Source organism: Taudactylus pleione, unplaced genomic scaffold (genome assembly GCF_031769625.1).
Source record: "Taudactylus pleione unplaced genomic scaffold, aTauple2 ptg000127l, whole genome shotgun sequence".
Classification (NCBI taxonomy): domain Eukaryota; kingdom Metazoa; phylum Chordata; class Amphibia; order Anura; family Myobatrachidae; genus Taudactylus; species Taudactylus pleione.
Genome location: NW_028284529.1, coordinates 4,151,120 through 4,223,208, shown reverse-complemented (window position 1 = coordinate 4,223,208; position 72,089 = coordinate 4,151,120).

Here is a 72,089-nt window from a genome sequence, read left to right as displayed (position 1 = left end):
TGTTTTGGATCATGAGCAGTTCCTTTCCTTCTCTTCTCTTCCCATCACTCTGGTACAAGTTGATCTTTGTCTCATCTGTCAATAGGATGTTGTTCCAGAACTGTGATGGCTTTTTTAAATGTTGTTTGGCAAACTCTAATCTGGTCTTCCTGTTTTTGTGGCTCACCAATGGTTTACATCTTGTGGTGAACCCTCTATATTCACTCTTGTGAAGTCTTCTCTTGATTGTTGACTTTGATACATATACATCTACCTCCTGGAGAGTGTTCTTGATTTGGCCAACTGTTGTGAAGGGGTTTTTCTTCACCAGGGAAATTATTCTTTTGTCATCCACCACAGTTGTTTTCCGTGGTCTTCCGGGTCTTTTGGTGTTGCTGAGCTCTCCGATGCATTCTTTCTTTTTAAGAATGTTCCAAACAGTTGATTTGGCCACACCTAATGTTTTGCTATCTCTCTGATGGGTTTGTTTAGATTTTTCAGTCTAATGATGGCTTGCTTCACTGATAGTGACAGCTCTTTGGATCTCATATTGAGAGTTGACAGCAACTGATTCCAAATGCAAATGTCACACCTAGAATCAACTCCAGAACTTTTACCTGCTTAATTGATAATGAAATAACGAGGGAATAGCCCACACCTGTCCATGAAATAGCTTTTGAGTTGATAGTCCCATTACTTTTTGCCCCTTAAAAAGTGGGAGGCACATATTGAAACCGTTGTAATTCCTACACCGTTCACCCGATTTGGATGTAATTACCCTCAAATTAAATCTGAAAGTCTGCAGTTAAAGCACATCTTGTTTGTATCATTTCAAAACCATTGTGGTGGTGAATAGAGGCCAAAATCTGAAAATTCTGTCAATGTCCCAATATTTATGGACCTGACTGTATATCTGCATTGAAGTGTATTTTGTCACTTGTGTATGAGGGCAGAGACAGTGTGATTTCAAGCATAGCTGTCTAAAAAATACCACAAAGAAGACGTCTTTGCCTGTTTTAAAAAAAATCTCAAGTCATGTACTGTATAATTCAGTTTAAATCATATTTCAAGAGTGTGTGTTTTAGAGAGGGAGCATATATATTACTATACTTACTGAGTGTGGCCGTGTACCCGTCAGCTGCACACCATAAATAATAAGTGCAAAAAATTTTTTTTTTCTTGTGTCAAAAAACATCTGAAATATTTCATAATTCCATTTAAATTATATTTGAGGAGTATGTATTTTTGTACTCACTGGGTGTTGTGGCCCTGTCAGATGCACCCCAAAATAACTGACACTATCCCCCTTGCTGGTATAGCCTTGTGCTGGTTATTGGAAAATAAGGTTAACTCCACACAGTTTTTCCCGCTATTTTCCAGTACCAGCCCAGGCTGAGAAATCCAGGGCTGGTTATGGAATGGGGGAGGGGGCACACATTTTTTAAAAATGTAACCTTTTCTTTTGTTACATTTTACCATTTTAACAAAGCCCACATTATGGGTAATACAGAAGTCAGCAGATTATCTCAGACAAACTAAAATTATGGAAGTACTAATAGGCGCCCCCTTGTAATGAGGAATTCTATAGGGTCGTATACTTTATTAAACTGCCTTCCTGATTGCCACTGCAGTGCCGCTATGTGTTATAGATGTGCTATATTATTTTAAACTGCCATGTATTCATGCCATTGCTCTGTCTCTTAGTTTAGCCAGGTTGCTGCAGCGTTTGGCCAATATTGCTGAAAACAAAATTGTGACCTGTGATCTGGTAAACATTGACCAAAAATAGGAGGTGCTACCATGCTGAGACTTGTAGCTCTACAGCAGATAGAAGGGGAGATGCAGGTGCACACTATGAGCACTAAGAAATCTAATGATCTAAATATTTAAAATAAACTCCAAAAATTAACATGTTTTTTTAGATAAGGTTCTTAGGGCCTGATTCAGCAACGATCGCAGTTGCTTATACGCACACAATCGGCCGATTGTTGCGTACTGCGTATGTGTATGCAACGCAGTACACATGTGCGAACTAGCTATTGTGATCGAGACTGTGATCGCAGAGGCTATGCAGACCCATGGCAGAGTGATTGGCAGGAAGTGCTGTTTGTGGGTGGTAACGGGTGAATGCAGGCGTGCCAGTGCGTTGGGACGGCAGTGCAGGGGCGTGCTTAATTTAGCTACTGCGATACCATATGCAGCCTGAGGCCTCATAGCGTGCGCTGAAGTCAGCAATTCCTGAGTGAGGTCTGACCTGCCTTAACTGTGCATATAGGTCCGATGTTACTCGATGTTACCAATTGTTTCGCTATGTTGCCCAAGTGTACGGATGTGAGTAAGGGAAAGTGGGAGTCCTTATGTCAGGCTGTGATCCAATGCAACTGCAAACATTTGCACATCATTGCTGATAATAGCAACTGTGTTGAGTGCGTATATGCAAAATAGCGATCCTTGCTGAATTAGGCCCTTAGTACATATTTGGCCAAATATGTTTGCCCACCTACCATGTCACGGTGAACCTCATAAGGTGGGTCCCTAACATCCCTAATACTGACATATTAAATAAATTTATCTAGGACTTACCTTTAATACCCCTTTCGGACATACAGCAAAACACGGGTTTTTGGCCATGAATGTGCGTCAACCCGGGTTTTTGCTATGTGTGAACAGAAACGACCCGGGTCAAAGTCCTGGGTCCATAACCCTGCTCTGTACCAGGGTTTTTCCTGGGTGCAACCCGGGTAGCCTCTAGTGTGAATGCATCCAACACAGGTTTTTAGACCCGGGTTTTAAGAAAACTTTCACACTGGCTGTTCTGTGCACCTGCAGATAACATCAACTGCAGGCGCCGGGACAATATGACTGGGGAGCAAACAAATTTAAGTCTGTATTATTTTATGTTTAACTTTTTTATGTGAAAATTTTGTCTTTATATAGACTAAAACTTTCTAGAGGCTATATTTATAATTTTCTTATATTGTAAATAATATAAAAATGGATTTTGAATAAAAAAACATTGGAAACAAACTTTGTGTTCTTTACAGTAAAAATGCTCATTTCTATATTATGTCATTACTGTGAGCAAAAAAAAAATATCCCCTTTAAATCCTCATCAAATTCCAGAGCAGACCCGGGTTTAGTGTAAATGTATCCGACCCTGGAATTTCCTTGGTTTTGGTGTAGTGTGAATGGGGATCTCAGACTAAGACCTCGGAATTTCCAGGGGTGACAGGCCTGGGAAGTACCCATATATTTCCCTGGTCTTATGTCTAAAAGGGGTATAATAGGGCCCATTTAAATGTGTGTACTGCAATATAAAGGACCCATACCAATTAAAATCACTTGGGGCAGGTGATAAGAGTGCTAGCCCAAGATAAGGGGTCTCGCCTTAAAATGTACCTAAGTACACACATACACAGAGGAAAAAAGGGGGCTGGACTGCACATCCTAATCTTAAACATAATAAGAGGTGCTAACATGCTGAGACCTGTAGTTCTACAGCAGAAAAAAAGCATTTTTATTTCTATATGTTTACCAGTATTTCCTTCCTTAAAGCTGGGAACAGACCCTGTAGAACCGATAAATGCTGTGATCCTCGGAGCACTCATCAGAGTAGAGTGCACGTAGTATATACTATATGATGGAGTTATTTTATAACTCATAGTTATATAAGTTATTATTAGCTCAGTGTGCTTTCATCTCATTGGGAGGTCAGGCATCACAACTTTTAAGTAAGACTAAAAATACAGGCTAGAAATTCAGACCTCCCAATCCGAGTGTTGCAGAAGCATCATCAATGGCAGAGCTGATTTGGAGCTGAATGCAATTCCAGGCTGCAGTAACTAAAATGGAGTAAATAATGAAGCAGGAAAATAATAAATACTATGTATGAACAACTGGGAAATACACAGTAATCATTATTTCCTGGCATGAATGATGTTCAGTATGTTCTCACCTGGACACCACGTTCATTTATCTGCTTACATAGATCATCTACCATGCGTACGATTTTGCATCACTCGTAGTTGCGTTCCTTTGGTTCCTGGAGCATGTGTACTGTGAAAACATTGAATATACTCTCTGTACATGTCCCTTCATTTAGCTTTGCATCAGCTCCATAGTGGCATACTTAATAACACATTTTTAACGCTACCAGTATTATAAAATATTTTAAATGTAATACTGTACATTGCTGAATATTCAGATTTTATAAATGTCTCATTTTATTGAGTATACATATGTAAAACAAATCATTAATCTAGAGCACAGTTTTATGTCCCTATTGCTGTATCTTGCTGAATTTGACCTCTAGAGGGCTTTAGAGCTCCAAATTTTGGGAAGCTATAAAAGCACAGTCATTTTATGAAAGGTCACAACAATGAATCATGCATGGAAAGAAATGAATGTACACTATAAGTTAATTATCTATTACATCAAAACAGCAAATGTTATACATTTACATACTGTATATATATATAAAGCCACTTGCCACCCTTCCAGTTTCCTAAACTGGCATTTGTGCTGTATCTAAAGCTAACATTGTTATATTGAGACCAGACTGCAAGTACTAATATACTGATAACATAACATAGTATCTGAAGGGCTTAAAGGAGAACAAAATAACAAAATAACATTTGCAAAGTGTACTATATTTTTATTGAAAACTAATTAGGATGTAACATATGTGGTAGTACACCTTAAGCTTTGGCATGTGTTTTCTGAATATTACTATTAGTAATTTTTATGAATTTTATTATTAGTATTAGTGACTTAGGGATCTATTTAACAAACAATGGTGATAGTACAGATTTTCTATTACTGCTTATTGCAGCAAAAGAAAATGTTCTATTGTCTCCATGTACCAATTAAACTTTCCCACAATGCTGTCTTGAAAGCAGCAAAGTTGAATTTACCACTTTACCAATCCAGAAATGTCAGCACCAGCGGCTATCGTGCTCAGACGGAGCAACAATTGAATTGCTCTGTCAGGCGACCTTAAAAAAATTGCTGTGGGCAAAACAATTCTATCACCCCCTGTGAGCGTGTCACCATAGTGTATACCTGTTTAAAGCTGATGAGCATCTCTGCACCTCTACTCGTTAGCAGCATACACAGCATACATTTATCGGCTGGTTGTATAGGACCCCATTCTGCTGAAGCTTCGTTCTATTACCAGAGTATATGTAACAGTGAGTACTGCTGTACCTGCTATACTGGTTGAGTAACTGGAATGTCCATAGTTTGAATCATTCACTGGTGTGTGCCTATATAACTCTACAGTATCAACAACTGCACACACATCATTTCCAACAACTACATCCTTTCAGTTACATTATTTACAATATAAGGTAACAATATGATTGTGATGAACATGAGGGCAAGACAAAACATCAATACATCAGCGATGAATACCACATGCAGACACAATGTTGTAGAAAGGAAATTTGCAGTTAATGGTTGAGAAGTTGGGAGCATCCAAATAAGCTTAAGGGATTTCAAAAAGTGAGCTGATCTTATCCTGGAGCAATGTTTCAGCATCCACTTTCAGATGATGGGCTGTGTTACACGCAGTTGTCCCAAAGCTGGAGGCTATAGGCCGAATGGGTAACTAGGTTGAAAGGAGGAGGTCTATGATAGGGGCAAGACTGGAGCAGAACATTCAGTTGAGTGGGATGCAGAATACAGTCAGTCCAGTGATGGGAGGCAGAGTCCAAAGGTGGACAGCAGTGTCCTGGAACTAGGAAAGCCAATGGGCATAACAGAGATGTAAGTAGATGTAGGTAGATGTAAAATAGCCATGTTAGTCTGCAGCCTAAAACGGTGGTGGCAGGCTAACAGGCCTAGGTGGGCAGGATCTACTGAAGCAGGCGCCAGAATCACCAAGACTGAGAAGGGTGCAGGAGGAAGGCTAGGATGTAGATGAAGAGTAGTGGGGAGTAGGCCAAAACCAGGACCTAGGTTAGTAACAGCAGACTGATTTAGGGCCCACTAGGTGCAAGTGTTGTGTCCCTGTTTTGATGGTCCTGTGCTTGTAGCAGTAGAGCAGTGGGTGATAAGGAAGGGCTTGGACATCTCCAGCTGAATTGAGGGGACTCATTCCACATTACAGCAATGTCCCTCAATGATACAATAATATGTCTCAGCCTCTCAAAGCTAAAGCAATACCCCCCCCTAGCCAAGGTTATTATTATACATACTTGTAAACCTTTTGATCAGTATTTCAGGGAGATTCTGAAAGCAGCACTCTATTCAGAAATTCAGGGAGATCACCACTATTTATGTGAGCCTCACTGACTCTCAGGGAGAGTAGGAGAGATAAGATTCAGACCCACCACATTACAGAAATGCAATTCACCTACTCCACATAACAGTAGTACTGTATATTTAAGCCCCTCTACATTACACTAATACAGATCAGCTGTCCACATTACAGTAATACTGATCATCCCTCCACATTACAGTATCACCCTTCAGTCCCATTGTTTCGTTCGCTCGCTCAGACATAGAGGCGTCAACAGACTGCAAAGAGCGAGCGCTCAATTTAAATAGCCAGCACCTTTTTCTGAATGAGCGAGCGCAAATAGTTTCCGGCTCTGAATCAGGCCCTTTGTACGTTGGCTAGCATAGAAATACAGTCTCCCTTCACCAAAAAGTGTTTCTTTCAGCTGATAATTTTTCCTAAGATTTTTCAGTCTCACTAGTCAGTCACAGCAATGGATAATACTGCAACTTTGACAGCATATCTTGCAGGAGTATAACACTGTGTGTAATTAGCAGACAGTGATCCTGATTCACTACGGATCACTATTGCGATTACGATTATGCACGCAGGTCTGCTGCAAGACTATACTAAAGAATGCAATCACAAAGCCGTCGCACAGCCAGCATAGACACTCACTACTGCCATCTCACATCCGTAATACCTTGCAGTCCTGCGTATACATCGGGAAAATCGAGTAACATCGGCCCCTCACACATAATTACAACAGGTCTGAACTTACTCAGAAATTGCTAACCTCATCGCGCACAGTGAGTACTCAAGCTGCGCCATGCCGTCACAGTGGCTAATTTATGCATGCTTATGCAATGGCGTTCAAACGGACAGGCACGCCTGCTTTTCTCCAACCACTCCCCCATCACCACCCCAAAACACTGACGTTCCATCCCTTGGTCTGCGATGGCTTTGTATCTGCGTAGGTGATCACACTACAATCCCAATGGTAACTCAACCACGCGCACTCTGGTACATACGCATGCGCAGAACGCACCATCGGCCGATCTGCATACGCTGTTGCAGTTGCGATCCATGATGAATCAGGCCCTGTGTGTATAACAGCTGATATGTTCTCACCCAAAATCTGCTCCTCAGGGTCAGACTCTTCCTCCACATGCAGGCAAAGCAGTGAATAAGAGTGAAAGTCCTGATCTCTGAACATTGTTTATTTCTGTTTTCTCAGCTCTGCCTCCTACTGACATCCTAGTGGTTTTGTTGAAAGTCTCTATCATTCTGTGAAGGTTTTCTGGACAAAGAGCCTGATTCAGACCCGCTCGCGTGCGCTATGCGCTCGCAAGCAGGTCAATGGTGGCCCAGTGCGCATGCACACGACGGAGCCGGCTCTGTCATGCGCATTTGCGAGACCCGGATAGAGACGGGCAAACCGTTGCTCCGGGTCTCGTACCAAAGGGGGCGAGCTGTCGATGTTGAGTGACAGCACGCCACCTTGGTGGGTGGGCCGGGGGAGTGGATACCCAAACAGAGGCGTTCCCATGTGAACGCCTCCATTTGGGGGCGGCCCCACTGACATCACGAGTGATGTCAGTGGGAGAGATTTCTGCTCTGTGAGAGCCGAAATCTCTCTGGGGCTTGCGAAAACGAGACCCTACCACAAGGGTCTCGTCGCAAGCCCGATGGTCGCGATGGTCTTGATCATCGCGACCATCTTCCTGGCCACTTGCTATAGCTGTGGGTGGTCACCCACAGCTATGCGAGCGGCCAGGAGGCCACTCTAAAAAACAAGAAGGCCGGCCCTTATTCAGAGCGAGTGCTCTGTCAGAGCGTCCGGCTCTGAATCAGGGCCTGACTCCTTTATTATTCTTGAAGTGACTTCACTGAGCCCTGATGTGTCCACTTCTCAAGATGGCCGTCAGAGCATTAATTTTCTCACACTTTCCTCAGACCAACTGCCGCTCCTCTTCTACCAACTTTCCCCAGCCTCCCTTACTGACTTCTCATGGGACCTCTCTCAGCTTGCGCATGAGCAGAAAAGCACAATGCGGTGCTGCAGCTGTAACACCTCAAATATCAGGGGTATAACAAAAGTACTTATAAACTAGATGTGAATCAGTGGATATAGAGAGGATCCAGTCTTTGCAAGCTTATATTCTATACGGGAGGACAATGGTGACACACAAGGATTTTGTGGGAGTGGAGGTGAGATTATAGGTGAGATCTGGTCAGTGCCAAAGATGTAATGTGGCAATGGGAGAGGCCAAAATTGAGGTTAGTCTTGTTTGTTTGGAGTGGGATAAAGATAGATAGACAGATAGATAGATAGATAGATAGATAGATAGATAGATAGATAGATAGATAGATAGATAGATAGATAGATTGATACTGTAGATTTACACATTAGTTAGCAGGTCAGTTTTTATAACATTTTGCAGACATGCTGACATAACCAGTAGGAATAGTTCTTTTATGTAGAAAAATGTTCTTTACATTAAGGGCCTGATTCCGAGATTTAGGCAAATTTCGCAGATGGAGCGATTGTTTGCTAATGTGCATTTACGAAACCCTGTACTGTGCACGTGAATGATTCATTGCGATAACTCTCGTATATAGGTAGGCATAACCAGTGGTAGGCATAACCAGTGGGGGGCGCAATCAGCTTGATCGCTCCCCACACAGGCATAGGAGACTGCTGTGGCTGCTTCTTAGCAGCCGCGAACAGTCTCCAGGGCAGCCCAGCACACAGCAGGGGGGGGGAGCGGTGCCGGACCCGGGCCGCCGCCGGGCCCCTCCAGCAAGCCCGGGTAATTTGTACCTGCTCCTCCCCCTTTCAGTGCCCCTGCATATACTGTAGGAACCACTCGCAAAGTGAATGACTGGAAGTCAGCTTTTGGGGGTGGTAACGAGGGGTGGTTAGAAAGACACAGGCATGTCTGACCGTTTAAACGCTGTTTCCTGGGCATCCAAAAATTAGCCATTGCGATCACCTTCTCATCATGAGAGCTCTCTGCATGTCAGGAGACCTGCAGTGTTTGCGGCTGGTCAGACTTGACTTACAATCTGCATGATTGCCCGATATGCATCGATGTTACTGATGTTTATGCTGTTGCACATCGTTGGACGAATATGAGAAGGAAGCAGTGGGCGTCCCTATGCTCGGCTATGATTTGGAAGGAATTAGCATATTTTAGCAACTGTGATCTGTGAAAGAATGCAGTTGCAATTGCAATAGTGTATATCTCTGAATCTGGCCCAGATCACTAACTGGACTCAGATTACAGCATAAGTGGGTAAAACATGAGCAGAAATAGGTATATTGTAGGGAGACAACACTAAATCCTCAGAACCAACAGAAACCAGACACTTTAAGTAGCTAGAATTGTTAACACAAATACTCTTCTGCCATGTAACTAAGAAAAGTTGTGTCATAGGGCCTGATTCAGAGCCGCTCGTAAGCGGCCGCTCGTTCGTTCCGAGCGATGTTAGCCCAACTGCGCATGCGTACGGATCGTTATACGCATGCGCTAACCAGTCAGTGCGGCCGAAATTCATGTGCTCGCAAAATAGCGAATGCCTGCTATTTTGAGTGACAGAAAGAGCCGTATATGGGTGGTAACAGGGGAAGGTGCTTGAAAATGGGGAGTGGAAATCAGAACGCAGGCGTGCTTAAAGGTCAAAACGGGCGTTTTATGGGTGTGCATATTTAAAACAGCAGCGTCATTGACCACGTCACTGGGTTATTTTATAGTCAGAACTGCTCGCAAAATTGTAGTAGCAAACACCAACCCCAAGAATAGCGAGCAGTTCATACCCTTGTCGATGTACTCGATTAATCTAATAAATAGCGGACATGACATAGGATGCGAGCGGCCAGGGGGCGTATTTTTCCAAAAAACTAACGCAAGTTTTGTTCGCTCATTCAGACATAGAGGCGTGAACAGACCGCAAACAGCGAACAGTTCATTTGAATAGCCACCCCTTGTTTTAGAACGAACGACCGCAAATAGCGAGTGGCTCTGAATGAGGGCCATAGTGCCAGTCAGGGCCAGCACAATACATTCAGTAGGATCTGCAATGCAAGGAGGTGCCGAGCTGGAGAGGCGCCGCCACTGCCTTCTCCATTAGCTGGATGCCCACTGAGATTTTGTTTCCAGTGGGTACCCAGCGGCTCCTTCCCTGCAGCCAGAAGCTGGAGCTCACTCCTGAGCTCCACCTTCTGGCTCTAGCAGTGTGTGTAAGGCTCTCTCATAGTGCCTCGTGCAAGAAGCTGTCAAGCAACGGTGGGCACAGGAGCAGGGTTTAAGGTAACTATAGTGTTGTGTGTCTGTCTGCCATTATGTGTAAGAGGCACTACTGCTGTGGGCATTGTGTAAGTGGCACTACTACCGTGGGCATTGCATAAGGGGCACTACTACTGTGGAAATTCCGTAAGAGACATTACTACTGTGGGTATTGCGTAAGGGGCACTACTACTGTGGGCATTGCGTAAGGGGTACTACTACTGATGTAATTATGTGTAAGGGGCACTACTACTGTGGGCATTATGTTTAAAAGGCACTACTACTGTTGGCATTATATTTATTTTATTTATTTATTACGAGTTATTTATATATCGCACACATATTCCGCAGCGCTTTACAGAGAAGATCTGGACATTCATCTCAGTCCCTGCCCCAGTGGAGTTTACAATCTATATTCCCTACCACATGCACACACACATGCACACACTAGGGTTAATTTTTGGTGGGAGCCAATTAACCTACCAGTATATTTTTGGAGTGTGGGAGGAAACCAGAGTACCCGGAGGAAACCCACACAAGCACAGGGAGAATATACAAACTCTGCACAGGTAGGGCCATAGTGGGAATTGAACCCATGACCTCAGTGCTGTGAGGCAGTAACGCTAACCATTACACCATCTGTGCTGCCCATTATATAAAGGGGCACTATTACTGTGGGCATTATGTGTATAAGGGGAAGTACTGTCGGCATAGTGTATAAGGACCACTGCTGTGGGCATTGTGTATAAGGGGCACTACTGTGTGTCATGACATGAATAAGGGACACTACTATGTGGTGTAATGTGAATCAGGGACACTATGTGCGGTGTAATGTGACTAAGATTGTGCTACTGTGTGGCGTAATTTGAATTGGGGGTACTATTGTGTTACCACACTCCTTTCTTGTGAGACCACACCCCTTATTTGGGTTTTCGGAGCGCACTGTCCCTTTATAGAATATGGGAGGGCGCAAATTTACAGTTTTCAGGGGGGCGCCAAACACCCTAGAACTGCCCCTGGTGCCAGTGTTTGTTGCCCAGCTCCTTTCCTCTACACCCTCTTCATCTGTGATCTGCACACCAGGTCTAGGACAGTGTCAACAAGCTATTATGGGAATACTTCTGATAAAAATTATTTCACATTGAAATGCATCAAGGAATATTCAGTTTTTTACCCTTAGCTATATCACAGGCACAATCAATACACATATGAGGAGGTTCGCGAGCAGCTGATTCTAATCATGACACTGAAATACTGCTGAAAAAATTACGATGAAGCTGATGTTACAATCCCCAAGCCAGCAGGGTCCCATAAGAGTGCCTCATCCCTTTATACTTTGTTATTTGGAGAGAATAGTTTGTGCATTGAATCACAATAAAAGGCCCCTATAAGTGGATACTATTTGGAGCAGTAACTTTTGCTCATGTTTTGGCTGTTAGAATACTAAATATAGTATTCCATAATTTACTCTTTTTTTCTGGATAATTTTATAACCAATTTATTGTGAATATTATGTGTATAAATAAATGTTACATATTTATATTTTATCTTTGTGATAATTGATAATTACATTTATTGACAGATCTTGAAAGATGGAGAAGTGCAGTCTTTATTGCATATTGTTCTTATGGGAAGCAGCTGAATTTATCCTCTGCACTGAACTTTTCATGGCTTGTACTGTAATGGAGCTACTTGGATGGCTGAACAGCCAGATTGGCTGCTGACAAGATGCAGTTGTGAGGGGTGGGTGAGAAATGAGAAGTGGGGAGGGGGATCAATGTATCAGGACAGGGCTGATCTCAGTGGCAAATGTAATAATGCAGCTGGTCCCATACCACTAACAACTAATAGGCTAGGGCTATCCCCAATTAGCTGGAAAGAGATAAAGGTTTAAATTAAACCACATTAAACTGCTCCATGATGGGGGTCGTTGGACCACTGGAAAAATCCCTGGTGGAACGTGTGGCCTTTTTTGTTTTGAAATTGTACATTGTGCAGTGCATGGGAAAAAAAGAGGTTGTGAATTTACAACCAGTTGGTGAATAAGCTGCTGCCTAAGCACAGAGATTTATCTTTCTTGTATGGCAATAGTGTACAGTCATGCTTTCTGGCCATAGTACAGTAGGTCACTGCTTGAGAGAAAGACTGTTGGCCTAAGTAACAAAGGGGAGTGTCAGAGAATGAGCCAAGAATAAAGAGTAGGGATTGGGGAAAACTGGAGGAGCTAATACTGTAAAACAAATATAGGGTAGAGAGACTGGAAAATCCAAGACTTGAGCAGGTATTGGGTACTGCATAATGGGACTGGTGGATATATGGCATTCAGTTCATACTTAACTACTTTTAAATTGCTCTCTCCGAGAGATCTGGTTTTACATGTACAGTATGTATGTGGGGTGTGGCAAAGAAAATTGTGTCATCAATGCTCCACCTATCATTGTTGGATGCCGCAATTTGCTGTAGCGGGGGATTGGGCCAAAATGAAGCTATTCATTGAATGACATAGTCAAACCTCTGGACCTCCCATATCACTTAGCTTATGGGTGACATCCATGAGGCAGGACTACATTCCCTGCAGTCTGGTAAGGGAAAATGCATATTGAAAACAAATTCTAACTACAGATTATACTTTCCTATTCAGCATTGTAGCCACTCCTTCACAGCCTGTTGGTGGCTTTCTGTCTTTGTAGTCAGTGCAGGTCACTCTTTTTGTAGATTTATTGATGATAAGTATCCACACTGAAACTATACCTTGAGAATATATATGCAAGACAAATATCCAAATTGCAGGGCCGTAACTAGCTATGGGCAACCAGTGCCATTGCACAGAGCGCTGATGCTCAGTGGGTGGCACCGTCGCCTCACAGGTTCTTACTCCTGGCTAGCAGGGTGCCTGGAGTAGCACCACGCAGCCAGGATTGCTGCTGCAGTACCCTCTGAGCTTCCTGTGGCCTGTCCAGATGGGCACCCTGCAAAACATATGCAGCCAATTGGGCGTCCTGAGGAAGTCAGGTCAGCGCTGCACTTGCCGGAGCAGATGGTCACGCCCCTTCTGCCTGTTGTAATGACGTCATGCACAAGACATCATGACATCATGCACTTAGTGGGCAGGGCTGGCACAGGCTGCAACTGTGCCCTTTTACGGCTCTGCCAAATGCTTTTAGCTTTTCACAGTGTTAGCAATATCTAAATAATAATATGTTAAATAATGTACTTACTGCAAAAGGAAAAAAAACAAGTCAAGCAAGAATTCAGCGACTGAGTAGAATAAAAAAACAACACTTACTCAAGTGAAACATAATATGACTTGTTCATGTGGTTTTGAAAGAAAATATAATGTAATGTAGAGCAGTACACAAGGAGAATTCATGTTTGTTTAAACGTCTTGAGTGATTCAAGACCACAAATTGAAATTTTAAGTGATGCTTCACCATGGATATCTTGATAAAGCTTATAAAAATCCAGATAAGGAGAAGAAATATTTTTCCATGTAATCCATTCTTCTAAGAAGAGAGAAACATATTTAAAAGTACACGTGGATATGCCACTGTGTTATGGGATTCTTCTTTATTATCTCCTCTTAAGTAGCATTGTGCAGTGCTGTTATGTCAGCAGTTTTGAAAACATATAAATCTATCCTCCAAAAGCAGGAATTCCAATTTAGTTGCTCAAGATCACAAGACAAATACCATAACATGTGACTTATTTTAATCATATTTACTACAATTTAAGTAATATATGTTTGTGCCTCTAGTTATCCCAAACCAAGCCATTTTCTCTAAATTACTCTGCAGCTAAAGCATGGATTCATATTCTAGGAAATCTGATGTGACCTTTGTCAGATGACAGAATTTATTTTATCAGGCACCTGTGGTTCTAAAAGTAACTAAACAAATCATCTATTTTCCCCTTAAATGACTGATGTCCTGTTTACATAGGCATTCAACCTGTCATTGCAGACATTAAAAACAATTATAATAAACAAAAAATTCTCATTTACATTCATTTTGGCTTGGCATTTTTCTGTTTATACTGCACTACCTCCTCCTGCCACCCTGATTCTTAACTTTCCAAGAGCTAAAATTAAATACTGCACTTCCAGTGGAAAATCTTGCCTCCAATTAAGCTGTGGCAGAGACTGAGGAAAAAGCATACTTTTCAACTTTTCATTATTGAAGCAGGCGGTCACTGTGGGCCTCTATGGAAAAACTGTATCCCATCATTAGTCCAAACATGACCCTTACATGGCATCAGACCATGCCAAATTAGCTTTGGAGCCTTGCAATCAGTTGCATCATCCCATATGTTTTTTGTTCATTTTGCCATGTACCAGAATGCCTACATGGAATGAATGATGAAGACCCTTTCCCGAAGGATTGGCGAGTTTGCAGGAGATTGAAAAAACATGCTTAGTATATCTGGTGTGTTTATACACCATGGGGGAAAACCAGGATGGTAAATTCTGTTTTAAAGTATGGATTATCTGCCATTTGTAACAGTTTTAAGATTAGTAAATCAACAGGATGTAATCCCACTGGGAAAATACTGCAATCATGCCAATATTGCCAACCCACCTCTTAGTAAATTTTGCCCCCTTGTCTCACAGCATGGTTTATCCAAGTGCATATTTGAACCCTTTAGTTGGATTTGGTTATAACTTTAAATGAGGCCCATTATGTATTGTGTGATTGAAACTACAAGATCAAAAAAATAGATCCAGTTTTTGTAGTTAAATGTTTATTCTGGGTCTATGTCATATGTGGTTATACAATCAGTATCTTTGTCCATACTCATGTAGAAACACTTTAAATCATCATGTGTAGCTCTGTGAACAACATCTAAACTATTTTGTTGCATTTAAGCCCATTTTGTTGTTGCAATTGTTGGAAAGCTTTAAGTTACTGTGTGCTTTTTGATTAGCTGCTTCCCTTTAATTTAACCTATAGCAAATGGGGTGGACTAGAATGAGTTAAGCCCACCACCACTGCTTTGGTTGTGTGATCCTTTTTTGCATCAGGCACACAAATGTAGGATGTCCAAAAGTGAGAATAAAAATAATTTTACACAATGAGACATACTGTACATATTTTTTTTTGTTTACATGTGGTACAAATTCAAAGTGTATCATACTACTGTAAATACAATGTGATACAGTAATGAAACATTCCCACTTATGTTTCACTTGATCAAGGTAACAGCTTCCTTTATTGTCATTGTGCCACTGAGCCTCCAGAGCGCCCACTCCAGGATTGAAAAGCTGCTATCCAGGAGGCTGGCACAACCCACGAAAATTCAGGAGCCGAGACATTCCATGAGAGAAGATATATGTGGTTATAGCCCCTGTAAACGTTATGTCAATATTTATAGATCATACTGTAGAAAAAGAAGCATACCACTTCATTTGAACTGGTAATGCACCTTTTATTATGCCATGGGCCGGTCTTACAAAGATCTAGTGCTACAAATTTTTCTTATGATCTGACTCTGGTCTATTCAAAAATAATTATCTATAAAACCTCAGTGTAAATGGTCTATTAGGCAGTTTTCTAAACTGGTAGCAAGTTATATACTTTGCATGATGCATTTTAAAATAAACTCATCTTTGTTGCACAATGTATTATAACATACTAAACAAAGTGCTTATTTACTTTCTATTTAGTAAGTGCATTGTATTAATACCTTAGTGATATGAAACAGGAAACTAATTTTTTTCCCAGACTTTTTGCTTGTGTTTCTGGCATGCGTAACTATGTATAAGTCTACGTTGAATGTTTTATCGGGAAATCTGTTATAGGCATTGCTTAAAGATCAAACAGGGAAGGGATAATCCTGCACTGTTTGTGAACGGTGTATATTAACAAAGGCTTATATGACAGAAAGTATACAAACAGTTATTCACCTTACATGAGTTTTACCAGCTGTGTTTGAGCAACCTAGTAAGATTCTCTAACTAACTTTCTTTAGTTTTACAGCCCAAAGTCATGGCTCAGTAACTAAAAATACTGTAGACATGTTTGGTGGAAGACACGAGAGTCCCAAAATTAGACAAAAAAGGAAGATCAGCAACATTTCACATGAAAGGATTGTAAATATATTAAGATGTTCAGTAGTTTGTTCGTAAGGTGGATTTTTAGGAGAAAGTCACTCCTAGCTATATCAAAAGTAGGTTCATGGGATAATTTTATGGAAAGATTATTAAAATTTGATGAAGTGGGTTTAAAGGAGGTTGTAGGAATGTTCACTGCTTTGTGGGAGGGTGTACAGCAATCTTCACTCCATGAAAACACTTGACTTTTGCACCAGATGCAAACTGGTGAAGATCGGCGCTTTTGCATTTTCCAATTTAGCAGTGGAACACCCAAGGACTTATTCTGATGTGGATGGTATTGCACAGCTGCAGATAAGCAACTGTGCAATACTGTACAACTACAATGCAAATGCAGCAGGGTGCTCCTACATACATCTATGATCAGTGTGCTGCATCCAAAGATGCAGCATCAGATCATCATCATGACTGGCTGCGATGGTTGCAGCCCTCGGCCAGTCTGCGTTAAATAGACCCCAATATCTCCAATGGCCAGATATTAAACCTGAATGATGTAGTCCACAAAACAACCAACACCAGTGGTAATAAGTCTGCAGCAGTTGGGCTAAACAAGGCTTACAAGTGTTGCTGTTACAGGCACAGGTGCCGCTTGTTGCAGGCAACATCCAATAACTATCAGCCCACTAAGGAGCTTTCACTGTCCCACATTTCTTACCACCTCTCGTTGCCTCTTGATGGTAGAGCTCCATTTTCATCCAGAGCTTGTATGTGCTTACCTGCAGGAATATTGTGCTGCAACGAGCAAAGGGTTCACTCTCTCTGTGCTTGCTGCCTCTGGTCCATCCACATGTGGGTCACATGCATCTCACTGGGAAATGGAGAAAGACAGAGATTCACTTTTAACAAACTACATTAAGAAAGACACATCTGAGTTTCAAAACAATGTATGCTTCATCCTCAGCTGCACAGATCAAAAGAATCCTAAAGAAACATTGGTGCATATCAACCAAAGATGAAACCTTAGCTGAACTTCTACCATCAGCCCCAAAGGTGGTTTTAAAAAACACAGTGGATCTAAAAAATAAATTTTTCAAAAACCACCTATCTCCATCTAAACTCATCCAAGTTTCACTCTCAATGAATAAAGTTAGAGGCTTCTTCCACTGACGGAAATGCCTCAACTGCAGAACGTGTGGAAACAACAGCACGGAACCATGGTGGCTCTTCTCATCCACTTCCACAGGGAAGGATTTTAAGATCAAAGACATGATAGCATGTGACACAAAGGACTAATCTACTTGTTGGAATGCCCTTGTGACAAACAATATATAGGGAAGACAATTAGACCTCTAAAACAAAGAATTAACAAACATTGTAGAAGTATCATCAATGGGATTGAAGAACACAAAGTCCCCAAACATTTTAAAAATCACAACGGTAAAGATGTGAGCCAACTATCCTTCAAGGGTATCAAAATTGTCGAACAGAATTGGAGAGGGGACACTATGATAAAATATTGAGTAATGAAGAAATAAAGTGGATCCACACCATCAAAACTTTACATCCTAAGGGCCTCAACATGGACATAGAAATCTAGACTATACTCTGAGCACCACTGTATTACATCATGTACCAACAAAATTATTGCTAGGCCAAAATCATGTACAGACATTCCCCTGCAGGACGTGCCATTTTTAGAATGTGTGACAATCACTCACTGTGGACCTGATTCAGCAAGGAACACAGTTGCTAATATGCATGCAATCGGCCAATTGTTGAGTACTGTGCATGCATATGTATCACAGTACGCACACGCTAACCGGCCACTGCGTTCGAGACTGCAATCGCAGTGACTACGCAGACACAATGGAGAGTGATTGACTGGAAGTGCCATTTGTGGGTGGTGATGGGGGGTGGTCGGAAAAACGCGATGCCCTATGCAGCCTAATGCCTGATAGCGTGCGATGAAGTTAGCAATTTCTGAGTAAGGTCAGGGCTTGTGCAAGTGTGAGGGAGGCTGCGATGGTACTCGATTGTACCAATGTTTCCACAGTCTTGCTAAACATTACGGATGTGTGTAAGGTGAAGTGGGTGTCCTTATATAGTGCTGTGGCGGCATAGCGATTGCAATGAATTAGCATACTATCGCAGTTGAATTGCGTGCGTAATCGCTATTGCATTCACAGTTGTGTTCCATATCCCAGCATTGACTACCTACATCTTTTCCTCAATTACCCTCACACCAGCCACCCCCAACTCATCACATTGTATGTGTATGTTTGTCAGTGGATGTTGTTTCATGTTTCTCTCATATTGTAACATCAAGTTTCATTACAAGCAGTAAATTGTATCATCACCATATATTAAAAAAAAAAAATGACACAATATTGGTACATTGTGTTTACTAAGACACATTACTCTGTATCAATTGGACACATATGTGAGTGCTAAGTACAACCCAGATTAGCAGGGGCTTACAGTAAGTTCATACAGTACCATGAGCCCAGAGGCGAGTTAGCCCCAATACCTCCTCGCTCACATTTACTACCAACACGCCAGTCCCAGCAGCACGCATCACGCGCTCCTTATACCAAATTCACTACCAACACCCAGTCACACACTCTCCTTTCTCTGCATTCAATTCCAACCCCCAAGCAGCAAGTGTTGTAACAGGTCTCTATGCTGCCCCCAGCCCCCTAAACCCATGACATAATTACATCATGCCTAGGGGGCGGGACTGCCAACTCCAGTAAGTAGAGCACTGTGCAGAGCATCCTAAGGATGCTCCTGACAGCTCCACAGGCTGCCTGTCCAGAGAATCCCTTGGACACTCCAGGCAGCTCTGCGATAATGCTAGTGACTGTAAGATGCCATTCCAGGAACCCTTCAAGCCACATACAGGCACCATGGGGCAAAGAAGATGCATCACAAAGAGCCCTGCAATTTTTTGTGTGGCTGCACCACAAGCACACCTCTAATTATGGCTCTGCCACACAACTTCCCACCTGATTTCACTGCCAATACCCCAGCAGCACCCAAACACACACCCAGCATTCACTACTAACACTACAGCAGCACTCAGACAGCAGCACTCAGACATACTCTCTTCACCCCCTGAATTCACTGCTAACACCCTAGCAGCACCCAGACACACACTCTCCCCCCTGCATTCCCTATCAACACCCCAGCAGCACCCAGACACACGCTCTCCCCTGCATTGACTGACAACACCCCAGCAGCAACCAGACAGACATCATCCCTCCCTGAATTAAGTACTAACACCATAGAAGCACCCAGACACACACTGTTGCCCCTGCATTCACTAGTAGAACCCTAGAAGCACCAGCACACACTCTCCTTCCCCTGAATTCACTGCTAATACCCCAGCAGCAGCACCCATATACAGTACACACACTCCTCCCCCAATTAACTACCAACACCCCAGCACACAAACACTACAGTACCTGCTGCTGATCAGATTCTTCTGTTCTTGCTATTTGCTGCTCCTACAGCAACAGCAGAGGAAGCAGGTCCCGCATATGTGAGGGGGAAGAACCAACAAAGAAGGGAAGGACCTCTTCCCTTCCCCTTTTATGACTATGTACATTGGTGTGGTTTCCATTCTTAGAAAATAGACTGCAGGGTGGGTTGCCTGGGGGAGGCAGGATAGTGAAACATGCCCCCTGCTTATTCTTGCTCTGGGATTCAAAAAGCAGTACTGGGAGCAATGGAGGAGGTTAGTGTGCACCCTTCAGGGCTGGCGCACAGAGGCGACTGCCTTCTATTTTCTCCTGTATTTCCACCCTTGCCCATTAACCTAATATTATATCTGAGGAGCACCTCCTGACTGTACAGCAATCTCAGCACTTCTGCTAGCAGCATCAATCATGCCTGAGGAGGAACATCTGATAGCTGTCCATAAGTATTACAGCCAGGCTTTGCATGAGTAACATGTATCACATGTTTACCATGTTTACAAATTAGCACTGTATTGTACCTCTGTTTTTACTCAGATATTCAACACTCTCCAATGCTACGCCCATGGGTTACATCCCCCACTACACTACTTTTGCCAACCCTTTAACTGAAATCATGACTACTCCTCCCAATCCTTTATCTAGAGAAGTGTGTTTCTGCCTGCTGCTCCTGCCAAGAGGCTTCCTACTGGGAGCAGCAAATCTGCTCTCCAGAAGTGTCCAGCTGGACAATAAGCAAGACAGGTTCATTACATTTACAAGGTCAATAATTACTAGAGACGCTGTAGTGGTAAGCAATCCAAGGTCAATACAGATAGACAAGCAGAGCTTTCCTATACATATAAGATGTAAATAACAGTAAAATGTAAGTCTTATTGCTATGTTCTCCCTTGTAAACAAGGAATGCTCCCCTTCACCTTCTCCAAACCTTACACATATGAAATATGATCCCACAAACCAAATTCTGTTTTCATGCACCTAGACTGTATCCAGCTAATCACACGCCGCTATGTCCAACTACTTTTATAAAAAAATGCAAATTTTGCACCACTGCAAACACTACTTCATTTGCCCACAAATCTATGTGTATTCTTATGAATATTCTGTAGGTGCTAAAACATATGTGCTGTGGCAGTTGCTATATGAGGAGTGCTCAGCGCTACATCTGAGAACCAGCAGGCACTAGGACCAGCCGTGGATCTTTCCTGGAGGTGTGATCTCCGGCATGTGCAACTGCGCATGCAAGCCTTTACCGCGCATTTCTCTTTATTGGTATCCTTGTTGTATGGATGCGCCCCATGAGACTTTCCACTCCACAGAACCATAGAAGACTCTACAGTGTGCCCCAATACCCTGTGCTACAACCGCTTACCATCGGGTACATACTACTACACATCATCAGGGCATACATGCTAATATGCCCTGCATACCCCATACTCTCCATGCTGTATCAGGCACCATATCTGCAACATGCACTGTGATAAACCCTGTGACTAACGCCACCTGTTTTTACTTTGTTAATAAACCTTCCACCAGTTAAAGGTACATTGTGGACTAACCGCCACTCACACATCCACTGTGTATCCAGCACAGAACCCCAGTACCTTGCAAATAGGTTCTGCGCCCCAGCTCACTGGTGCTATCATTCTGCTAATAGGTTATGGGCCCAGCACCTTGCAACCGTAGGACATAACTCCGGATGCCAACGTGTCCAGACCCCCAGAAGTAGTCGATACCAAGAATGCAGACTGCAGTGATGCAGAATAAGAAGATCTCAGTGAGTATTGAAAATCCCTTATTCACCTGTATAAAAATGTACAATGCATGGATCAGCATGAGCTTTATGAAACTGACAGTTTCAGAGAATTTTGCCACTTGGAAGAAGTTTGTCATGAAGATGCAGTTAAAGTGGGAAAAGCTATGGAAGGTTACCAGCAATCCTCATGATAATCCAAGCTACAGTAAGATGAAATAGACAGTCCTACTTCAGGTCAATAGGTCTAGCTGTGGAACAACATAAATATTCCATAATCCACGGGTATACAACATTACATGAAATGTGGGTGGCTTTACAAATGTATTATGAAAATAAAGATCTAATGAGACAGAATCACTTGAGGCATACTTTATATGCTGTCAAGCTTAGTGCATCAAAAACATGAATGAATATATAGGTAAATTGTTATACTTCTCTCATCAATTGATTTCAGTGGGCATCCTAACAGAGGATGAGGAGGTTGCTATGGCAATGCTCCATACTCTTACGCCAGAGTACAACTTCTTAGTAGTAGTTTGGGGAGTTTATTTACCAAGTGCCAGTTTATAAAACCGGATACTTCTGTTCGTGTTTATGCCCAATATTTTGACGGGCAGTGCTTTTACTAGACGTGGTTAGTAAAAGCATTGCCCCTTTTAAATATTGGGCATAAACTTTAACAGAAGTGTAGGGTTTTTCTACCCAACACTTTGTAAATAAACCCCATAGAGACGGTACGAGCTAAGTTACTGCAGTTTCAAGGGCACATACATATAGAAACTAATGCTGAGAATTTTGTTCTACTGACAAAGTGCATAAAGTACAAAAAGCCAAAATACAGATGTTTCAAATGTGACAAGTTTGGACATAAGGCCTTAAAGTGCACAGTAAGTGAATCAAGTGGCACCTCATCACCTAAACATATAGTGGGAATGAGTCAGCATTAAATATAGCAGACAGCCTCTGCAAGGACTGCTGATACATGGACTCAAGAGCTACAAGACACTTTAGCTGCAATAAAAGTTAAGAGCCTGCGATGGCTCCCTTCCCAGAGGTCTTTCTCTATTGGTAACCATGCTGTATGGATGCATCCCTGAGACTCTCCACTCCTCAGAGCCATAGAAGGCCAGTGTGCCTCAATACCCTGTGCCACCATCGCTTACCATAAGGAGCATACCACTACACACCACCCACACCAGCAGGGCATTTGCGCTAATACTAGCCAGCACATTGCAATGCACAACATTTCCTATACACTCCAGGCTGTAGCTGGCACCATATCTGCAACCTGTACCTGTGAATAACGCTGTTTCTAACATCACCTGTTCTACCTGGTTAATAAACCTTCCACCTGGTTAAGTTACTTGTTGTGTGGCTTAACTGTCACTTGCACAACCACTGCGCATCCAGCCCAGAACCCCTGCACCCTGCAAATAGGTTCTGAGCCCTAGGTTACTGGTGCTATCACTCTGCTAGTAACAAGGACATGTTTTGCACATTTTCAAATTATCGGCATTGTCTAACTTGCATTAGACATATAGCAGCTAATTAATGATTAGTTGCCATGCTACAGTGCAAATTGGCACCTACAGTAATTGCAACATTAGTAAATACCCTAAGTATATCATGAATATTTAAACATTTTTTGCTAAATCCTAAAGCAAACCAACACCAATATATTGTTCAATTCAATGAATTTAAATAGATCAAAAATAGACATTAATATGATTTAAATAAAAAAAAAACAACATCTTTGTTTTATTAAAAGTGTTTCCTGGCAAGAAAAGCTGGTACAGCTATCATTATGGAGAATAATTTTAAAACAGTTTGGAGGCTATTCACACAACAGTGCCATATACTGTATACTGTAGTTGCGTCTTATTATCTTATCTTAATCACGCCTTTTTTTCCTCATGTAAACATATATGTGATATAATTGATGATAAAGTGCTGTATTTTTCTTACTTTCTTTTATAGTTTCCTATAATGCTATGATGAGATTAAAATTCTTCCTAGAACCAGATTATATGGTGTTTTTAAGTTTAAGCATAAAAACACATTTAAAAAGTGTTTTTCTGAAAAAAGAATGTAGCTATTCCCTTGATCACTAATTAGCAGTATTTTCCATCCTAAATTCTGTTAGCGCTTTGCGTGTGCAAATATTTTAGTGTAGATAAAGCAACAATATGTTCCGAGCTCTCCATTATGCACTAGTTTTACTCAATGCTCATTGACCTCATTCAGGGAACATTTCTGCAATGAATCATGTACTGAAACATATCTGTATGAAAAAGTACTTGATGGAACTTAAATGTTGCTCTGCCATGCCTTCTAGTGCAAGATATACAATATATTACTTATTAACCATTATACTATTCAGCAAACAACTCACACAAGCAATTTGCCAGTTATAAATTGTTATTAAACCACTAGCTAAGTAACTGTTATCTGTCCATTTCCCCTTAATTGTAAATAGATTTCTTTTAAATATCAAAATGATGAATGGATTTAATTCTTATAAATCACTGTGATTGACTGTAAATCAACTGTTTTCAAGGACAATATTGGATAGAACAAAAAGCAGTGATAGAGACACTATGGGGCTGATGGTTGATTTGAGTGTATGCAAGTTTGCTTAGCCTAATATTAAAATTTGTATTGTACATGAGCACAGAAAATGTGGACACCTACATTTAAATAGAGACATGGATATATATATATTACACTTGTGACTCCTTCCGCTTGGATATGCGGGAGCAAAGGGGCGCATATGAGCAGGCATGTTCAGCTAAATGCAGCTGTCAGAGCTGGGTACAGCTGAATATATAGTACAGCTGGCAGGAGTGTATCTAACCTGGCTGTTGAAGGGCTGGTGCAGTAATCTGTGCTGATGATGATCATTATTACCATGGACCTTGCTTGTGTAAAAAAGACAAAAAATACAAGTAAATAAATAATTAGTGGTGTGTGCTACACAAGACTGGTAGCAGCAATTTTGGTTAGATGAACAGTGTCTCCCAGGCTAGACAGTAAGTGCTGGTGCTGGGAAGATGTTTTGGGGGTAGTTTGCCTTTTTATTACTATTATTTAGATATATTTTTAAAACTACTTTAAAACGCCAGTTTTAGGTTACTTTTGCAGAATAAATAGCTTTCTGTATTAGGGACTTGGGGCTCTATTCATGAAGAAGTGAAACACCCTGTTTACTGATAACAGAGCTGTTCACTTCATTGTCCTCTTCAAGGAAGGGGTTTATGTATATTTCTCCAGTGGTTCCCCTGATTAGAGTTAGAATAGCTTCCCATTCCCCCTACATTAGTATGGGGAGATAGATACAGAGAAGAATGTAAATGTCATATTTCACTTCTCCATTTCATTTCACCATCTAGAGATGTCAAACTGAGCTGAACCATACTTGGTAGTGTGGGAGCAGTGACATTCGCTGTTCCTTCTAAAGTATGTAATTTGGCTCCTTTTATCCAGCATCTGCCCTGTGATGTGGTGAGATGCTGGAGGGCAAAGCACTGCCGGTGTATGCACAATGTCAAGTACTATAGAGGTACCGGACTCGCAATACTAGCTGCTTGCCGGTATCATTGAGGGGCTGCTTATCAGAGGACGTCGCAATAAGGTCATTTTCCTGACTAGCTACAAAACATTACAATATATTGCATCAATATGCAGGGCCGTATCTAGGGCGGTGCAACATGTGCCACAGCACAGGGCAACGCAGGGCAGGGGGCACTGTTCAGGCCTGTCAAATTTCTGTTTATAATCACTCTCACTTGTAGCTTCCTCTTCTTTTATCCCCAGCATCTACTGGATGCCCCTATCTCCTCCATGTCCGACTCCCCCTCCATCTAGCCACATCCCCAAGCACCTTCAGTCACATCCTCTTTTATTTAACACATACTGTATATTTAAAAATACTGTAAAACCCGTGACTCGAACCTATCACCTTTTACAAGGCAGTCAGTCACCTTACACATGGAGCTATCAAAAGAGTTACTAGTACACCTCGCTTACCTTTTCCGGTGAGTTCAGGTGCCAGATCTCCCAGCCGCTGATATTTGCTGAATATACACTATAAGCAGCACTCTTATTATACCATCAGTCAGTGATCTACACTGTTGACTCCAGGCTTGTGCACAGCTATTCTGATGGACAAATCCTGCAGCAGGTGCAGCTTCACCGCGCTTTCCAACATCTAGAGGTGGTGAGTTATACTGCATAATTATTGTGTATCATCACTGCAGCCATTGGATTCACACTGTATTTGGCAGTGACACCTAGATAACAGTGGTACAAATGAATCGATACTCCTTCATCATCAGAGGTGACAAATCAGATTTGTCATGGCCCTTTGCCCATTAGGCTTTTTTTTTAGTGTTTTTTATGCCCTATTTGAAAAAGGGGGGGTGCCAAAAAGTCTAGTTACGGCTCTGTCAATATGATACAATATATGGTGATATTTTCCAGTAGCCATTTTCTTTTGTACATGTGTAGAGCCCTTGGAACCTAGAAATGTTAGGGTGAACAATGTGGCATTGGGAACATTTCAATGCAGTGTGAAATGGTTGACATTTCCCTTGACAGTGAGAATAAATATCTGAGCAGCCACCCATTGTATATGCTGGGATAGGGCATCTTTATTTTTATTACCAGTAGAAGCCTGTTACAGTATTTTAATAGCAGACATAACTTTAAGAGCTTGTTGACTATGGGGATTTCTCTCATTGCATCCAAACTTCTAATGCAAAGGATGCTGCCAGGGACCTCAATAAGAATCCCTGACAGGTTGGGTATGGGATTCCAGTGCTCAGGATCCTGGTGGTCAGAATTCCAACAGGGTTAGGATACTTGTCAGTCATTATTCTAACCCTCCCCCTCTCCCTACCCTTAACACTCCCTTCCCAGTGCCCAGTGGCATAACTAGGGCAGGTTGGCTGGGGCTTGTGCCCTGGGCACCGTGGGATTGGCGGCATAGGGGGGCACCGCCAGCCACAGTTCAGGTCTGCCAGTAAAGTCAGTGCAGTGAGGACCACAGTGAGTGCGGTCCGCACTACACAGTAGCACACACACATCACCCGCCGGCGCTGGGTAGTATACTCGTACTACCCAACACCGGTGTGTGTTTCAACCAAGGAAGTCAGACAGACTATCATTGGCTGTTGTTCCCACTGATGGAGCTGGGCTGGAGCTCACTCATGAGCTCCGCCTTCCGGCTCCTGCAGTGGGTGATGGGAGAGACGTCATGACATCTCTCTCATAGTACCAAGCAGAAGGGCGGAGGAGTGGACTGTAGCGGGCGCAGTAGAAGCGGGGATTCAGGTAAGTGTTTTGTGTATATATGTATGTATGTCTGTGTGTGTGTTATGTAAGGGGCACTACTGGGGCACTGTAAAAGGGGCTCCGTATCACTACTAGGGGCACTGAATAGGGGACCATTAATGGGGGCACTGTATAAGGGGTGCTGCATAGTGGGGATCACTACTGGGGGCACTGCATAGGGGGGATCACTACTGGGGGCATGCATAAGAGGGATAAGAGGGATCACTACTATTGGGGGCATTAAGGTGCATATGGAATGGAAAAGAATGTTCCTAGAGTGATGAGAAAGGGGGTGTGTGTCATGTAGACATGCCACATTTTTCAGTGGCCATGGCCCTTGTGGCATATGACCACACTCACTTTTAGGCAATCGCGCCTTCGGCGCGCGCACATTTTGCTCCATTTTTCATCTTGCCCTGGGCTTCAAATACCCTAGTTATGCCACTGCCAGTGCCTAAACCTAACCTCCCTCTCTAGTGCCTAAACCTAATTTCCCACTCCCAACACCCTAAACCTAAACCTCCCCCCTTAGTGCCTAAACCTAAGCCACCCCCTAGTGCCTAAACCTAACCCTATCCCTAACCCCAGTACTTACAGAGGCAGGCTGGGCTGGGGTGCCAACTGCCCCAGGGCCGATATACCTATTAGGCATTTGGGGCCGCACAAGCCAGGAGGCAGGCAGAGATTGCTCCCTGGATCAATCAGATTCGGAATGGCTGGCCATTATTAAGTGTTCATGCTACAGGCAGTCAGAGATGCGCTGTGTTGCAGCTGGCCAATCACTGTGGTCGGCAGCATTTCCTCATCCAATAGCAGCCTGAGACTTCCGCTCCCGATCACATGACGCCGCCAGGCTCGCTCTCATTTATCCCCGAGCCTGGAGACTGCCCCTGGCTTTCTCTCCTAAATGCTACAACCACTCCTCTCGGCGCCAGATCAGGGAGTAACTCCGGGATCCAGGCGTTAGATCTGCATCCAGAACCAATGCAAGGATGCCAGTAATGAGGGAAATGGGTGTGTGACTGGGATTTGCTGCATGTTACCAAGGCAGGTGTGGTGACAGCTCCCTCCACCTGGCCTTCTCCTGCCAGCCTTCATCCCTGTGCACCGGGCTCTGATAATAGCACAGTTGACGCTGGTGTGTGCACAGAGAGGAGGGATGATGGCAACCAGTAAGCAGCTGGCACTACCACAGATGTTTGCACACATCACTGGCCCCTATTTCATATATGAGATCCCATGTAACCATAATACTATTATTATTATTATTATTATTATTATTATTATTATTATACATATATCATCTGGGAAGGTGTTTTTGTGCCATTATACAGCACATTCACAGGACAAGGTCATTGTAATAAAATATTCAGCTTGCACGATTGCTTTTTTTTATATAAGGGAGGGTCAGTGGTCAGTGATTTCACTAATACACGTAAAACACGAAAACCTCTCTGACCTGTAATATGGCCAGTGGAGCCCCGCATAACTGCTTACAGAGGTATGCTGGGTCAGATGGCAGGATGCCATCTATACTTGCCAGGGTCCCTTGCATGCATTTGCCCCCCAGGCTAAAAGTAGTCAGCCAGCCCCTGAGTACTTACCATGGGGTTGCTGGTAGCCAGGATGCCTGTGCCGGAATTTTGACAGGTGTTGTGATTCTTGTGACAGCATTCAAAGAACTGGCATCCCGACTGTCGAGTTTTGACCGGATCCCTGACATGGGTTACACTCTTACTACAGTGCACCATAATTTGAATACCTAGATGATGACACACTTTATTGTGCTGCCACCACCTGTGATACTTAAAGGAGCCACAGGTACCCTCACTCTATAATACAACTGTACAAAGCTCGGTGATACAATTCCCCCTAAGTTAATTGGTTGTGTCCTGCTTCTAGCAATTTAACAGTTTATACCATAGTCTCTATCACAATTGAACAGGCCCGGCTACACAATTCCCACTCAGTTAATTGGTTGCCCCTGATTCTAGCAATTAATAAAAGATATACCAAAGCCCTAGCGGTCTATTTATCTCTTTAAAGACTGGGTTTTGTAGCATATATGAAATAAACTACTTAAGAATAACTTATTAACAAAAAGACTGCAATGCTTAGTTATAATGATGTTACAAAGGCAAAGGGTTACAAATAAACATATATTGCAATTTAAAATAAAAAGGGAAAATTACAGAATTAAGTCACAGCTAAGTCCATTTTGGGAGCACAGCAGAAGTCTTGTACAGATCTTCAATCAGATTGAACCCCAGAGTCTGAACCCCGACCAAAAGCTGCTCATTCATTTTATCAGTAGAGCATCACACCTAAGTTGATGTCATCCAAGTCTCGGCTGATCGGTTGATTGTTTATTAGATTTTGGACCCTCCCAGAAATGTCCAAGTCACTTTTAACTTATATCCAAATAATTGTGCATAACTTTCCGGGCGGAATGATTACCTAAGTTATGGGGTGTTTATATTAAACTCTGCTGTTTTAGCTACAATATGACTAAAATATGAAGTCATGTAATGTATTGTTGATATACTTCATATTTTGTTAATTATATGTCTGAATGACTTCTACATCACACCTAACCTGCATCAGATATACGGATAGAACAACATTGTATAATTCTTTAATACCTTCACTACCATGGTTGTGTTTTGAAACTCTACTTTATATATTTAATTTTCATTGCTGCAACAGGTTTGCCATGGATATCTTTTTTAATTGTTTTTTAATCACCCAAATAAACTTTATATATTTATGTATTTATTTATTTATTCAGTACAGATACTGTAGAGCTTCCATGGGCACCATATGTCGCGAGAGTAGGGTGCTTGGATATTTTTCTATTTTGCTCCCCGTGAAACTCTCAATCAGTCCCTTATCTTTAAAATATTACAAAAATGAAAAAATTACATGTATTTCACATACGGGTCAATTTACCATATTGTACTCACCGCTGCCCATTTGCAATTATATAATTAAAGTACTTAAATCAATAATTTGGAGAAATTAATTTGATATTAATTAATTCCAACTTTGACTCTAATGATCCAGTCTTAGAGATATTTGATTGAAATATTGAAAAATTTATTTAAATATTCAACCACATTTATGTCATCTGCAATAAACACTGTGTCTTCTGCACACTGTAAAATATTATAATGTCCAAGTAAAATGTCTGCCAATTATCTAGGAATATAAGATCTATCCTGAGAATTTTTCAAATGATAAATCCTAAATGACTGTTTTAAGACTCAAACTGAAAAAAAGATTTGAGGACACAATTTAATCACATTTATATGTTCTGATTTTATTATTGTTCCAACATACAGTGCTACTTTTCTTTGTTGAGATTGAGTTCTGTAGCATATAAAAACTGATATGTAGTGGTTCATTTTCTGTAATCTGCCAGTTACAGTAGATGAACATGTTGGATAAATAAAAAGTAGATTTTCCAAGCTGAATATAGTAACATAAAATGTCCATTCCATGGCGGCCCATCAGCTGCAGGCCAAGGCAGAATAATTTTACATTATAGTAGGTAGATACTAGTAGGTCTATAGAAACCTATAAGTGGATATTGTTATGGCACTGGTATCCAGTAATCAGTAGAAATAGATGAGTACATTAATTGTGTTACTTTCAGCTTTCCTCCTTTTATTTGCTGTCCGATTGGAGGTTTCTGGAGGAAACATAGAGGTGTCTGGGATAAGAGCCAATCTAGCACTTTATTAGCACTTTAATAGTGGTGCTGAGTGTCCGTGTCACTTTGTACAATTTTGAGTTGTATTGGTATTATTACTGAAATATCATTGATAATTATTTATGTGTGCCTTAGTACCATAATTGCTGGTACAATATATTTATAATATATCTACTGCTAAGGTTTAATTGAGTATCACTAGTATTGTTTGCATATTGCTAAGTGTTACTATTATTGTTGGCATATTACAGAACACTACTACCACTGTATTACTTTAAATGGGCACAACTACAACAAATGGATTACTACTAGTTTTACTGTTGCTGTTGGTATATACCTAGGCACAATGACTAATAGTGACATTTTATTGTTTATTACTAATACTGGGGGTTTGTTACTCTGCAATATTATAAAAACTAACACAAGATATAACCCAGGCGCTGTAGAGTTAATATGTACTAACAGATTCAATGTGGTTGTGTGGGGTAGTCAATCCCACTGAATAGGAAAATACATAGAAAATAAAGCAACCACAGATTCTGTTAGCATAACTAAGGATCATTCAAACCAGTAGCAACAATGTGTATAATAAAAATCCATTGTATATTTATTGGAACAAAGCAACCAATGCTTGACAATCAATTAAAACAATAAAAACACGTATAAATGATGAAATAAATGAATTGCATGTAAAAGAAAGAAATACTGATAATCTGTAAATAAAAAGTCCCGGACTAGTAAATGGACATTAAATGAAACCCTCTAAAGAACTCCTCCATGGACAGATGTAAATGTTTCAAATGATGTTACTTAGTTTATCATCCGGTAATAAAATTGAAGTATAATAAATGTGGTATGAGTGTTACCTTCCGTGCAGGCTGATCAGACCCAGATCTTGTGCTTAACCACAGTTTGGATGGTGGTTGCCGGGACCAAGGATGGCTGGCCTCCCGGTCTCAACCCAGCTGACGATGGAGATGCAGAGAGAAGTGGGTGGCCGCTCTAATACCCCGGGTCCGGCACAGGAGGGTGGGAAGCAGTGAACTCCGTGTTCTTATGACGGATGGGTTATCTGACCAGCGTGCATGGGCTCGACCCGACTAGCGGGGAGATTCTGGGAAAAGGAATTGCGCTGCTCTGAGACTCCATGTCAGACGGAAATTAAACAGAGGGCTCCAGATTCCGGATGGATATGGAGAAGGAGGCACTGTGTTCTGGCAAAAATTCTGGCCCAGAGCTCTCCAAGCACAATGCACGGATGTGCAGAGGGAACTGGCGATGGAAATCCTGGAACCAAAAGCTGGGTAAGTGTAGCAGTGACAGGCACCAACCCATTTCAGCGTCCTTCTGACGCCTTTTTCAAGGTGAATGAGACATTGCAAATCTGAGCAGTTTAAATACCTACTGCAATTAATCATCATTGAATACATGTGAATATAATTGGTTACTGGTTTGAGTGAAAAACCAATTTGATCCCAATAGAGGGACACAAGCAACAATCAGCACATGAACTTTATAAATGCACATATATAGATTTATTTGTAAAAATAAAAATAATAATTATAAAAAAGAACAGAAAAAAAGAGGAAACCACATATATATATATATATATATATATATATATATATGTGTAGAAAGAAAGAAATAATTAGTGGCTGGAATACATGAATCTTAATATGTCAAATGAGGAATTTAAAATAAAAGGAATGAGGAATTTAAAATAAAATAAAAACTATATGTCAAATATCGGAGACAGGGTTAGTGTGTATGAAAAATAGAGAAAGACATCACTAGATATAATCAAATAATGGTATTTAGTTCAATCTGCTCATTAAGACCATCAGGGTAGAGACTATTGAGGTTACAGATCCAGTAAACTTCTCGTTTACATAGGGTTCTGAATCTGTCCCCTTGTCTGGAAGTGGGGGTATTGATTCTATTCCCATAACTCTTAGAGAGCGTATATCGCCCTCATGTTTATCCATGAAGTGTCGGGAGACGCTATGTATTATAAAAACTAGAATTATGGGGCTGCCCTGTTATATTCACTCTGTGCAGGGTTTACTCTTCTCCTGGTTTGTTGCAGCAATGAGAGCTATTGGAGGGGAGGAGAAGGGGAGCAGGAACATGCATTCGTAGAATATAATGTAGATGCTATAATTTTATTGGGCATTAATACTATTGGTGGCTTACTACTAGTATTACTGTTGTGGCTGGAATATTACTAGTTAGTATGAAGAATGATTACATTTCATTGATCGTTATTATTTTTGGTAGTTTTTTACTTTTTACTGTTGCTTACACTTTTTTGGACATTTATTACTACTGGTAATTTTATTACTGATCATTATTATTTATGCTGACATTTTATTGGACATTACTACTACTTGTAATATTTTACAGGTAAGAATCACTAACTGCCATTTTTTGGGTCATCACTACTCCTGGTCTTTTATTATTTCTCATTAGTGTTATCACTAACTTATTATTTGCCACTATTACCTCTGCTGAATGTTTACATGGCATTACTTCAGTTATGGCCCATTATTGGACAATACCGTTGTCCAATAATGGGCTGCTGGGCTACATTTCCCTCAATGAAATCTGCCACCTCAGTTAGCTAGTTGCAGTCTGTGATTGCACTGCCTAGACTGTGACTGGCAGTGGCTTCCTATTAGAAGCACTACCTGCCAGTCACAAGCAGGGCAGGCAGTCTCAGGTGGAGGTGTTTTGTCCCCCTGGTACTGCCAATTCGGGCTGCAATTAGCAGAGAGGAAGCCACTCCTTTGCCTATCTGGCAGTCCTACTAGGCTTCTAGGGGCTGCAAATGATGCAGTTCCTTGAAGTCTGTGTTATGCGCATGTGCTGTGCCACCACCGCTTGTACACAAGTGCCGGTCCCAGCACTAGTTCACCAGGTCCAGGACTACACCTTTTCTCCTCCTTCCTGCACTGGCATCAGTAGCCTCCCCCCCCCCTCAAGAAGGTGGGAGCTGCTGCTGAACATTACTGTTGCTGCTATCTTTATAAGTGGCATTCTCATGGGCATTAATGTCACTGCTGAACATATTACTAATGATAGATGAAATGGCCTCAACTCATTTTTATGACAGAAGCTACAATATATGATGTGGTGGAACTCAAATTTTTGGTAGGTAATCTTGTCAGAGGTAACACACTCAATAGTGAACCAATCTTATAGGTTTCAGATCTGACAATCCCTATTGCAAGCACCAAGATACTAGGAACTGCTGATTTACCAACATTGTAGTACAGTATTTCACTGTGAAGATTTACAAAGTTGGTGGCTAATATATTCTTATTTCATACCAATGTAGATTCCCATTTTATAGTAGGTCACATATTAACAAAATATACAATTACTTATTGTTGTTCATCTTAATTGAAATTATTACCAGCAAAGCACTTTATATTGACTTTTATTATATGCATTATGTATTGCAATTATTAGTTATTTCAGCTGTAACACTATGTGATACATTTGTTACTTTTGTATCAAATGTTTGCAATTGACGGGTGAATATGGCCACATTGTTTTTTTAACGACATGTTAGTCAATAATTTACAGTGAGACCATTTTGTATTGATAATAAATAATTAGTATTGAATTTCTGACTTCTGGAACACATTTTATATTTACCACAGCAGATCACTGCCAATGCTGACTGTTTGAGCTTAGTCTTTTTCTCTCTTCATTCTGCAAATTAACACATATTTGTAGCAGGTTGCAGCAGGTGGGGTATATGCTGTGGTGTTGTATCTATTCATTTAATAATTCATTATAGCTATTGACTTTGAAGTGCTAGGCCCCCAAATTTTGCAGGTTGCCCCCAGCACTGATCCAGATAGCGCAGTGCGTGATATGACTAGTTACACTTGTTTAACTGTGAAGTGTAAGTTGATTTATAGTACTGTAAAATTGGCAGCTATGATATGTATTATTTACTGACTAGATGTCTACACCCAATCAAAATCAAACTTTTCATGGCTGACCTCCATAGATTATCAATTATAAAAGAACCATATTACAGTAGTGTCTCATATCAAATCTAAAATGCAACCTTAGATATAACTATTGAATAAATATACAGTATATATATATATATACACATATATATATATATATATATATATACACACAGTATATCTTTAGCTCCATGTGTCATTTTTAATCAGGCTCGATTAGGAAATTCAGGTTTGTCACAGGATGGCTGCCAATGTTCAGAACTAATGTTTGAAAGTAGATTGTGCAGATAATGAACAAATAATATCACAATCCTTTGACAAATGTTGACTATTAAAGTATTTGATAACTGTACTTTTACATTCTTTTCTTGAAACTTATATTGTAGGACCAGTAGTCCACTTTTTGGATACGTATGGTAGCTTTAGAAGGTGGAAAGGAATATAGCCTGCTGTTACCTAAATTTGCTTGAAATGTCAGAGGCTTGGTTTGACATAAAAGGCAAGAAAAGGCTAATTAAACATAAGTAGCAATGGAGTTAGGAGTATTCCGGAGGCAGTATAATCAGCAACACACACTAATTCTTATTAAAGCCATTGTAAATCTCTAACAATAATTTAAATAATTATCTTAAACCATTCTGGCCTATTTAGGGAGAATTTTTTACTTTTATGCTGTATATATGTAAAAGGAGCATGTAAAGGTGAGGCAGCCATCTTGGGCGCCTATGTGTGTGTAAGTCACACACGTGACTTACAGCCACATAACACCCATTCTCTACTCCCTTCACTGGCTGCCTGTCAGATGGCAAATTGCTTTCAAGATTGGATTAATAACTTACAACGCCCTTCATGACCATGGCCCAGGTTGACAATAATGGGGACTGCGATCTGAAATGCTAAATAATCTCTCTCCACTTTATCTCTCTCTAAAGCTTATTACATATTCCCCATATATTTCCTACCATACAGACTAGCACATTCTAGGGTTACATTTATCAAATAGCAATTAATTGTTCACAAAGTACTAGGGACAGTGATGAGGTAGAAACAGGTGCAGACAAAGGGATGACCAATAAAATTCACATAGATAGCAGTGACGTGTGGTGAGGTGACCATGGCCCAGGGTACCTGAAGCAGCTTCTGATTCCTTACTGTCCCACTCGACTACTGTGATCCATTGACGAAGGACTATTAACAGTACCTAGAATCTCACGGAATTCGTCTGGGGGTCGAGCTTTCAGTATTGTGGCTCCAACCTTTTAGAACTCACTTCCCCGCACAGTTCGAGAGGCCTCCACTCTAGAATCCTTCAAAAATAGACTCAAGACACACCTATTCACCCAAGCATTTCACTAATGTCCCTTGTTTAAGCTTATTTTGTACTGTAAATGTAAAGCACTTTGAGTCCTTCAGGAGAAAAGCGCTATATAAATAAAATTATATATATATATATATATATATATATATATATTGTATATATTTTGTTTCAGCTTTGGAAAGTATCACAAATGTCTTGACAAGGATAGGAAACTATTCATTACCAAAATTATATATAAGAGTATGAGGAATAAAATAATACAAGTATTTAAAAATCGCTTGAGAACAACCCTACATTTTTACTACATGAAAAGTGCAGATAACACAAATACATTAAAATAAAATATATCACAATAATAAAAGGTTTGGCTTATTGCTAAGTAAAAACATGTAACAAATACAACAACCAATAACATAAAATCAACAAATAAAAAAAAAATCTATCTACAGATCTATCTATCTATCTATCTATCTATCTATCTATCTATCTATCTATCTATCTAATACAAAAGAAAGTAATAGGGAGCACTCATCATGGAATTTTATAAACAGTTATTCTTCAAAAGTGCTATAACATGAACCGGGTTTGTTGCCAGGTTATGCAAAACATCGATTGCACTATGATGTGATACCGCTGTTGAAGAATAAAATCTGTTTATAAAAGTCCCTGTTTAGTGCACTCTATTATTTACTTTTGGATTATAAATGTGGAACCCCAAGGGGTGACACGAATTTTGCACCCCAGACATTGACACAGTTGTTGTTGTTTGTGTGCCAACCTACAATACTGTGGATTTCATATATACAGTATATATAGTTGCCCTCCAGCTTATACTGAAACACACATTCTCTATACTGGAGCACTGGATCTGTTGTGGTACTGCAAGTGTCAGCAATCTCTTTACTCTTTGCAACTTGGCTATGGAGTCTCCCCAGGATCTTCCTCTGTCTCTCTTTTTTTGCTGCTGATCTCTCAAGTCTCATATCAAAAGGCATCTTGTCCTTCTCTGTTTTATATCATCCAGCAACTGTCACTCCTGTCCTCTGTCATTTTTCAGGCCCCCGAGGATTGTGGTTACAGCACCGCTCCCAGACAATAGAAAGTCATATTGATATAGCTTGTTGGGGTGGTGGTCACAATATGTGTCAGCCGTAATATGAAAGTGACTGTTAGGCCACGCATAACGCTTAACCAGGATGCTGGGTTTATTGATATCTCCAGGGTAACAGGTAATGTTGGTAATACAGCGGTATCAGCAGTAAGCAGAATAGTGTTATTGCAGGAGTTAAGAGTGGTATTTAGGTGTCGTACCTCAGGAGCTATATGACATGCTACACAGTAAATATGGTGCCATCTGCAAATGAGCAGTAACCCAGCGGTAACGTCATCAGTTTAGAGGTCGCACCTCCCTCTGACTCTGGGTCCTAGTACCCAGCATGTATAGTTAAGAGAGGAGACAGTGCTGGAGCACATTGCTCTCTAAAAAATGATACCTTGTGACTGCTGGGTACCACACATACCGCACTCCTATGTTGCAAAGCATTCCGGAGCTTGGCCTTTGTAGCTAAAGGCATTGTAGCCTATAGGCTACATTCTACAGTATTTTCTGAGAGAGGGTGCTCGCACATGCATGGTTAACATTAGCAATCACTTCACTTCTAACACATTGCACAGAATTATTTGTATCAAAAAAGAAGAAAAAGGAATCAATTCAAATAAGGGTGCACTCAAAACCCCTTTTTTAAAAAAAATTATAAATTTTTATTAGATATGCTTTAAAAAGTTAGTTTATAATGCTCTGGCTGACAAGTATACCAAGAAAGAGGCTATGTATTGCTTCTTACAATTATCAATCTATATGAGATGCTAACTATTGCTCTTGATAATTTTATTGAGTATTGTATTGATGTGTAAACCACAACAGTTTGTCCATTTTTTTTTACCACAGGTTAGAAGTAGCTGAAATGACATCCTTAAATATGGCTTGCAGTGTCTTGCACAAAATTGCCTGCACTGAAATATGTTTTATTATTCCAACAGAGGTAATTTGCAAAGTCATACTTTGCCATTAAATATAAGGTCTGACCTGTGAAAACTCTTTACAAAAATGTGGGAATCCTTAATTGCTCTGTAGTATGCAGAAACTTTAAGGGTGTGCCTGTGAGCTCAGCAAACTAACCATCTGGTCTAATATGACCTTGCAACACCCAGTACTCTCAGCCCATTTCATAGCTGTAAAATGTATGACAATATTTTAAATATTCTTTTTTTCCCTCTTTCATGTGTAACTGATTTCTTATCATCGTCATTTTTCTCACTTTTATGCATTCCTTGTATCATAAAAATGGTAAGAAGATGCAAAGCTTATTACATCACAGAGTTCAATTACAATATACAATACATAAAGCAGTGGAAAATTCCACTGAGCTGCTAAATCAGTCTATGATTCCTTGGAAATATCAATTAATATAGAAGTATGCTGTGTTTGTATAAGCAGTTGGATATACCAACGCAAACTATACTCCAGGGTATTCCCAACATGTGCAGGGAACTATGCATTATGAAGTGGTTCTGAAATTAAAATCCCTAATGTGCTAGCTTGTGTCAGAATAACAATAACATCTGTCTTACAAGTTAAGGCTACATTTTAAGGAATATTAAACATTGAAATAATGTTCTGAATAATATACCATATTTGTATAGTAGATGTATTGCAAATAATGGTATAGACTGATTGTGATTTATTTGTTTATTACTCACAAATGTGAGTTAGTTCTAAAGTATTCAATAGCAATATTTTAAATTACAATTTAATGCAAAGTAAGAAGATATGAATGAAACATTTACATAACGCAACTATTTTACATGCTTGCTGCATATTACAGTAGAGTTAAAACTTTAATGGATAAAGGTTTTATAAGGGAAATGTAGAAGTTATATTACTAACAGCTATACATTTCACAACCAAATTAAACATTATTTTTAGAACAGTAGGAAGCATACTTTTTACCCAAACATGTTTATTTGAGACTCATACAAAGGAACAAATATGGTGCAAATACTGTATATTTTGCACATCAGTTTGTGGGAATGTGGTCTGCTATAGAAAGGTATATGCTCAGTGGTGTATGCTTCATTGCATTTTTTGAAGGAGGATGGTGCTCAGCTTCTGCAGTGTCAGACTGGGGCATGAAAGGCCTATCAGGGAAACCTATAGTAGGGGGCCACATTTTAGAATGTGGAACTGCCAAGCAGTGGTGGGCAACTAAAAGGTGGTGCATTCAGCCAATGGAAAGGGCATGACCAACCCATTGAGTGCAAGACTATCACCTAACAAATGCACTTAAGGAGTGGTGTTACACATACATTAGAAGTAGCTATATAATGTTTATCTAGAGAACATAGATTATTTTAACCGATTAACATAGCCTGGATAAAGAAATATTGTGGACTGCTTATGCAGTCAAGATTTCCCCTTTGCCTACTCACTTTGGGCCTTAGGCCCTGACTCCACTTTCTGGGCTTTAGGCTTCATGACTATATTCAAACCATGAGGAGATTTGTAAACATCACAAGTGATCAGTAGGATTGACCAACTGCCAATGTGAGTCATTGGTCTAGTGAGGACTGCTGTCGCCTTACCAAGAGAGATATAATGATCAATTTATTAGCTTACAACATGGCAAAAAATGCCTGCACTCTACAGTATATGATAATAAAATGCAAAAAACTTAGATACACACAATTACAAATACATGATAAGCCACTCACCATGGCAAGGTTTTTCTGCTAAAGTGATCCTAAATTTAAGCTATATGAGTCCCACATTGGGCCTAGTGTGTAGACAAACACACTTAGGTCTGAGGCATGCTAGGAGGTTGGCCCTAAGTTTTGTTTGACATTCTCCACTAGGCTCAGGCTCATACTAGACTAAAGGGAGATCCTTCCTATCTTCAGATCACAGGCCATGACACATGCCAAGTTTTCCCACCAAAATGCAGTTTTTTCTGTCAAAACCAGCTCCCATACATATATAGCTTACTGCAAAGATAATGTAATTGTAGAACCAAATGGCAGTAGTTCCTTCAAAAAACCTCCCTGATCACCTTGTATCTAGACTTCCCAGCAGCCAGACCCTTGTTGAAGATAGGCTAGGTGCAGTGGAGGCTCCAGAGGTGGGGCTGCAGTGCAGTCTAAAATTCATATAGGGGAGACACACCAACTGCCACCCAAAACACTGCCAAATATTGCCGGCTGGGACTCACTAGTAGTTGTGTGGCTACCCTATTGGAATTTTGGACTGGGCTGCAGCCCCACCTCTGAAGCCACCACTGGCTAGGTGTATTCCTTGCTTGCATTGTTTCAATGATTGTCTCTCTGTATTGTACTGCTGTACCTGCTTAGTAGTATACTGGATTGTATTGACTTGCACTGTGCCATTCTTGCTGTTGTTAGTGTTATTAACTAGTTATGATACTGTAGTATACTACACCAAGCCACAGTTTACGTTACTCTGCTGTAAGTGGCCATATAAAAGTTAGGTTATTACTAAAGCCACCTCACCTGCACACAGAGTATTTATATAATACTTTCTAAAAACATTGACAGTTTATCATATGGACAATTTTATTGGTAGGTTCCCCCTCAAGTTAGTTGCCCTGGGTACCTCACAAGCCTTAATACGTCCCTGAGTGCAGTGTTGGTAGTTTTCCCCACAGGTTAGTTGTCCCAGGAACAGCTTAGGTAGCACCTGCAACACACTATGTATCTATAGCCAACAGTAATCATTAGAGATGTGCGCAGACCACCTTGTTTTGGTTCTAATTCATTGTCATGTTTTGGTTTTGGATTTGGTTTTGCCAAAATCACCAAGCCAAAATCATCAAGTGTTTTGGTTTTGGACATTTCTTTTTTTTAATTATTTAACTGCTAAAATCACATACAGTAATTTGGGAATGTTTTTGTTCCTACAGTATTATTAACCTTAATAACATTAATGTCCAGTCATTTCCAGTCAATTTTGACCACCTCACAGCATACAATATTGGTTTCACCCATATTGGCCAAAGGCTGCAGTGAGCTGATTGGCTAAACTAAGCGACAGAGCAGCGGCACAAACACATGGCAATTTAAAAAAGAATATAGCACATCTGCGAAATAGAAAGGCACTGCAGTGGCAGACAGGATGGCAGTTTAATATAAACTATGTAAAGCTATAGAATGTTTTCATTAATCGGGACAAGAGCAGGGGCACGAAACAAGCTCAGGTAAATAGAGGTGGAGTGTTAAAGCAATTAAATAGTTAAAATTAGAAAAAACATGGCGTGGAGTCACCCCCTAATTCCATAACCAGATCTGGACCTTTTAGCCTGGTCTGGTCACGGAAAATCCGGCATGGAGTTCCCCCTATTTTCCATTTACCAGCACCTTGCTGAACCAACCGGGGTGGTAATGCCACAGAATGAAGATACACAATGTGAGCTGCTACTGACAAAGCATTAAACCAGCTCCAAACTGGTTGGCCCAGGGACCCCCCCTCAACAAAAAATGGGGTCTCCCTCCCAAGCATTACCCAGCCCTGTTCCGGAAGCTGAAAGGTCGGTGGATACAGAGGTAATTAATTAATTGAATAATATTGTTCTTCACAGTGGAACTACAGGTACCAGCCAGCCTGCTCTTTGGCACTTGTAGAACTACAATTGCCCGCAGGCTCGTGGCACCTGTATCCCACTGTGAAAAATTAATAGTAAACAAAACACAGTACTCACAAATTGATTATTGTAAATATTTACTACACATTCACTCAATCACTCACTCACACTACATACAGTACTTACCTACTGCCTGAAGGGGATCAGTCCTCTGTTCCAGGAGAAGTCCTAAGTCTTGGTAAAATAACAAACTGTTTTCGCAGGGTCCACTGTCAACGGAAATGACTTAAATTCAATCCTGTTCAGCTCCATTTACTATAATGGAGCAGCCGTTAGCATGGTAGTGGCCGCTCTCAGCCAATCAGTGGTCTGTGGTTCTATGGCAGCAGCTGCTGATTGGCTGGTGGTGCCCCCCAAGGCCTGGAGTCCAAAGCTGCAGCCTTATCAACCTAATTGTAGATCAGATACTGGTTGGATGGTTCTCGGTCCAAAGGGCCTATGAAAGGGGGGTGGCAGGGCATGTTCCCTCTCTGCCACTTAATCAAGCTCTGCAGTGTCCCCTGGGCCCTAGGCAGGATCCTAGGTTGCTTAATGGATATGTCCCTTGGATGAATATAATGAATGACCATTAGTGGAACTCTGCCACAGGTGAAGATGGGATATAAAAAGGAGAAAAAGTACAATGAGCAAAAAGTACAGATAAAATCAGATGAGTAACAGTATCACTGGGGGCAGATCATCCAAACAGAAGAGGACAGGAGGACAAAGGCCTGTAAATTGTGAATTAAAGTAAGTAGTCTAACGGATGGTAATGAGTGACACTGAGAGGGAGGGGGCAGGTACAGATTACCCAGGCCTGGGCCTCTGTAAAGTCATGGGAATGTAGGGAAGATGTAACAACTCCCCCTGTGATGCCACAATCATACACCCCTTCACAGATGCAGAGGAACCATAGTTATGCATGCAGCAACAGGGCATGGCAATGCTCACTCCAACAGTGATACCTTCAAGCACCAAAGGCACCCATAGTTTTGACGGCCACTTGAGTGTCATGTTGCGTTTGTTAAATATATAGAGGGAAGAATAACTAATCATGAGGTTTAGAGCTGTACATTACATCATAACACTCATGCAGAATATAGGTTCTTAAGCTGGGTACACACGTAAAGATTTTCTGTCCAACCATCCAACTAGCTGATTGGTTGGAATGAAAATCTGGTAAGGAATGGGAGTAAATGATGATCAGCAATTTGCTCTTAAATGCCAGAAAACAGATGAAAATGGTCATCAGACAAGTTTGTTAAATGTTTGCTCTAAACAATTTGCTCAAACAACAGTTTTTGTCCATTTTCCGGCGTTTGGGAGCAAATTGCTGATTGTCATTTGCTTTCATACCTTACCAGATTTCCATTCCAACCAATCAACTAGTTGGATGGTTGGACAGAAAATCTTTACGTGTGTATACAGCATCACACTTCACTATAAATAAATGCTTAGTGTACATTTTGAAATATATGTTACAGATGATCCAGGCATGTACATTTTCTTATCATATGGCCATCTGTGGTACCCAACCATAGCAAAGTACCACTTAAGGAGCTTTCTGTAAATAAAAGGGCTGCAGTTGCAGAGATGCTACTGCAGAAATAACTGCTACAGTCACCTCCGTGAGTACCACCTCCTCATGTAACCTCACTTTGTGGCCATCACGTTGAGCAACCGATGGAGTACCAGTGATGGAAATGGGGGCACAGCATGAAAGGTATACAGCCCCACTGTGACCTATAAATACACAGTTCAGTAAAAGGGGAGCCACATCTACAGCAAAGGTAGGGGTTGCCTGGGTTTGAAATCACAGCAGACACTAAACAAGTGGACCCGTTAGTCAGGGAAGTTCTGAGACCTGTGGAAAAGAGAGAAGCTGTGTTGGCAGCTGCTGGAAGGCGGCTGCATCTTAGTATTGTCTGGATGCCTGATAGGCTGTTGGAGGAAATGAGCTGAAACGGAGACCATACACCTTGAGGTGCTGAAGGGACAGCTGGAAGGAGGTTCAGGGGATCCTTATTTTTGGATGTTTAGCTAGCTAAACCTATAAAAACTATACAAGTCTGAAAAATAATTTAAACAAGGATAGACTATGTTATATCCAACAACCTCTCAGGAGTCAGGATCATTTTGAAGAGCATACACATCCAACACATTCCATACGGTGCCTCAGTATATGCAGCATAGAGATTAATCCCATTAACAGAGAAATCCCTATTCAAGGAACTGTATCATAAATCTTATTATAGGATTTTCCAGGTAAATTATACTGTGCACTAGATTTTCCGAGTCATCATCTTTCCTTCCGATGTTACATGTAATTGCTAAGGAGTCAAATGTAAAACTCTGCATACACAATATCTCCTACCAGTAACATATAGATTTAACATACTTTGTGGAAATTGTGGCTGCCACAGAAAAGTGGTATACACAAATATTGAACTGTTACTTGGATCCCATTGCAAAAATAATAGTAAAAGTTTATTTATGGCCTCTACAAATGACCTGGTTCAGGCTTTGCTTTTTAAATGTGTACCACCGTAAAGAAATGGCCATTTGTTGAAATTTGTGAGTAACTTTAGATGATAAAAGTACTGTTTTGATGTCCAGGACATTTTATTAGTTTAACCTAAAATATTTGTCCATTTTCAGATCATGCATAGTGGGAATTCCAAAAACAGTTATACAGCCATGGCCAAAAGTTTTGCACACAAAGTTTGCTGCTTCAGTGTTTTAAGACCTTTTGTCAGATGTTACTATGGTATACTGAAGTAAAATTACAAGCATTTCATAAGTGTCAAAGGTTTTTATTGACAATTACATTAAGTTTATGCAAAGAGCCAATATTTGCAGTGTTGACCCATCTTTTTCAAGACCTCTGCAATTCACCCTGGCATGCTATCAATCAACTTCTGGGCCACATATTGACTGATGGCTGCCCATTCTTGCCTAATAAATGCTTGGAGTTTGTCAGAATTTGTGGGTTTTTGTTTTTACACCAGCATCTTGAGGTTGGACCACAAGTTCTCAATGGGATTAAGGTCTGGGGAGTTTCCTGGCCATGGACTCAAAATTTCTATGTTTTGTTCCCCGAGCCACTTAGTTGCTCCATCATGCTGGAAAAGGCATTGTTCATCACCAAACTGTTCTTGAATGGTTGGGAGAAGTTGCTCTTGGAGGATGTTTTGGTACCATTATTTATTCATGGCTGTGTTCTTAGACAAATATGTGTGTGATCCCACTCCATTGGCTGAGAAGCAGCCCCACACATGAATGATCTCAGGATGCTTTACTGTTGGTATACTATACTGTATGTGAACTACAATGGTACCTTGCACTCAGTGGCAGTCAGTATATCAACATTGAAAATGTCGACACCAGAATGTCGATAGTTAAGATGTCAACATCGTTAATGTTGAGGCCTGGAAAATGTTGACATGGACACAAATGCCAAAATATAAGCATTAGGGTAAGGGTTTGGATTAGGGGTAAGGGTTAGGCTTAGGTTTTGGGGTTTAGGGTAGATTTACCTGAAAAGCACACTTCCTACATTCTGTCCATGTCGACATTTCATCAGTGTTGACATGCTGAATTATGAATTATGTTGACATGTGTAATGTTTACATTACGAGTGGCCATGTTGATATTCTCATTTCATCCTAATAAATGCCAACATGATGAATGTCGACCTAATATACCAAACCCCTCTGCACTGTCTTCACAGCATTGGTATAGTCATTTATTACCACTACACTGCCCTATCACAAACCTTCCCTTAATTTTTTATTTTTTTTTATTTCATTTTAATTAATACAACATTTTGATTTGAGACTCATTCTTTTATTTTCAATTTGTGTCCTTGGTAAGATAGGCATTGGTTTTTCCAAATCCACCACTAATAGATGAATATATATCCACTTCCTGTGTAGAACTAATCTAAGAGAGACCTAGGGGGAGAAAGTAAAGATACCAAGAGTAAATGAATCTAATGTTATCACAGTACACCCTCTGGGTACAATTTGCCCAGCAATTACACACATGGGACCTCATTCTGAGTTGCTTACAAACGCGTTTGTGGCTGCGTCTCTGTTTTTTAGGTTAATCATATTTGCCTACATTTCCAGAATGGCCAGGAGGCTCCCGATAATCAGGAGGTGCTCCCGGCCACCCTGAGTGTGCGTAAATCTCCCAAAACCAACCACCACCCGTGGGCAGTCGACGACTTGCAGAGCAAAAGTGGGTAGTTCGGGTGGCCGATGACATGATTCATGCTAAATCGCAACATTGTGTAGCAGAGGTTGGGGTCACAATGAAGCAATTGCCTCATCACTCCCACCAATTCAGCCACTTTACTACGATACACCCCCAGGGGCAAATGCAGGATTTCTAGAGAGGGGTTGATTTTAGAGTGTGAACTGTCCATAAAAAGGGCATATTTAGCACTTAACCAGCTACAATATACATGATACAAAGTGCAGTGTGTGTCATAATTCCAACATATACAGAGCCAGCGATCACAGTAAGCCATTAGATGCGGCAGTAGGTTCATCCTGTCTTAAATTAATGTTTTTATATCAGATGTGGCCATGATTCCAGAGCATTGGAGCAAGTCCAGGAGTTTGGCGCAGCTGCAGAAGAACCTAGCATAAGCCCTGGACATATATGTACACATTGATCTCCTTATGCACTGGATAGTTTATGTTATGCAGTTTTAATAAATAACCCTATAGATGGTCTATAGCAGTGCACCCCTAACCGTTTATGTTTTCCAGATCTCTTAGTTGGTGCACAGTTGTATTCATTAATTACTTACTGACTAATAATTTCATTTGTGATACTGAGGTGATCTTTAAAACATGCAGCTCTAGTAAAATTGTATTAGATACCATTGCTATTTGGGGTCATGGTCTAGGCTGGAGGCTGGTGAGGGGGGTTTCCAGGCAACCGGAAACCCGCATGTGTTTACCTATACCCCCCTGAGACGTAGAACGAATGTGGACACAGGGGGTGTGGTTTTTAATGTGAATTCCTGGGAGGTAATGGGGTGGGTGGCTAGGCAGACACAGACATGTATCTGACAGCAGCTATAAAAACGCATACCCACTCACATAGGGCCTCATTCATCAATGAGTTTTAATATTCACAACAAGTGATAAAACTCATTGTGTATGATAAAGGTGCTCCAGGCAATAAGCACCCAACTGTCATCTGTTTGAAAAATTACAGTTGGGAGCTGATTGGCTTGAGCACCATTTATCATATGCAATGGGTTTTATCACTCGGTGTGAATGATAAAACTCATTGATAAATGAATATGGCCTCCTATATGAGTGGTCATGCGTCTTTAGACATAGCTGATGTCAGATACATTGCTGCATCTGCCTAGCAACCCTTTGTTACCTCCCAGGAATTTACATTAAAAACCACACTCCTTGTGTCCACATTCATTCTGCGTCTCGGTCCGGTAACAATAGAATCACATGCACAGTGCGCCTCAGATGCATCCGTAGTATTTCAAACATTGACTAAACTGCGCTCATTTCAGCATAGCGTACAACTTTGAATTAGGCCAATGAACAATTAAACGCTAACTCTGAATGAGCTTTCAATGGGTTAATTAGTCAAAAGTCAAATACTAATAATGTTCTGTTTCTGTTAGGCATACAATGATGTTGGTTTTTAAGATTAAGATCATTTAACTATGTAAACAAACTGTTCTTGCAGAAGTGTGTGTAGTGAATATTTTTCTTGATAAACAAGATTGTTCAGCACCTGAGTAATTAAAATCCATGGAAGATTAAACATTAAAGAAAAAGGAATAAACTGTGTAAGTATTGACTTTCTGTTGACTAGTACAACTGTAGAGCCGAAACTATACATAACAATACAGTACCTTGATACTATAGAATCTAGTCAAGTTGGAAATGATGCCTGAGCAATCTTTAAGGATATACTGGTTTATTAACCTTATCATCACTCATTAAGTCAATGCATTATTCCAAAACTGTGTCATAGTCCAAGTTCACAATAAAATAGAAATTACCTTCTGGATTTAATAATGCAGCAATTCCAAGCCAATTAATAAATAGAGATTTTTTTTTACTAAAGAGGCAATAAAGTGTTATCTGTCTGATCACCAACATGTTGAGGATATGGAACTAACTGGTCTATGAATGTCTGTTGATGGAGGATATTGGGGTCTCTATTAATGTCAAGGCTGCTATCATGGACTTATTCCCACTCATCCTGGAATCTTATTGGTAGAACCTCAAGGGCAGATGTTTTATTTGCAAATAATAGGTATTGGGCCTTCAGCAAATGTCTTTCTGATTTATTCCTGGCTCTAGCCAGGAAGGCATATACCCATAGCTTTAAAGCAGTTTCATACCAGACTTCTGACACTATGGTACTGTGGATTTGTTTACACAAGGCTAGTAAAATGGTAAAATGGCAACAGCAGTTGGGTTTGTTGAGAATGCTCTAGTCATAGGTGAGGCCACAAAGACATCCTTGGTTTGCACAACTTCCACAGTTCTCCTAGACACACAGCAAGAGCAAACCTGTGGGTAGAAAACATGAGATAACAGGGCGGTCAAGGGCTATGTCCAGATGCATCTGCTGAACTTAAATAGTTTTCTCCAGTTACTGCTATTCTCAAGTCATCCAACAGGTACTATACTCCCGGAGAATCTTTTCTCCACTCTTCACTGAAATGGCCTATTTACAGAATGACTACCAGGGTTTTTTTGCCCACACTGAAGACAGCTTCCTGATGATTAATTAAGAACATATTTACTATAGCACCTGCCATCCTGGGCTTCCATTACTCTGGTACTGGTGCAAATTGAGAAGAAAGTAGACACACTATGCTGATAAGTACCATGGTATTAAAGTCGTTTTCAGAAGCAATATAGGGGTCTACGAGAAAAAAGTTTTCATTGGGTATATACATAGGGATGTCAGGTAGAGCTCCTGTGTACAAATTACCCTAGTCATTAATGGATAAAAACAGCTTTAAAGGTGATAGTGTGCCCATATCTGAGACTCCCAGCGTTAGTAGGGAGACACTGAGCAGAGTTTTATTCCTTATGTAGAGAACTGACTTTAATGGTCAGACTGAGGATCCAGTCTTTTGATTTCTTTCCAACCTCTAAAACTTGTAAACAATGGCCCTCATTCAGAGCCGTACGCTCTGAGCAGAGCGCACGCTCTGAATGAGGGCCGTCCTCCATAACTATGGAGCGTCCTCCTGGACGCTCGTATAGCTGTGGGTCACCACCCACAGCCTATACGAGCGTGCAGTTTGATGGCCGCGATGGTCTTGACCATCGCGACCATCGAAACTGCGAGCCGGAGCCTGCGGTTGAGGTTTTCAACCGCAAGGCCCGGAGTGATTTTGGCTCTATCAGAGCCAAAATCACTCCCACTGACATCACTAGTGATGTCAGTGGGCCGGTTTCTGAGGTAGGCGTTCCCTTAGGAATGCCCCCGTCAGGGAGGCACGCCCTCGGCACGCCCACCAAAGGGGGCATGCTGTCAATCAACATCGACAGCACGCCCCCTTTGATCAGACACAACGAGCGAAGGAAAGTCCTTCACTCGTCGCGTCTGTCGCATGCACACGACGGAGCTCCCTCCGTCGTGCGCATGCTTAGTGCAGAACATCAACCCACTTGCGAGCGGACAGCCGCTCGCGAGTGGGTCTGAATCAGGCCCAGTGATCTTAAAGATTGATATCACAAGAAGTTATAATAGGAGAAGGTAATTGCAGGCTACCTGCTATTGATTCTACAGATAATAATGGTTCTAATGCTGATGCAGATATGAACACTGATACTAATGTCTATGCTACCTTATCTAACATCATTGAAGATATCCTAGGAATTATGGTAAGAGGACAATTTTCTGCCACATGTAAGCTTGTGAGCATGGCCTCCTTACCACTCTGTCTGTTATGCCCCAATTTACCTTTTTGTTCACAATTGTAAAATGTACAATAATATGTTGGTGCTATATAAATGTTAATACATTATATACTGTATAATGAATAAATATGTGTTATTACCTGGATTTAATATTTTAGTTGACTCAGAAGAATGTTTTATATTCACATGGAGCCCAAGAGTACAAATCGGAATTACTGGTCCCATATATTTGCTTCATTCGATGAGTAATTGTTGTTATTATCCATTCAGTAATGAAAATTGCTCACCCCAAAACAAAGAATAAGTGGCTTTATTTGCACACCCAGGTGTGGATGTTAATTTAGTCAAATAGGTTATGGCAAGCCAATTGTTGAATCACTGTGTCCCTAATTAACCTTTCCTCACTCAGTTCTGAATTGAGGGCCTGATTCAGAGCCGCTCATTCGCTCCGAGCGATGTTCGCACATCTGCGCATGCGTATGGGTCATAATGCGCATGCGCCAACCAGTCAGTGCGGTCGGAAAACGTGTGTTCGCAAAATTGGGAGTGCCTGCTAATTTGAGTGACAGGATGAGGCGTTTGTGGGTGGTAACAGGGGAAGGTGCTTGAAAACGGGAAGTGGTGATCCAAACGCAGGCATGCCAAATGGTCAAAACGGGCGTTTTAAGGGTGTGCGTAATTAACAAAGCAGCGTCATCGACCACGTCACTTGGTTGTCTCTTAGCCTGAACTGTTCGCATGATTGCGGTAGGAAAATCCATCCACAAGCACTGCGAGCAGTTCAGACGCCTTTCGATGTACTCGATTAATCTGATAAATAGCGGAGATAATGTATGATGCGAGCGGCCAGGGGGCGTCTTTACAAAATAGCGAGCGCATGTTTCGTTCGCTCGCTCAGACAGAGAGGCGTCAACAGACCGCAAACAGCGAGCGCCCAATTTAAATAGCTGGCCCCTTTTTCTGAACGAGCGACCGCAAATAGTGTCCGGCTCTGAATCAGGCCCTGAGTCTTTAGATGTTTTGGTTAATGAGTTTTAAGATGTGTTCTCTGATGCATCAGGATAAACGACTGTGGTAAAGCATTAAATTGTTAGGACACCAGATGTTGTGGATTATGCTAAAGACCTTTTAGGTTTCCCAAAGGTAATTGGGGACCATGTAATAAGGGATAAATATTAAAGTTAAGGGTATTTGACAGCACAAGATGGAATGATTTTCCTCATTATATTTGTCTCAAAGGCTGGCTGGCGGAGCAATTCGATTTTGCATGGATTTCTATAGACTAAAATGTATCTCCAAGTTTAATGCCTTCTCTGGACTTATTAGGTCTGCTTAGTATTTTTTCCATCCTGGAGCTTATGAAAGGGTATAGGCAGATTAAGATGGTTGTGGAAGCATAATACAAAACTGCATTTTGCCATGCCACTGAGGCTATTCCAATTCAAAGCAATGCCATTTGGACTCCATGGTGCTCTTACACCTTCGGAAGAGGTACATTGCTTACTTAAAGCCTCTAGGTATTAAAGTTTTATGTCCCTAATGTTTTATAATACAAGATTATGAAACCATATGGGTCTGAACTTGTACTTGATGATGTTAACTGAAGAGCTTCCTCCAATTCAGTGATGGAGAATTTTTTGTCTACAAGAATTATCCCAGGCAGGGAGGTCTTATAGACCCAGTTCTTGCTGCTTGTATTATTTATACATACATATGCCCATTCTCAAATCACTCTAAATAGCACAATTTGGTTCACCATGGACTTTGTGCCTTAGCTGCACCATGCATTTTTCCACAGATTGATCACAAAATATGCATCTTATTGACATCACCAATGTGACAAAATGATGATGCACAGGTACCCCTGATACTGGTGCTGGCACTGCATCCAGCTACTCTGTGCAACTCAGACACTAACCTGGGTAAAAAAGGCAAAATACGGAGGTCCAGTACAAGTGAGCTGCGCCATGCTTCATGTTACACATCATTGTGCTTGATCTGTGACTTTGAACCAACTCCTCTGCAACAAAAATATTAATCCTAAGTGCCTTGGACACTGTAAGTGACTTTGTATGCTGCTATGATGTGACTAAGATTATAAATGTAGGAATAGTATCAAAGTCCAGGAATTGTCTAGGTCATGCTGTGTGTCTCGCACCAAATAGACCAAAAAGTATTTGAGCATATGAGAACACATCTCTAACATTCCTTCCAATGTTCTAAAAAAACATCTTCTTTGAGCAATTTCACAATGTTGTTTTGGAATTGTGCTGTAAAGAATTTGGACAGTTGGGCTGGGGGGGGATTCATAGCATATATTTAAAGGTGAATTCACCTGGGAATTTTGGTTCCGGTCTGATGGAGTGAGGCAGCTCCGTCTTAGGGCTCCCACACTCTACTGCAGGAAACCCTCCTTGCACAGCTGCTACAGCCTCTACTGCACCCCTGACCTTTTCCCTATGCTGTTGGACTACCTATGGACTGGTATTTATCCACCCCACAGCACTAGGCACCGTGGGCACCCAGACAGGAGAAGCGTCACGCTGCAGCTAATATGGCACTAGATGCCAAGCTGGTTGTGGTCTCCCCGGCCTCTAAGAAAGCAGCCGCTGATAACTGTTCTTCCCCCTATAAGGTATGCTGCTCTCCCAATGCACCGGCCACATATGGGGGCATAGTGGATGTAATTAAGAGCACCATAACTTAATTTCTCACACAAGCAGTTGCTGACATCACCAGTCAGCTTGACAGGCTAACACAGCGAGTCTCAGACACTGAGCAACAGTTAGTAGCAGCCCAGCATGAAATTACCAGTTTAAAATGATCTGTCAATGATTTACACAAAGAGAACTACCAAATTTGGAACAAGGTTGGCGACCTGTAGAACAGGTCTTGTAGAAACAATATAAGACTTGTAAGATTGACTGAATCTCTTAAAGGTCCAGCACTCAAACATTTTTTTGTAATATTGATGATGGTTGTTTTTTCTTCTTTCTTTTTGTACACACAGGCCATTGCCAGCTTGTTTAATCTCATTATATCTGAAGCAAATATTCTATTTTTCATATAATAATTAACATCAGGTTATAAGTAACATAAATATATGAACTTCGCAAAGTGTTTAACCAGAATTATATACCCTTTAAATCATTTGGATAATTTCCTTCCATAAAGATAACAATGCACACAAAGTGTTATAAGTAAAATGTTTTATATTCATCAAATCAATCTTCATAAAATCAATGCTTGTTAAAATACAATATAGATGAAACAAAGATGAGAGAAAGAGAGAGAGAGAGAGAGAGAGAGAGAGAAAATGGCTGCTGTGTGAGATTATGTGTGGGGGTTGTTGTTAAGGCTCATATCCTATTGTTCAAACCGCATGGTCCCTGAACACAAACTCCATTTTGAATGTCAGAAAAACCCTCATTGAAATCTCCCATAATGCCATAGTTAATTAAATATGCAAGCTGAATATCACATGCCAACACATCAGGCAAGCACTGCACCATTTAATATTCCAACATGTACAATACAAGCTGATTCCAATATAAACAATACCATCCTACAACAGACCTCATCCAGTACCCACTAGACCATGGGGAAGGGGAAGGGCCGAAGCACATGTTTTTCCTTTGTTTGCAAACCTCATGATCCCTAGGCAAACTCCATTTTGAAAGTAAGAAAACTTGCATAGTGTTGTAACTTCTGTAAATCATATATCCATTAATGATCATAATTATAATATCTATAACAACCTATTTGTACTATACAACACCAAAACTGGGTAGAATTATAACTATGTTCGCAAGACTAGTAATTCACAACTTCCATTGAATCAAGCACATGATTCAATGGGGAAACGTGGAGCACATGGAATTTCCTTTGTTCACACCACATGGAGGTAGCAATCTTTAAATCCCCAAACTATGATAATACATAACTTCACAATACTATCACAATATGGCTAGCAATCTGCAACTCCCATGGAACCACAGCCACTAGCTGAATTCAACCTGATTCCATTATATAATGTTTCACAAAGTATAAACTACTAAACAGTGTACATTACTTATAAACTTATTACAATGTAAATAAGAAACAACACTGCGCACTGGGCTCTTAGCCTGCTGTATGTGGTAAGCTGCTGATAGTAAAAAAAAAAAGAGGGAGTCCTCCCTATTATAGTATTTATCGAAAAATGGATAACTATCAGCGCTAAACCAATGAACGTATGGAAAATCACATATGCAAATAAGTCAAAGTGAAATTCAATAGAAATGGACGAAAATGATGTTCAGCATATAAAAATCAATCATAATAGACAATATAGATGATGTGAAAATCTTTACTACAAGGTATACACTTTAAAATAGCACAACGGTATGTGTCAAATAAAATGATTTCTACTGCTGTTGTAGGTCAAACTAGAGCGATGAGCAATCTGTGGCTAGTTAGCAACAACAATAAACATGTAATATAACCATATTCTCAAATGGCTAACATACTGAGACCTTAACGACCAATGTTCAAAGGGCAATGTGTCAGGTGTGACAGCGGTGTCCTGCTTACCATGTGGCACTTATGTTAGGTAAGGAATGTACACTGGGTATATCTTAATGCTAAAAAAGAAAGAAAAGTAAATAGGCGCTGTCTAGTATCCAATAATTTATTACCAAAAAATGACCATATTAGAATAAATCTTACATAGCACATATCACATATAATTTACAACATATACAATATACCAATTGGTCAATAAAAGCAAAAATAAAAAACAAAAATTCACAATATAAAGCAGAGGTGGATATTTCATTCAATAAAGACTGTCTGTTCCAAGGGTACTATAAAGTATGATACTGTTGTATCCGTTTTGTGATGATACTGTTGCAACTTTGTATCCCTTTGTATATATAACACGCAGAACTGCCACCACTGATTAAATAGTGCTGCAAAAAAAGTCTCTATCCCACTGTGAAAGGTTCAGGAATTATATATCTCTGTGTGGGTATTGATTTTCCTTAATGAAGAATTCCCACCCACAAATGATGTCTGATGTATATCAGGTTCCAGTTTTGATTTATACGGCAATGGATGGCTATACAGAGCTTCTCTGCAATTAGCTCATAAATATCTGAGAGGTGTTTGTCCGACAGGAATATTCCCAAAATGGGCTCCTGGATATTTTTTCAATCCTAATTATATTTATCCACAGCGGTATATAGAGTTGCTAGTAGACAGAAAAAAATATATATTTTATTCTCACCGCTGTTGTTATGTAAATTCCTCTCTCTCTCCCCCTTCTCCGAACAGGAATATACTGCTCTGTCGGTCTGGAGTAAAGCAGGTGTCTTTCTCCTATTGCCGTAGTATCAGTCTGTGGCACCAATTGGAGCATGCAGTCCAATACGTTAGTGGAACAAAGTGGAGCCGATTCCTAGTGACTCACTCCACGTGGGATATAGCGCCCGTCTCTCCTGCCGCTGTGGTCAGATCTCTCCCCAGATTCGCAGGGCCCAAGATGGATGTACGGTGGAGTGGACCGATCAGCATGTGGTAGGGAGCGGCGTTAGACAAATGAAAAAATTGTAGCAAGTCTCTACGTGTTTCTCCGCCTCCAACACAATCTCGGCGGCTTCCTCAGGAGACAATGATATCTGTGAGCAAGCCTCACTTCATTTATACCTGATAATCAGCTGTATATAATCAATCCTATCAACCATTGAAGCTTTTCAAAAACACTTAGTATTGAATGTCAGCCAATTAAATTATTTATACTTCGAAAAATCTATTAAAAAATATATTAAAAAATACTGTTGTATAAAGCATACATATCCATATATTTCTATAATCTCATCTCAGTTTATGAATATATAATATATTTTTATTTAAAATGTATATGTTGACACACATATGTCTATATGTGTATACTCATATACATAATTCCCAAACCACATCTGTTCCAATTATAAAATGACCTCATATTTTGGTTTAAACAAATATTGTTTAATCATATGTCTATCTAAATCCATTAGTGAATTCAATTATAAATATAAACGTAAATAATCGTATATAAATAATAAAAAATATAAAAAGGTATAATATCACTAAAAAATTAATAAATAATTAGATAGATAATAAAAAACTATATATGTAAATTAATATTATATATTCATAAGCTGAGATGAGATTATAGAAATATATGGATATGTATGCTTTATACAACAGTATTTTTAAATATTTTTTAATAGATTTTTCGAAGTATAAATAATTTAATTGGCTGACATTCAATACTAAGTGTTTTTGAAAAGCTTCAATGGTTGATAGGATTGATTATATACAACTGATTATCAGGTATAAATGAAGTGAGGCTTGCTCACAGATATCATTGTCTCCTGAGGAAGCCGCCGAGATTGTGTTGGAGGCGGAGAAACGCGTAGAGACTTGCTACAATTTTTTCATTTGTCTAACGCCGCTCCCTACCACATGCTGATTGGTCCACTCCACCGTACATCCATCTTGGGCCCTGCAAATCTGGGGAGAGATCTGACCACAGCGGCAGGAGAGACAGGCGCTATATCCCACGTGGAGTGAGTCACTAGGAATCGGCTCCACTTTGTTCCACTAACATATTGGACTGCATGCCTCAATTGGTGCCACAGACTGATACTACGGCAATAGGAGAAAGACACCTGCTTTACTCCAGACCGAGAGAGCAGTATATTCCTGTTCGGAGAAGGGGGAGAAAGATAGGAATTTACATAACAACAGCGGTGAGAATAAAATATATAATTTTTTCTGTCTACTAGCAACTCTATATACCGCTGTGGATAAATATAATTAGGATTGAAAAAATATCCAGGAGCCCATTTTGGGAATATTCCTGTCGGACAAACACCTCTCAGATATTTATGAGCTAATTGCAGAGAAGCTCTTTATAGCCGTCCATTGCCATATAAATCAAAACAGGAACCTGATATACATCAGACATCATTTGTGCATGGGAATTCTTCATTAAGGAAAATCAATACCCACACAGAGATATATAATTCCTGAACCTTTCACAGTGGGATAGAGACTTTTTTTGCAGCACTATTTAATCAGTGGTGGCAGTTCTGCGTGTTATATATACAAAGGGATACAAAGTTGCAACAGTATCATCACAAAACGGATACAACAGTATCATACTTTATAGTACCCTTGGAACAGACAGTCTTTATTGAATGAAATATCCACCTCTGCTTTATATTGTGTATTTTTGTTTTTTATTTTTGCTTTTATTGACCAATTGGTATATTGTATATGTTGTAAATTATATGTGATATGTGCTATGTAAGATTTATTCTAATATGGTAATTTTTTGGTAATAAATTATTGGATACTAGACAGCGCCTATTTACTTTTCTTTCTTTTTTATCTTTGGTGTTATATATTGTCACCTTTTGTTGAATGGGCTGCAGTCTCAGTGTCCAAGATTTGTTCTAAATATTATAATTTCTACCACATCTGCTCTAATAGGTGCAGCGCCAGATTTTTGTTGTTGTTGTGTAGTGCTTGATTTAATATATATTGTCTGGCAGCAGCACCATTTACAATGGCCTCATTAAAATGTATATCCGAAAGATTAGAAAGAAGAAACATCTATTTAAAAGGTTCACAATTGGTAACAAAACCTTTGAATTTAAATGTAGTGGAAAATAATGTGGATATGCATAGACTTTTTAATAAATTAGAAAACCTGTGTGTCGATGAAACAAGACACTGGTGGGATCAGGTGACTTTATAGAAATATCTGGACAGTGACCTGATCCCAAGAGGATTACTTATTCAAAAAACCCCGGCATTTAAAGAAGACCCAGTTTTTGTGGAAGAATGGTATACAGTATTGTACAGTTGTTCTAAAAACCTGATGCGTCTTCTGATTAGATATAGAGAAGCTAAAGTAATTAGTATACAAAAAGATATTGAAAATACAACTGAATTACTTAAACCCTTCTCTGACCAAGATGACTTCCTAACACGAGATTCAAAAGTTAATAAGAAAGTGGAAGAGTATGAAAAATCGTTAATCCAATTAAAGGATGATAAACTGGTCAGAGATCAGGGCGATTATGAAAGGGGAGAGATACGATCTTTTAACAGATCTGGGAGGGTTCGTTCTGTTTCTAAAAATCATACTAGAACAAAATCATCTGATAGACCCAGACCAGCTAGATTTCAGCAATATAAGAAACAACCCTATTATAAAAACGAAATTTTTAAAAATTCCTATGCTAGAAATCCAAATAAAAAACAAAATACTACATATACACCTAATAGATTTTTTAAATCTTCTAGGATTCCAGATAACAAACCAATATATGATAATATTATACACACAAATAGATTCAGTAATTTGAGACAACAAGAATATGATGGGATTTCTGAATCTCCATTAATTAGGAGAAATTATACTCCAAGAGGTTGATCAAATAGAGAGATAGAAACTACAACTATGTCTCATACTAATTTTTTAGAAGAGGGCAGACATTACAGAGACAATCCATACAGAAACGAAAGACCTTCTTGGATAACCAAAAGAAGAAGGGAAAGAGAAGTCGGGGATGTAGAGGAGGGAGGAGAAAATCCCATGAAAAATATACGTATAAATTAGGAGACAAAGGTATATATAACCTGTCTTCTAAAACTCTAAATAACAGCGAATTAACTCTTCTGCAAAAAGGTTTAAACTTTGCCCCTGCATCTAAACCTAACCTTTTCGACTTATTTGTTGACCTTAATAAATATGTATGTATGCTCAGCAGAAAGAGATTTTTTGCCCTAAAACAAATGAAGAACAAAAATATAGAAGGTATGCCTATAATTTTAGATGAAAATGATGATATATATGTTGATATATTAGAATCACTCCAAGAAGAGACAGAATTTGAGACCCCTAAGAAACTCTTTGATATCAATATGAGTACTATTTCAGAAATACAAAATACTGGAAATTCTTTTAAATTAAAATCAGATTTCTATCCCTTGAATTATAGAGGTCCATTTATAGAAAGTTTCTATAAGTCTACCTTAGAAAATTTCAGATGTCTATGTGAGAAAGCAGAAAAGAAAGCTCTCCCAGATAATCTCACCTGGGATGAACCTGGGAGAGCTCTGAAACATCTAAAAGCAGATGCTGGGATAACAATTAAATCTGCAAATAAGGGCGGCGGATTAGTTATATTAGATACTATTGATTATATTGCAGAATCTCAAAGACAACTTAATAATAGTAAATTTTATGTCAAATTATCTAACAACCCGACCGCCCTTTTCCAAATGAAATTAAGGGATATGTTAGATCTTGCTCTCTTTGATGGTGCTATTTCCAAGGATATTTATAAGTTTTTATTCACTGCACATCCAGTTATTCCCACTTTTTATTATTTGCCCAAAATTCACAAATCCCTCACATCACCCCCCAGTCGTCCCATTATATCGGGTATTAGGTCCCTCACTAGCAACCTTTCGTATTTTGTAGACACTTTTTTACAAAAATATGTAAAAAATTTACGTTCTTATATTAAAGACACGTCACACTTTTTAAGATTAATTCAAGACATTAAATGGAAACCAACATATTTTTTTGTGACATGTGATGTCGAATCACTATATTCGAACATCCCACATGATGCTGGTATTAAGGCAGTTGAATATTATTTAAAGACGGAGGGAAATATTACTATAGTATTACAAAAATTTATTTTATCAGCCATCAAATTTATTTTAGAACACAATTATTTCACGTTTGATTCCACGTTTTTCTTGCAAACGCTTGGCACAGCGATGGGGACCAGATTCGCCCCGAGTTTCGCGAACCTCTATATGGGGAAATTTGAGGAGGAACATATATGGAGCGAGCGACACGGGGCGAACCTGGTCCTCTTTGGGAGGTACATAGACGACCTCTTTTTCATTTTTGAGGGGGATATTGATTCAATCACTGCATTTGTGAATGGTCTTAACCAAAATGCATTTGGGCTTCACTTCACTAGTAATTACAGTTCTCAGCACATTAATTTCTTGGACATTTCACTATCAATAAGGGATAACCAAATAATAACTGAAACATATATTAAAGAAGTAGATAATAACCGGTATCTCAACTATAGGAGTAATCATTTACCAACTTGGAGAAACAATATCCCAAAATGACAGTTCCTTAGAATCAAACGGAACTGTTCTGAACAAAAGCTATATGACAAACAAGTTAAAACAATATATTCTTCATTTGTTGATCAAAACTATGCTACCTCTGTTTTAAATACAGCCCTAAATGAGGTCACCAAAATAGATAGGACTACTTTACTCGACGAAAGGTCCCTTTCGGGAGTTAGAGGTGAAAAATTTATAGGTGACGACAAATCGGCTGTTTTTATCACTAAATATAATTCATATGCATATGAGATTAAAAAAATCTTTAAGAAAAATATATCAACTTTAAAATTGGATGAAATTCTGAATTCTTCAGTACAATTAAAAAACACAGTGGTTTTTAGAAAATCGGATAATCTTAAGAGCAAACTAGTCCCAAGTCATTTTAGCAAACCTTCAAATAAATTACCAAAAATGCTACTCGACAAAACATTAGAGAACTGGATACCTTATAAACCTGTAGGACATTATAAATGTGGAAAGAATGGTTGTAAAACATGTGAACATACTGAAAGAAAAACACTAGATTTCAGATCCACAGTCTCAGGAGAATCATTTAAAATTTAAAATTTCTCCAACTGTAGGTCGGCCTATGTGATTTATTTAATTTCATGTACCTGTGGCTTGCAATATGTTGGCCGTACAACTAGGCCATTACATGTCCGATTCCTTGAACATAGAAGAGCATGGTATAAGAAAAATAAAGCACACTCTTTAGCTAGACGTGCTTTATTGCCAAAAAGATCATTTTGAATCCATTAAAATAACAGCTATTGAATGGATTAGTCCAACAAAAAGAGGGGGTGATAGATTCGGATTACTTTGTAAACGTGAGGCATATTATATTTTCAGATTACGAACCTTGATGCCACAGGGTCTAAATGACATGATTGAACTTAATGTTTTTTAAGATCTTACTCTATGAAGATTTGTAGTCAAAGTCACGTATCTTATAAAAATAGGGGAAATCATTAATTGTCCCACTTTTCTGCCCCACCTCCTATAATTTTTGTGGTATTTATATTGTCTATACTATATTATATATTTTTTCCTTCTGTGTTTTTTTCTTTGTTCTCTCTTTGTGTGTGTATATGTGTACATATGTGTATGTGTAGGTATGTATGTGCATTTGTGTTGCACATATATATATGCATATATGAGTTTTATATACACTTGTTCTTGCTGGGTATATATATATATACACATGTATAATTTGATTGTTGAAGGAATAATTTCTAAGACTGACTGAGACTGCATTTTTTATGAAAAGTATTTTTCAAGAATGTAGTATAATTATATTAGTGGCCAAATAGGTAGATTTATTATGTAGCAACAGTGGAGAGGTGCACTAATTCTATTAAAATCAATTAATAATTTTTTTATATATACATAAATAATAACGGTCTATATACATGTGTAATTCTTAATTTTTAATTTACCTATATAGTTTTTTATTATCTATCTAATTATTTATTAATTGTTTAGTGATATTATACCTTTTAATATTTTTTATTATTTATATACGATTATTTACGTTTATATTTATAATTGAATTCACTAATGGATTTAGATAGACATATGATTAAACAATATTTGTTTAAACCAAAATATGAGGTCATTTTATAATTGGAACAGATGTGGTTTGGGAATTATGTATATGAGTATACACATATAGACATATGTGTGTCAACATATACATGTTAAATAAAAATATATTATATATTCATAAGCTGAGATGAGATTATAGAAATATATGGATATGTATGCTTTATACAACAGTATTTTTTAATATATTTTTTAATAGATTTTTCGAAGTATAAATAATTTAATTGGCTGACATTCAATACTAAGTGTTTTTGAAAAGCTTCAATGGTTGATAGGATTGAATATATACAGCTGATTATCAGGTATAAATGAAGTGAGGCTTGCTCACAGATATCATTGTCTCCTGAGGAAGCCACCGAGATTGTGTTGGAGGCGGAGAAATGCGTAGAGACTTGCTACAATTTTTTCATTTGTCTAACGCCGCTCCCTACCACATGCTGATCGGTCCACTCCACCGTACAACCATCTTGGGCCCTGCGAATCTGGGGAGAGATCTGACCACAGCGGCAGGAGAGACGGGCGCTATATCCCACGTGGAGTGAGTCACTAGGAATCGGCTCCACTTTGTTCCACTAACGTATTGGACTGCATGCTCCAATTGGTGCCACAGACTGATACTACGGCAATAGGAGAAAGACACCTGCTTTACTCCAGACCGACAGAGCAGTATATTCCTGTTCGGAGAAGGGGGAGAGAGAGAGGAATTTACATAACAACAGCGGTGAGAATAAAATATATATTTTTTTCTGTCTACTAGCAACTCTATATACCGCTGTGGATAAATATAATTAGGATTGAAAAAATATCCAGGAGCCCATTTTGGGAATATTCCTGTCGGACAAACACCTCTCAGATATTTATGAGCTAATTGCAGAGAAGCTCTGTATAGCCGTCCATTTGTGCATGGGAATTCTTCATTAAGGAAAATCAATACCCACACAGAGATATATAATTCCTGAACCTTTCACAGTGGGATAGAGACTTTTTTTGCAGCACTATTTAATCAGTGGTGGCAGTTCTGCGTGTTATATATACAAAGGGATACAAAGTTGCAACAGTATCATCACAAAACGGATACAACAGTATCATACTTTATAGTACCCTTGGAACAGACAGTCTTTATTGAATGAAATATCCACCTCTGCTTTATATTGTGTATTCTTGTTTTTTATTTTTGCTTTTATTGACCAATTGGTATATTGTATATGTTGTAAATTATATGTGATATGTGCTATGTAAGATTTACTCTAATATGGTAATTTTTTGGTAATAAATTATTGGATACTAGACAGCGCCTATTTACTTTTCTTTCTTTTTTATCTTTGGTGTTATATATTGTCACCTTTTGTTGAATGGGCTGCAGTCTTAGTGTCCAAGATTTGTTCTAAATATTATAATTTCTACCACATCTGCTCTAATAGGTGCAGCGCCAGATTTTTGTTGTTGTTATATCTTAATGCTGTTTGATGCCTGTGAGTGTGCTTCATCTTCTGCCCGAGTAGGAGAAAAACCACTCAGTGTGTCAGTGCAGGGACTCTGGACTAGGCACAGTAGGCTGGTCTCTGAGTGAGTGATAGGTCTAACCAAAGACCTTATCCTGCACTTCGGATGCAGAGCCTAGCAGTGCCCTGTCGAGGGAGGGGAAAGGCTGGAGTCGACCGTGCCCGATCACTGTCCGCGTCCCCCTCTGTATGGAGACTCACCTGTCCTGATGCTGTGTGTGGCCGGATCCCTCCTTCTCCCATGCTCCGTCTCCTCTTCCTAGTTGCTGTTGATTGGCGCGCGGTGTCCTCAGTTTCCTGGTACTTCCGGGTTAGTGTGCTTGTTGCGTCACGTGTTACTCGCCGGTCACGTGATGTGCTGGATCGTCGGTCTCAGTGTTAGTCCTTGATCAGAATATAAGACTATATGAAGCATATATGTATAATGTCCTCCAACGCATTTCGACCACCATGTGGTCTTCCTCTGGGAGTTTTTTTACTCAAGCACACTCACATCAGGCATCAAACAGCATTAAGATATACCCAGTGTACATTCCTTACCTAACATAAGTGCCACACGGTAAGCGGGACGCCGCTATCACACCTGACACATTGTACTTAGAACATTGGTCGTTAAGGTCTCAGTATGTTAGCCATTTGAGAATACGGTTATATTACATGTTTATTGTGGTTGCTAATTAGCCACAGATTGTTCATCGCTTTAGTTTGCCCTACAACAGCAGTAGAAATCATTTTATTTGACACATACCGTTGTGCTATTTTAAAGTGTATACCTTGTAGTAAAGATTTTCACATCATCTATATTGTCTATTATGATTGATTTTTATATGCTGAACATCATTTTCGTCCATTTCTATTGAATTTCACTTTGACTTATTTGCATATGTGATTTTCCATACGTTCATTGGTTTAGCGCTGATAGTTATCCATTTTTCGATTATTACAATGTAATTGACCACTACCAAGTTACGGGTTCCTTCATCACCAGCTGATATCAAACAATTATATATCTACAGATTGCAATATTTGACCCAATTTCCATCTTAATCTTAACTACACAATGATACAGTCAGACCACAAGAATACAACACACACTAAACCTATCTCTCTCAGACAGTGCTATTGTTAAAGCACACGGTGGATCGTATGAACAAACTACAGTCTCCATTAAATACATGTGAATAGACAAAGACTACACCAAATCATCCACTGTATCTACATTACAGAGTCACCCATATAGCTTGCTGTTAGCAATTCACGTCACTATTGAATGTTAACCCAGCCTTTTCCGAAACTACAAATCAAACGTGTTACACATATAGTCTACTACAGATTGATTACTACATAAATCACTACAAACTATCTATATAAGCTATAAACAGATTAATACAAACTTGTTATAGATATCATATAGGCTATCTAATGTACAGTTTACTTACCATTTTGAGCAGATATCTCCAGGCCCCTGGGGAATGAAGCTGCATTTTGGACTCCTTCTGGGGGGGTCTGCTCTGCCTGTGTCTCCCTGGTGTGTCCTTGCAAGCATCTGTGTTCCCAGAGTGTCTGCCAGCATCTGAGAGTGACCCTTTGTCTGATCTCTGTGAGAATCCAACTGTTTTCCTATTACCTGATAGGTGTGTTCAAAAAGGGGGTGTTTCAATCCTTTACTTTGAAACTCATGTCCAATCACCTGTGAGGTGTGGTCAGAAAGGGAATATCCTATTGGTCAACTGGAACTACTGTTCACTTTAAACTTGGGCTATTGTTCTAAGCTTTCCTGTGTGAGGCTAGCTATCTGTGAACTGTGGCTATATGTAAACAACTGCTAATTAGCTTGTATTGTGGGGTCTCTTCCCATCTATGGGTATGTTAAACCATCTGGCCAGACTAGTTCTGGGATCTGACTCTGGGATGTGTGAATATATACATACACACATATATATATATTTGATTCTAAAATTCTGAAAATGACTATGGGCATTTTATGAGAAGCAGAGAAAGTGTGACCAGTGCTGTGTGGGTGTGGCCAGTGCCATGTGGGCGTGTACACCCTATACTCTCAGCCCAAATGTCTCCCTAATATGTAAAAGAAAAAAAAAATGCTTCATTTTGTGAGGTAAATAGAAATACAATTTTAAAACTTATGATTTATGGCTGACCGTGTGGACAGCAGATTGCCAGTCAACATCATGTTGTCATGACAATGGGCATATTTTTACGTGGAGGCCTGGAGCTGTAGCTCCATCCGCCCCATTGTTAATCTGGCCCTGGACCTGGTAATTGAGCGAGTCCATAGAGTTGGTCCAATTCCTATGCAATCTAAACCCCGCCCGAGGGTCACATTATTCAGATGCCTCAATTACCTACAAAAAAGTTCCCTTCTGGTCTGCATCTCGGAAGAAAAAAGTGCTAATGTAGGAAAATAATAGGCTTTATATATTTCAGGACTACTCTACGGAGCTCAAGAGGGCCTGCAAAGCCTTCTCTCCTATATGTGCCCACCTAATATCTGAAGGCTACAAATTTGGTTTGCTGCACCCTGCCCAGCTACAGTATGCATCTATGATGGCAAAGATCACAAAGATTTCACTACTCCTGATGATGCTTCAGAGTATCTTCCAGAAGTTTCTCAATCTACTATGACAGATGCTGAGGACTCGGCTCCCAATATTGGAAGATATGCAACGCTGCGCCATTTTTACCCTGTTTCAATTACTCCTTACTTTGCTGACATCAGGGCCAGTACTTCTACTTGATAAGTTATATACTATAAGTAGACTGTTATGCTTGATTTTATAATTTTATCCTTGCACACGTCCTCATTTGTCTCCATTAGCTCGCAATGCTGAAGGTCTTCACTATATATTTTACTGGTTATTTTCGGTTCTTAAGATGCCTAAATTCAAATATTCTATTGCTACCTGGTTATTTAATCAATCCCTCTCACAGGGGTGTTAATTTAATTTAATTTCATACCCTGGAAATATCCTGGAGGCATGTGTTGGAACCCCCCCCCAACCCTCTCCCTCATCAACTCGAAATCTTCCAATGTTTTTTCATCTTGTAATTTTCTTTATTAATCCATATCATCGACCACATTGTATTTACAATCTTATGTAGTCTCGTGGAACATTGCACAGCTTGCTTTCCCTTATTTTATTTTGTTTTGTCTCCCCCTTCTTATTCATTCCTACCCCCTTTTTTCTCTTCTTTACTCTGACCCAATTTCAGGCAGATGCAGTATATCTCTGGTCACTGCCATTAAGGTTTTGCGATCCCTGTTGACATATGCCTGATCTCAAAGTGGTTTCCTGGAATGTTGGAAGCTTCAATTCTCCGATGAAAAGAAGGATGGTCTTACTCTATTTAAAAAAGGAAAAAGTTGATATAGCCATCCTCCAGGAATCCCATCTTACCATACTCTTCCTGTAATACCTCTCTCCCCAAATTAGGAGTTCCCCTTTTAGCTAAGAGATTACAATTGATCAATGTATGGCGGGCTCTGCACCCTACTGACTGGGAGTTCACATGCCTTTCAGCCACTCATAGCTCACTCTCATGAATCAACTATCTTCTCTTCTCACACACTCTTTTCCCCAAAGTCTCTGTCTTAACCATTGAGAAGATTTCCCTATCCAATCTCACACTGAAATCAGCCACAATACATATCCCTGATGAACCTGACTCTGTAAATCTCCGTACATTCCCCTCACACCTGTCACAACCTTCAAATTTAGGAACAGATTGAATGCTGCTTGGAAAGACTATAAAAATAATAACCACACTTTGAATCAAACCCAATCCTTTTTGGCAAGCGGTTAAGGCAGTGCTCAGAGGTGAGATAATTTCCTATACGTCTACCACCAACAAAAAAAACTCTACCTAATTTTTGTCTATCCAATCTTCTTTATCTGAAGCCTATCAACAATCTAAAATCCTTCCTTCATACAATCCATGGGGCATAAGTATCTATTTTCTGTCCAGCATAGTTTCAAAGATTTGGCATCAAAATGGGTTGCCTTTTATCTATTCTACTAAATGGGTCCATCCTTTGCGTACATCCACTGGTACTTTAACCACATCAAATGCTGAAATAGCGGGAGAAATGCGAGCAGTTTCAGGACTTTATACTCAACTCAACTACCATCCTCTACTACCTCCTTCACCTCAGGTGACCTACTTTCCTCCTCTCCTCTTTCTTATTAATCTGCCTTATGGGACACCCTGCCATGCCCTAATATCACCTCTGAGATGGCCCAATGTTTACTTTACCCTATCTTTCTTGACAAAGTTTGTAAAGCAATTCAACACCTACTGTACAGCAGACCAAAGCTCCTGGTCCTGATGGTCTGAGTGGTGATTTTTATAAAATTTTACTCCCCAGGCTAGGTGAGATGCTAGTTTCAGTATTCAATTTCATTATTTCCTCTAACTCCCTTCCCACTTACTTAAACTTAGCTGTTTTAAAATTGCTCTTATCATATCACCCTATTTCTTTACTAAATATTCATTACAAGCTCCTGGCAAAAATTCTAGCTGATTGTTTAAAGCTCATTTTACCCCACATCATCCACTTAGACTAAACAGGTTTTATTTGGGGCCACCATTCAGTAGTTAACATCAGGAGAGTCATATCAGCAATCTCTGCTTCTTCACCCTCTACTGATCCTCACGCTAGTCTACTCATCTACTTGATGCAGAAAAAGCCTTCAATCTAATTCCATGGCAACATTTGTTCTCAACCTTATTTAGATTCAGCTTCCCAAAACCTCCTATCTATACCCTGAAATTACTTTATTCCTACCCTCAAACTCAAGACTCGTGTAATAGTTTTCTTTCCCCTCCTTTCACTATCCAAAAGGGCACCAGGCAGGATTGTCCCCTTTCCCTCCTCCTATTTGCTACTGATCTGAATTGATACCTCTGGGAGGCCCCCAACCTTATTCTCCTCTATCCCAGCTGCATCTTCCTTTCATATAACCACCTCAAAGATCACCTATTTGGGGGTTCAAATATCCCCTGACCTCTCTAAATTATATGACATAACCTTCTCCCCTGCCATCACTAAAGTAGACACTATGTTGGACAACTGGAAACTTCTACCCCTCTCACTTATGGGCCAAATCACCGTACTCAAAATACTCTTTCCAAAGATTTTTTATCTTATGAAAGTGTGCCCTATCCATTTAAACAAACACAATCTTAAATACATCAACAAATTTAAAACACACTTTATGTGGCAGTGTAAGAAACTGAAAATTGCCTTGGCCAGAATGCAAGCAACTGTTAAAATGGTGTATGCACCAAACATTTACACCAAACCCTTTTTCCAAATTATTGGAGTTATTGATTTCTCCTCTTACTCTCTTTCCATTTTCCTCAGGTCTGTTGCTGATTGGCTTCTAGACAGTTCATCATATACAGAACTCCTCCTTGATAAAGCGCTGTTTGTGCCTTATTTCCCCAGCGCACTACTCCACTCTATATCATCAGTTATCCCCCCACAAGTGCGTAATCATATTATGATCCACGACACTTACCTATCATGGACTTTACTCAATAAAAAAATCCAAAGAAGCCCTTTAGCAACCCCCTACACTCCCATCTTTGGTAATCCTTCTTTTAACTCTTCACTCTCTAATACATACTTTCACATATGGAGAGACTTAATATTGCCACCAAAGTGTTTAATTCAGGTGGCAATGTAGAACTTTTTTCAACCCTGTGAGATAGATATAACCTCCCACAGCAACATTCTACATGTTTCTACAGGTTCACCACTACATTTCTTTACTACCTCCTATTAATCCCTCATCCTTGACCTCTGATCTGCTCATTGCCACATTACACGTAAGTGAACATTTTTAATATAAAACTAGCTTTATTTACCCTGAAACTATTAAAGTTTTAACTACCACACATTGGGAAAAACTAGCTTTGCTGTGGAAAAGAGACATCCCAACAGTAACTTCCCCTAAGGTGCTGTTGGATCATTATGACTCTGCCTCGAAAGCCTTTGGTTCAGCTTATGTCCAAGAAGTACAGTACATAATCACACTTTGCATAGGGCATACCTGTTACCGGCACATTGCAAACATGCAATTCCAACTGACTTGGGGCATTGTCCCAAATGTCATCACTCAAAAGCTACATACTTCCATTGTTTTTGGGCCTGTGGAAAGATCAGATGCTTTTCGAATAAAGTCATTATTTTAATACATCATACTCTCTCACTTAGCTTCCCCCCTCTCCCCTTATCCTGGTTATTGGCAAACCTAGGTCCACTCAGAAAGTCTGCAACTCCCTTCCTCGGTTCTAGTCACTATTTCGAAAAATATAATTTTATTACATTGGACTTGTTGTTCTTCCCCTTCTATGACTGACAGAGGTAACCTCAATTTCTACTAAAACTGGGGTTTATATATAGAATCTATGGAGCCCGATATGCAAAACCAGGTATTCAAACTCTTTAGGAGTACAGACTGGTTCCTACACCGAAGACTTCTAGCCGAGTCAAATGATCGCTCTTGTATGTAATTTTCCTCGTATTGCTATTATTACTTTATGTATTGGATATAATAGTTAATATACCCTTTGGGTATGGCTGGATTCTTACCTTCTGCCTCAAATACCTCTCCATTCCTTAACCTTACCCCACCCCTTCTTTATGAGATTCTCTCCTTTCAACTCTTGTTTTCTAGACTTAAATTTTCTATTTGACCTTCCTTATTAATATTATCTTATGTTAACTGCTGTTAGGTTTTATTACCGGATTGCTATAATTGTTACCGAGAGATTATTGAGCCAAATTGTCACTCTGTCATTGTTTCAACCTCTACTTGCTAATTTGGTTATGATTGTACGTTTTGTTTGGCTCATCTTTTGTATAGAACTTTTTGGGCAATTGTTTAAATGTTTACTAAATTCTAATAAAATAGAATTGAAAAAAAAAAACCAAAAGGTGAATTCACCTATCTTTGTGTCTAGAAGGTATATTGTGCCATTCAATCACGACACAGTGACTTACTTTTTATCCCCTTTGGTCCTGTCTTTTTCTTGGATGATCGATTCATTTTTCTAACAGTCTGTTACCCACTTCTGTGTTTATCCAGGAAGAGTAAATGCAGCCCATACACGGTGCAATATTTTGCATGATATGGCCGATTTAGATCAATTGTAACATCCAATCTTGTACATTGTGTGTTATTTGTACCATTACGATGATGATGCGTGTCCCCGCCGTCGTAAATCTGCATCGTATATCTTAAGATTACGACCTAACGTGTACGATGTGAAATACATTGTAGTTGTTTTGCTTGATTTACGATCCGATGTACGATGTATGAGGTCTTGCAAAATTCCTGGCCACTCCCCTTCTCCTTTTGTGATTTTTGAGAGACGACTCAATGGAGAAGAGACAGCAGCATCGTGTACATCATCTGTGAGCATTGCAAAGTGAGTATATATGTACTATACAGCCTCATTGTACACCCTGTTACCACTGTGCCACTGATTATTATTCCCCTAGCACACCATTGTTTATACCACTGTGCCACCAATGTTTTTTTTACCCTGGCACACCATTGTTTATACCACTGTGCCACCAATGTTTTTTACCCAGGTACATCATTGTTTATACCACTATGCCACCAATGATTTTTCCCCTGGCACACCATTGTTTATACCACTGTGCCACCAATGTTTTTTTCCCCCTGTCACACCAATGTTTATACCACTGTGCCACCAATGTTTTTTTTTACCCTGGCACAACATTGTTTAGATATAATGGACCCTCATTGGTGCAGATTAATGTAGTCAGATAACTTTGTTTTTTTTGTTTTTTTTAAATATCTTTAATTTAAAATGAACTCAACAGTAGCAACAGTAAAAATTAAACCGTGATAAACATATAAAAACAAACTGTGTAAAAGCATAAAATTTTAGAATAGTCCAATAGTAAGCATACAGTATATATTAAAGCAGTTTATGTTTTTTTGTCAACAGAAATGAAAAGCATAAGGGAACGCCAGTTCATAACAGGCTTCCTGGAGCTGTATAGGTCCCATGAGTGCCTTTGCGCGTTAAAACAAAGGAACACAGCAACAAACAAAAAAAGGAAGCTGCAATCGATGACATGGTGACCTTCAGCCTCAAATACCAAGTGGGTGAAAAATCGCATCCAGAACTTGAGGACCATATATGAAAGAGAGGAGGAAGGAAAGCAAGTTGTGGGTATCAGAAGCAGGGGCACATGACCTCTACAGTAGCACCTTATGGTACTATAATCTTCTGGAGTTCCTCCATGAAGTGGAGCCCCAGAGAACCTCTAGTCGTCTATTAGTGGACACAGTCGCCGAGGAGGAGTCTTCTGAGAACCCAGGGAGTGAGCCAGGATACTCTCTGGATCTTGAAAGTTTATTATTGTCTTTGTAAAGGTCTTTAGCAGATACTGTCCTCCTGCCATGATACTGCCCCCACTCCATTAAAGTAGGCCAGGTATTGCTCCCTCACCTGTTTTGCCCACACACTTGGTAGTGTCTCCCTCACTGTGGGTGTTGCGACAGAGGGCATTTGGACACTCTTGTGTGGTTGCTCCTGGTCATTGATAGTCATACCCAATGGTCCCTGTTGTATATAATTTTTTTGTATGCAATAAATTGTGTAGAAAACAACAGGCCATGACCACAGAATCAATTTTGTCCACACGAAGGTTTATAGCCGTATGGAATATTCAGAACCAACTACACATAATTCCAAACGCATTTTTCACTATGAACCGTGCCCTGGATAGGCTATAATTAAAAATATGTTTCTCTTTGGTCAGTCCCCTTTGTCCATATGGCTTCATTAAATGCTCATGTAGAGCAAATGCTTTGTCTGCCACAAATACATAGTTCAGGTCGTGCTTTGTAACCGCTGTTGTTGGCAATTTTAGGTTGGTGGAGAGTCTGTGATAAAATTCCGTTTGTTTAAAGGATCCACCAACGGAAGCACGGCTATTTTCCCCACATCAACATAAATAAATTCATAGTTTACATTTACCAACGCCATCAG